Below are 72,089 nucleotides of genomic sequence, written 5' to 3'. Positions count from 1 at the left end.
TAATGGTACCGGAACACGCCCAGACATACCAACAACCACAAATAGGTACCGGGACACGCCCAGACGTACCGGGTCCGGAAGCCAACTGGATCCCCTGCCAGATGTCGTGTCTCAACCACACGAGTCCCTCCGTAACTCAAGCCATTAATGTGCACATCCCTCTTGGAGTGGGAAGCTCCAAGAGGCGACTTAAACGTAAGACGGTCTCCCAAGCGCCTTACGTCTCCATAACGACAAGTAAGTCACCATCTCCTCCAACATACAAGACAGCCCAATAAATGCAAGATACCACAACATACCCAATTACCGACTCATCTAATCAACTTGACCAAGATCATGTTATAATGCAATCCAACCAACATACTTATCTCCTTAATGATCCTATTATCCACTAAACATGTTATAATGCAATTACTCTAGTTATGTGACACTAATTACAACAGTAACCACAACATATGTAATGACCAGATTATTGAAACCGAGTAGGATTAACCTACCTTTTAGCAAATCTCCATAAGCAATCTGAAACCACCAAGCATCCGTATCATAAAACCGTCTCATCCTACATAATTTCATAACAACTATCACAAAGTATCATACAACAACTAATACTACTAATTAACTCTTCATTATTACCGATTTATTACTTCTAATAATAATTAAAACACTAATTAACAATAATACCCATTAAAATCCCCAAATTTTAGGGTTTAGTCTTAAAACGAATTATCCAAATTAAAGGGAAAAAGGTAGTATAAGACTCAGCAAGTGACAAGGAACAAGAATATGTGAAGTAGGTATTGTAGAGAGAGAAGAAAATAGGGTTTTAGAGAGAAGGAAATAGGGTTTCGAAATGGGAGAAATTTGAAAAAATAGGGTATGTATATGTCAAGGTCCATCAAGGAAAAGCCCACGCGTGAAAACTCAGCGGTTCCCGCAGCACTCGGTCGAGTGACGCCTTCATTCGATCGAGTGAACCTCCACTTGATCAAGTGGCTTACGAATCGGGGGTTTTAACAACTTTGCAGGCTCACTCGGTCCCTTACTTGGTCGAGTAGGTTCCGCTCAGTCGAGTACTCGATTTACTCTACCGAGTACCGGTCTTATAACTATGAGGTATTACAATCTTCCCCCCTGAAAGGAACTTCGTCCCCGAAGTTCACCTCACTGTCTCTTTTCCTCAAGTCTCCTCAAATCTCGTCACTGATTCTCATGCACTCTCTCTCGTCTCACATGTTCGTTTACCGTATACATTCCTTTATAAATAGCACACTCAAGGTTGTTTGTTCAACTCTCATACTTCCTCACATTCCGTACTTTCTCTTTCCTTAATTGTTACATTCACTCCTCCCTAAAAGATAACTTCGTCCCGAAGTTCCAACTGTCAAACCTCATAATGTGCTCTCATATTATCATTACTAAATTCCACAATTGACTATGTTTCAGGTTCTAATACACTCTCTTACTTATTGCCAATCCATTATCAAAACTCGTATCGTCTTATGTCATTGTTATAATCCCAATCTAGAAACCTCTCTAGAAGTCTCTCTACGGGTGCCCGTACGAGAGCCTCCCAAAGGTCAAGCGCTAGGTCTAATAATCCACGGTTCGAAACTCTAATCTTATAGATAACTTCTAACTCATGTCGGTTATATATGAATACGTATCACGGGGTATAATTCGATTATTACTATGTATCGATATCACGTCAAGTCTCATCCATTCATACTTATGCACAACAATCACGAATATGTGGTTTCCATGAAATAATTAAATAATGCCAAAATTACTCGTTATGTGACTCAACCATGAACAATACTTCCATTTCCACACATCATGCCACACATGTACCGCGTCAAATCCACCACATGATCACACATGTGTTTCCATATCCGTTCCCATCTATCATCAATATTTCCACTCACACGGAAAACCATAATACACAATCATACAAATGACCGGCCACTACGCGACACATACTTTGCATATTTCATCTTAATTTTACACAACCAATCCAAATCAAGCATGTTGATTAACACACATAAAACAAGGTTATCATATCATTTCTATCATTAATCCACTCATGTCGAATTAACAATTTCCACTTGCTTGCAAAATGCCACACCATATAACCAAACGTAAACAATTCACAAATATCACACATGTAAGGTCAATCATGGTCATCCAAGCATAAGTCAACCAATATAACCGTGAAATGGGGGTACACGCTCAATATTTGGTCAAATATCAACAAAACAAGGGTCAAGACAGACCACCCGTCGAGTGTAGGAGGGCACTCGGCCGAGTAGGCGACCACTCGGTCGAGTGTATGGTGCACTCGATCGAGTGTCACCTGGGGTAGAATGTTTCCATTCTCAACTCGATTCCAAAATTCCCTATTTCATCACATAAATGCTAATAAACTCCGATGGTGACTAACACACCATTAAATAACCGAATTTAAGCATAACTCTTGGCCCTATGGCCATCATCATTACACAATTAAGATAAAATATCCGAGACATACTAACGTCACAAACATACTATTTCATAGTTCTTTTCACAACCGTTCTATTTTCTCCTCATACCCGGAGATAGTATCACCATACCGCCATCAACAACTCAAATAGTCACATTGATAGCCACAATACTTATACTATCTCATGGACACGGCCCTACTCACTCATTACTCTCAAGGAGTATACCGTGCGAGCCTGCAATACCATTACAATGCAAGACGTTGGAAATTGTTTCACTAAATGAAAGAAGTATATGGGCATTATATTGCCAGATTGTTGCGGAGCTCATACTACTCGGAGAGATTAACCATAGATACGGAACCTCACCCAGTTTACCGTTGTGATCATGAAGTAATCTAGTACTCGTATAATCGTATTACATAATAATTGTTATACTTCCTTTTGTTTTTTTTTTAGTAATTGATGCTTAATATTCAATATAAAGTGATACGCACTAGAGCTGGCCAATAGCACCGGCCAAGCCCCGACCTGTCCCAGCCCGTCACCCCACATGGCCTTTTGGCCCGTCCCCTAACCAGCCCGGCCTGCCCCTTTTCCTGGCCTTGCCCGGGTTCCATTTTATCAGCCCGACCTGCCCTGATCCGTCTATTTTAGAAAAAAAAAACAATTTAGGTTTAGGCATGTCGCCCGGCCCCTCCCCAAATTAGAGTTTAACCAATTGCCTAAACTACCCGTATATTGAGGCAATAGTAGCCCTACGATTTACCAAAGAGAGTTCGGAAACAATTTTCTTCTTTTTTCTTCTTTTAATTCGCTTCATACATGGACTTGAGTTCCAATGATTCTCATAATTCTTCCCCAAATCATGAATATATCTCCGAAGAACAATCCGATTACGTTAATTCAAGCGATGAACAAGAAGACGAGCACGAATCGCCAGCATTTGATCCTTTTTATTCAAGCGATGTACAAGAATCGCCTCGAAAACGAATCAAACGCACCTACGTAGACCGCATAACCAACTTACGTGATTGTGACGATCCGTACACTTCGAACCCTTAGTTTAATTTATGCTATGCAGTTTCATTTCCTCTTGTATATTTTTAGTATGCTTATCCTAATAATGGCTTTTGGGGAAATTGTTCATGCCATGGGAATGGCTCTGAATGCTTGCTAGACAACACGGAAATTAAAAATATAAGATACTCCACAAGACACAGCAACAGCACCAATCTTATATATATATATATAAAACTGGGTTGAAGCGCTGTGGATGCGCCACGTGTCAACCCAGCATTAAATACAAGTATTAATTACAACAGAACATTAAATATAAACATAATAAATACTACGTAAATCTCAGCAAAATATTAATTAAAGTTTAATAAATGTATTATAAAATTACAAACTACAATTACTATAATTTGAGTATATAAAATTTGGTCATTAACCAAAGATAGATAATATGTCGGATACATAGAATTGTATCTTTCCAAGCTAAATATTCAAAGTAAACGAAAGATTATGTTCAATGGATATATTCCAAGTATTCATCACATTGAGAATTTCGGAGTATTGAAAAGGTCTTATTAAAATATTAATATCAACATCTCTATAAATTGTCCATATTCGATGTTCAACGCATACCTCCTTTATCGATGCGTACTATAAATATATACAGTATAATTCTTTTGCTCACACATTCACTCCGCCATTTGTTTCTTCTTGATACTTTTACAAGACAATTTGAAAAGAAATAAAATGTACAGAGTAAGCTTTTTCCAATTGTTCCTCTGCAATTCCTAAGGAGACCAGTTTCTCCTTAAGGAATGCAATGTTTCTTTCTTGTGCAGCTTCATGTTCTTCTGGCATCAATCTTCTCCTGTCTTCTGTCGTAGTCTCCTTAAATCTCATCTACTTTCACCAATGATACGAAATTAAATCAAACAATCAAACTAACAAATTGTTAAGGCCTAAAAAATCGTAAAAATGTGACGAAATTAAATTTTTAAGAGGCGATACTAAATTATCAAATGACATAACATATACGGAGTAAATAAGAAACCACAAGACGACTACAACAACACCACCATCAAATCATCATCATCAATAACAACAATGAAGCCCAGAAGTTATTTGCCAACTACTCCGTATGTAAAAAAACGCCAACAATTTTTTGAGATTGAAACTCTAACACTCAGCATAAGAAACCCAGAAAAAAAAAACCCACGAGAAGGATCCAATTTAACAAAATGCATATCAGGCTCTCAGGTAAATTTTGTTAGAAATTTAAATTGGGAATATAGCCTGAACAATCTAACCAAAGGGGGAGGTGGAGTGTAAAATGAAATTATGGTGGCTATTTAATGAGTGGGGAAATTTTTCCCGCTTCAACTTTAGGGGAGGGATAAATCTGGACCATTCAATTAATAGGGAAAGATCTTGACCGTACATGTCAGCGATCCATACCAGCGATCCATCTCGTTCTGAAATATGTGCTTTTCTAGATATTTTTTCGGAACTTCTGCTGCGGTATTATAATTGTAAACAAATACCCACCATAGATGAATTCCGATAGTTGTATTATCGTCAATAATACAACATAAAATAAAATAAAATCATAGAAAATTAAAATAAAATATTTTGAATAAATTTCAAAACTATCATTTTTTACACAAATTGTATAATGATTTGAAAAGGGAGATCTAATTAGAGAACGACATCATTTTAATAAGACTAATTAATTAAAAACACCTTACAAAAACCAAATAAAATAACATAAAATAAAGGAAAATGATTTCAAAGACATCATATCTAAGAATTCATTACACATTAAAAATCAAATTATATCATCAATACCCAAAAAATAAAAAATCCAAGGAAGATAAAATAAAATGTTTTGAATAAATTACACATCAACCTTTTTTTATACAAAAAAATCTATAAAATATAAATAAAATGCTACCCTAAGTTGACTAGCTAGTAAACGCCACGTAGACAAAGCCACGTAGGATCCAAAAATGCCACGTAAATACCACATAAATGCCACGTAAATGTGAGCATCAAAACTCATTGCCACGTTATTGTCTTATTTTATATATTTAATTCAATTTTCTATAAATTAATTTAATTTATGTAACCTTTACAAATTTACATCAAAATCAAAATGGTTTGATTTAATTCCAATTCCAAATTATTGTTGTAATTTTTATTAGGAAAAATCAAAACTTGTGACATAAAGTATTTGCGATTAACAAAAATCATAAATAAAAGAATTTTCATGGATAAATTTGTATTAAACCACTCTACACAGGAATTTGTGTTACTCATCGTATTATAAAATGATTTGCTATGCTAATGGTAAGAAAAGTTCAAATCTCTATGTCATTTTTGCTAGCTAGTGTGAATAGATACAATTCATGGACTGTATAACCAGTTATATTAGTTATACGGTGTATAATTTGATCATGTTAAAGAATATGAGATTTATAAGAGAGTATCTGAAATTGATAGAAATCGAGTAGGGAAGGATATAAGAGTTTATTGCTTTATTCAATTGTGTCTCTATACACTGATATACTAAGCAATATATATACTAATGTAATCGACTTATTTACGGTAGGAAATAAACACAACAGCTATAAAATTTATACATGGAAGCAATCAAAGATTGCCTTTGCTGGAATTATAGAGCCTAACGGCTCTTTGGTGTGTACTGGCTAGGAGTTTGCTAATACCCCTCAAGTTGGAGCGTAGAGAGTCAAGACGCCCAACTTGGATAGAAGTTCATTGAAAGAGGCACGACCAAGGGCTTTGGTAAAGATATCTGCGAGTTGAGCTCTTGTGTGAATGTAGCTAGGATTGATGGTGCCTCATTGTATTTCATCACGAACAAAATGGCATTCTACTTCGATGTGCTTTGTTCGTTCATGAAAGACCGGATTTTTGGCAATGTGTAGCGCCGATTGGCTATCGCACATTAATTGGATGGGTTGTTTGTGTGGAATGCCGAGAAAACCAAGTAACCCTTTAAGCCATTTAAGTTCACATGTTGTGTAAGCCATAACACGATATTCAGCCTCAGCGGATGAAAGAGAAACCGTTGGTTGTTTCTTAGTTTTCTATGAGATAGGTGATGAGTCCAAGAAAACCAAGTAGGCGCTAAGTGAACGACGAGTTGTTGGACAACTAGCATAATCGGCATCGCAGTAAGCATTGAGGCAAAGGTCGTTATCTGACCGAAGTAAAAGACCTTGTCCAGGTGCTTGTTTGAGATAACGAACGACAGTAAGAGCTGCTTTCCAATGTACGATTGTTGGAGCGTGCATAAATTGGGCTAAGATATGAACCGAGTAGAGTAGTTCTGACCGCGTAATTGTGAGGTAAACCAGCCGGCCGACGAGTCTTCGATATGGTTGTGGGTCTCTCATGAGTGTTGCTTTAGAGATGCCGAGACGATGATTTGGTTCCATAGGAGTCGAGGCGGGTTTAGACCCAATTAAACCAGATTCGGATAAGATGTCGAGGGCATATGTCCTTTGAGAAATGAAGATGCCAGACTCGTGTCGGGCAATTTCGAGGCCGAGAAAGTACTTTAGAGGGCCCAAGTTTTTCATGTGGATCGAAGCACGTACAGAGATATTGTTTGAACTCTGTGATCATGTCAACATTGTTGCCACAAATAACGAGATCGTCGACATAAACAAGAACGTGTACCTCCGTGTCGTTGGTGAAGATGGAGAATAACGAATGGTCATAGGGGCATTGACGAAAGCCGTATGTTTTGAGTGCAGAAGCAAGTTTGGCATATCAGCAACGTGGTGCTTGTCGTAACCCGTATAACGATTTTTGTAAGTGACAAACTCGTCCATCATTAGGTGGAAGAAAACCGGGAGGAGGCTTCATGTAGACTTCCTCATTAAGATCGCCGTGGAGGAAGGCATTATGAACGTCCATTTGGTGAAGAACAGATTTCTTGGCGGCAGCAATAGCGAGTAGAGTGCGAACCGTGACAAGCTTTATAGTAGGAGCAAAAGTCTCATAGTAATCCACACCTTCTACTTGAGGCAAAGATATATACATTGATCCATTATATTTTCTTCGAAACCAAATGAAGAAAGAACTTTATGGAATTTCTTATACCATTGGCGGGAAGCTTGTTTTAAACCGTATATGGACTTATTTAGCTTACAAACCAAATGCTCACCATTTTTAGAGAAGAATCCTTCAGGTTGTTTCATATAAACCTCTTCCTCTAAATCACCATTGAGAAATGTTGTTTTCACATCCATCTGATGTAACTCGTAATAAAAAATGAGCTACTAACGCCATGACAATTCGAAAAGAATCTTTCTTTGATACAGGAGAAAAAGTCTCTGTGTAGTCAATTCCTTCTCTTTGAGTAAATCCTTTAGCAACGAGTTTTGCCTTATGTCTCTCGATGTTGCCAAGTGAATCTCTTTTAGTTTTATAGACCCACTTGCACCCAATGGGTTTTACACCATCAGGCAATACAACGAGATCCCAAACTCCATTAGATGCCATAGAATTCATCTCATCTTTCATAGCATTCATCCATAAGTTAGAATCTGTAGAACTTACGGCTTGTGAAAACGACATAGGATCATTATCAGCTCCAACATTATAATCCAATTCTTGTAGATATACTTCATAGTCATCAGGAATAGCCGATCTCCTTTCACGAATAGATCTTCTTAATGGAACTTGTTCATCCTCATGGTGAACCTCTTCCTCATTATGATCTACCATATTTTGATCGGCATTTTGTGGAATTTCTATCATTGGTTGGGTAACACTCGATTGAACTTGAGGAGTGTGAATGACAACCAATCTATCACTTAAATCAGAGGGTGGAACTTCATGATGATCCCTCTCCAGGACAAAGTCCTGAATTAGGTCACTCCCACTGATCAAGTCATTCTCAAGAAATTTAGCATTTCTTGATTCCACAATCCTTGTACTATGAGATGGACAATAAAACCTATAACTCTTAGACTTTTCGGCATATCCAATGAAATACCCACTAATAGTCCTTGGATCAAGTTTCTTTTCTTGTGGATAATACACTCTCACCTCCGAAGGGCATCCCCAAATGCGTATATGTCTCAGACTCGGTTTCCATCCTTTAAATAACTCAAAAGGTGTCTTAGACACTGCCTTAGAAAGAACCCGATTTAATATATACGCTGCCGTCTTAAGAGCATCAACCCACAATAATGAAGGAAGTTTAACATTACTTCTCATACAACGCACCATCTCAATTAATGTCCTATTTCTTCTTTCTGCTACACCATTCTAATCTGGAGAACCAGGCATAGTGTATTGGGCAACAATCTCATGCTCTTGAAGAAATTTAGCAAATGGACCAGGTGCTTGTCCGTTCTCAGTGTATCTACCATAGTATTCACCACCTCTATCAGATCTCACAATCTTAATGCGCTTACCGCATAGGTTCTCTACTTCAGCCTTAAACAATTTAAAGGCATCAAAAGCTTCATCCTTAGAATGAAGTAAGTAAAGATACATATAACGTGAGTAATCATCAATAAAGGTGATAAAATATTTTGGATCATTAGCGTTCATGTCCGGACAACAAACATCCGTATGTATGATTTCTAATAGGCTAGAACTTCTCTTTGCACCTTTTTTAGACATGTTAGTTTGCTTACCCTTAATGCAACTAACACAAGTATCAAAATCAGTAAAGTCTAAAGTATCAAGTACTCCATCTTTTACTAATCTTTTTACCCTCTCAATGGAGATATGTCCCAATCTCCGGTGCCACAAAATAGAGGAATTCTCATTCATAATACAACGTTTTAAACCAGCATTGACATGCATAGTGTAACACCCCCAGACTCCAAGTGCCTTACCAGGACCACTCAGGTATAAGGATGCTACCATCTCGGTTACCCGAGGCAATGATAATCAAATAGACAATAACGAAACAACATTTAAATAGTAATACTTTAGCGAAAGGTTACAATCCAAAACCAAAACCAAAATACGAATACAAGTTCTCAAACCAACTGTCTAGCAACTAACTGAAATGTTTATTAAACTTCTAAAGCTAAAGCGGAAGACTTCTATCATCAGACGGTGGCACATCCCAGCAATCCCAGTAACTCGACTCATACCTGCTCAATAACTGCTCACCATCCCCGAATGGATCACCATAGTTTTTAAAACATTAAACGGGGTCACTACTAATCACACAATTTATATAAACCAACAACACAATAAAACAAACAGCTCAATCATCACAGGTATTCTCCGAACTCCAAACCCAACTCCACAATCCTGACTACACACTAAAGTGTGTAGTCCTGCCAGAGTGCCCATCGCAACAGGTCACTCCTCGCCGCCAGGAGGGGACCGCAGCCGTTCCCACCTAAGCCCCGCTCATCTCCATCGAGCGATAAACCCAAATCCATTAATGTGCACATCCCTTCTGTGGCAGGTTCCACAGAAGGCGAATCATGGGCATGAAGCCACTCCCGCAAGTGACTCCACTCAGCCAGGGACGCACCCCGAAGAACACAGACAGATACAATCAATCACAACTACAACCAACAATCAAAGCCAACAACCGTCACAATACGAGTATGATAATATTCAACAATCACAAACACCCATCAACACATCATGGGACTAATAATGAGTAGGAAAACCCTACCTGGAAAGCACAACACAATCAGACGATCTCACAGCTGATATCAAAACGCTTCCTCTACGAATCATCCTCCTTACATACAAACATATAATCACTACCAATCACAAAATACAACAAAACCCCCAATTCCCAATATTAGGGTTTAACCAACTTTAACGAAATACTATAAAAACGGTACGTAGATCTTACCCTCGACGCAAGGATCACAACGATATAAAGAAAGGTAAAATCCGACCTTCCAAGCTCCGGGATTTGCCAACAATGCGATTGAAGCGAAGAACGTAATTTGATTTCTCTTTTTGAAAGTAATTAGGTTTTAAAAATGTTTAAAGAAAAGTGACGGAAGTTATTATATACTTAATCGCATTATTAACAAAACCCGACAAATCAACCCCCGTAAACCGGCTACTCGATCGAGTAGCTGAGGTACTCGATCGAGTGCCCCCTTACTCGATTGAGTATCTACGTTACTCGATCGAGTACCCAACAGGTCAGAAACTATTGTTAAGACGCAACTCACCCTTACTCGACAGAGTAAGGCCTACTCGATAGAGTACCCAGAGACTCATAAATCCGTAGTATTACAGTCTTCCCTCCTTAAAAAGAACTTCGTCCCCGAAGTTTAAACCACAACAAAACAAAGACACACTACAACACTCCCGACTCTACAACCAAAACATAACTCAGCATAAAACATGTTACTAACCCAAACTCAACCCGACTCAACGACAACAACCATACCGACACAACATAAAAAGGTATAAAAACTCTTTGCGATCATCTCCTACCCCCCTAAAAGAAACAAGGTTACGTCCCCGTAACCATACATACCTGATCAAAAAGGAAAGGGTAACGCTCTCTCATGGCCTCCTTTGCCTCCCATGTAGCTTCCTCAGTCTCATGGTTAGACCAAAGAATCTTAAGCAAAACCGTCTCACCACTCCTAGTCTTCCTAACCTTCCGGTCAAAAATCTGCTTAGGTACCTCAAGATATGATAAAGACTCATCTAGCTCTAAGCTCTCTGCCTCTAAGACATGTGATGGGTCACTCACATACTTCCGTAGCTGAGATACATGAAACACATTATGCACTCTCTCTAACGCAGCTGGTAAAGCCAGACGATATGAAACCTCTCCAACCCGCTCTAAGATCTCATAAGGTCCGATGAACTTCTGACTCAGCTTGCCCTTCTTCCCAAATCTCATTACCCCATGCATAGGAGACACTTTCAGAAGAACCTTATCCCCAACCTGAAACTCTATATCCCGGCGATATAGATCTGCATAACTCTTTTGCCTATCCTGAGCTGCTCTCATCCGTTCCCTGATCATCTTAATCTGTTCAACCATCTCATGTACCATCTCTGGTCCTAGAACCATTGCCTCAAAGACTTTGTCGTCCCAACAAATCGGACTCCTACATCTCCTCCCATATAAAGCCTCAAACGGTGCCATGCCAATACTAGTGTGATAGCTGTTGTTGTAAGAAAACTCTATCAAATCTAACCTCTGTTCCCAGCTACCACCAAAGTCCATCACACAAGCTCGTAACATATCCTCAAGAGTTTTGATCGTTCTCTCGGTCGACCAGTACGTCGCAGGATGAAATGTTGTACTCATCTTCAAAGTTGTTCCCAAAGATTCCTGCAACTCTTTCCAAAACCTTGAGATAAATCTCGCATCTCTGCGATACTATGTCCTTAGGGACTCCATGTAACTTAAGCACATTCTTCCGATAAGCCATAGCTAATTGTGCTTTAGTCCATGTATCTTTCATTGGCACAAAGTGAGCTGACTTGGTCAGTCGATCCACTATTACCCATATCATGTTGTTACCCTGTTGACTCTTTGGCAAACCCACGATAAAATCCATAGAAATGGATTCCCACTTCCACTCAGGTACCTCTAAAGACTGAATCTTACCTTGCGGTCGTCGTTGTTCGCCTTTAACTCTCTGGCATGTCAAACAACGGGCCACAAACTCAGCTGTTTCTTTCTTCATCCCAGGCCACCAAAACGTGTTCTTCAAGTCCTTGTACAGCTTGTCACCACCTGGATGTACTGAATATGGTGTACAATGTGCCTCTGTCATGATAGCCTTTTTCAGCTCCTCATCATTAGGGACACACCACCTACCATCAACCTCAAACTATCATCTGTATGAATAGAGAATCGAGACACTGTCCCTTTCTCTACTCCCGCTCTCCACTCAACCAACTTAGGATCCAACGCCTGTTTACCTCGAATATCATCATAAAGATCAGGTTGTACTGTCAAATCTCCCACAGCATCCCCTCTCTGCATCATATGTATCCCAAACTTCCCCACCTCATCTCTCAACCTCATCAAAGATAGATCTGTACACAAGGAATGTACACTCTTCCTACCCAAAGCATCTGCAACAACATTGGCTTTCCCTTCATGGTAGATAATATCCATGTCATAATCGCCAATCAGCTCCATCCACCTCCTCTGTCTCATGTTCAACTCCTTTTGAGTGAAGATGTACTTGAGACTCTTGTGATCCGAAAATACCTTAAAGGTCGCTCCATAAAGGTAATGTCTCCAAATCTTGAGAGCAAACACCACTGTACCCAACTCTAGATCATGTGTAAGGTAGTTCTCCTCATACGGCTTCAATTGCCTAGAAGCATAGGCAATCACCTTACCGTTCTGCATCAACACACATCTCAACCCATTCTTTGAGGCATCTGTATAAACCTCAAAGTTCTCGATCCCTTCAGGCAATGCTAAGATAGGAGATGTGGTCAAACGCTCCTTTAATGTTTGGAACGCCGTCTCACAACTCTCATCCCAACGAAACCTGTTCTCTTTCCTCATCAAAGCTGTCATAAGTCTAGCTATCTTGGAGAAATCTTTCACGAACCGTCTGTAGTATCCAGCTAAACCCAAAAAACTCCTGATCTCAGCAACATTCTTTGGTGCTTCCCACTTTGTCACTGCCTCAATCTTTGCCGGATCCACAGCTACTCCCTCCTTAGAGATTACATGCCCCAGAAAAGCAACTTTCTCTAACCAGAACTCACACTTGGACAGCTTAGCATATAACTCATGCTCCCTCAAAGTCTGCAACACAATCCTCAGATGCTCCTCATGATCCTCCTTAGTCTTGGAGTAGACTAAGATGTCATCGATAAACACCACCACAAACTTGTCCAAAAACTGTCTGAATATTCTGTTCATCAAGTCCATAAACACAGCCGGTGCATTAGATAACCCAAACGGCATCACCACGTACTCATAATGGCCATACCTCGACGTGAAAGTTGTATTTGGTATGTCCACCTCTCTAATCTTCACCTGATGGTACCCCAACCTCAAATCAATCTTGGAAAAGACTGATGCACCACTCAACTGATCAAACAGGTCATCTATCCTTGGCAAAGAATACTTGTTCTTCACCGTCACTCGGTTCAGCTCTCGGTAGTCTATGCACAACCTCAAACTCCCATCTTTCTTCTTCACAAAAAGAACTGGTGCTCCCCACGGCGATACACTAGGTCTAATGTATCCCTTCTCTATCAGATCATCTAACTGTTTCCTGAGCTCCTCCATCTCTTTAGGACCCATCCGATACGGTGCCTTAGAGATTGGTCTCGTCCCTGGTTTCAACTCAACTGTGAAATCTATCTCCCTCTTCGGTGGCAACCCCGGAATCTCCTCTGGAAAATCATTTGCAAACTCTCCCACCACTGGTATCTGATCAACTGTTGGACTCTCTATCCGGTCATCTCTCACATGGCATAAGATCAAAGGGCATCCCTTCCTCAGATAAGACTTCAAGGTGACAGCTGCAATCAACTTAACTTTGGGTTTGACCAGAAACCCACGATAAGACACACTAATACCCTTAGGACCTCTCAAAGACACTTTCTTTTGATGACAGTCTATCTTAGCTTTATACTTTCCCAACCAGTCCATCCCGACTATCATCTCAAAACCGTCAAAAGGAAACTCTAGCAAGTCTACAGGTAGATCAACTTGCCCAACTATCATAGACACATCTCTATACAACCTCCCACATGATACAGACTCACCCGAAGGTATAAAAACTTTCTCACTTACAGACTCATATACCCTCAAACCCAACCGTTTAACATGACTCGAAGATACAAACGACTGAGACGCCCCCGAATCAAACAAAACAAAGGTATGAATACCGTTAACAAGAAAAGTACCAGTGATAACATGTGCATCATCCTCAGCTGCTTTCTTGTCCATCATGAATGACTTTCCATCGGTCTTTGTCCACCTCCCTGGGACAAGATCTTGGCCGATGTGGTCGGCTTAGCACCCGACCCCTGATTGTTGTTGTTGTTCGTAGCTGGTTTCTGATAAGAATTACCGCCATTGCGGTTACCTCCACCCTGATAGCTCTGACTTCCCCGGTTAGACCATGACCCAGACGGTCTATTGCTCGCATAACTCTGTGCAGGTCCCTGAGAATAGCTCCCCCGAGCCGATCCCTGAAAAGCTCCCGGTGCACTCGTGCACTCATGTCTCTTGTGGCCTACACCGCCACAACCAAAGCAAGTCATTCCCCAACTACCACTACTACTCACACGGCCACGCCCAAAGGAAGCCCCAGCACTGAACCCTGACCCAGCAGAAAACCCTCTAGCTTGATTGTGGTTGCCTTTATTGTGACTAGATTGGCCACCACCCTCACTCTCAGCCTTTCTTTTCTCAACACCCACTCTCTCCTGAGCCATCTCCACCAACCTCTCGGCTCTCCCCCCCTCTCATAAGCTTCCTTAACATCGTAAGGACTCCCACGGGTAGCTTATCCATGATCTTATGGGTCAACCCCTCTCAAACCTCGGCGCCGGGTTCTCCTCACTCAAACCAATATCCTCAAGATACCTAAACTTCTCATTAAATCGCTTGTAGTACTCAAAGAATCGACATATCGATGGCATCTTAAACCCATCAAACTTCTCTCTCAGCTTACTCCTCACATGTTCCGGTACAAACTCTTTCCTCATAGCCCTCCGAAACTCTTCCCAAGGTATAGCAGGTAAGCCCTGGTTCGCATACATCTCCCTAGCACTCACCTTCACCTTATCCCACCACTCGCTTGTTTGCTTCCCTCGGGTAGAACGCAGCTTGTTCTACTCTCATCTCATCGGGACAGTGAACCAGGTCTAGTATGTTCTCCATCTCACGATGCCAGTTGTCAAGAAGGTTTGGTTCCCCGGTCCCCTTGTACTCTTTTGGGTTAAACCTCGCTATATAAAGGCTGATCTTAGAGTGATCAACCTCCTTGTCCTTTCCCACTTTCTTTAAGGCCTCTGTAAGAGCATCTTGATGCTCCAACATCTTAACGATATCATCTATGTTCATGGTCTCAGCTCTTGCATAGAAAGCGTTTCTCTTGGGCGACATCTTGAAACTATATAAGAAAGGGTAGATATAAATATACGCACTAAAACCTCAAAACACGAAAGCGGACTGCCTTGAACACACTCGATCGAGCGCCTAAACATACTCGATCGAGTAGGAGCTACTCGATCGAGTGCCCACCATACTCGATCGAGTGCCCCGAATTCAGACCCCAAACAGACCTTATGACCTCTAACATACTCGACCGAGACCCCCTACTCGATCGAGTGCCCTATGTACTCAATCGAGTACCCAAAAACCACGATTCTGGTTGCAAAAACGTCAAATACCCACTCGATCGAGTCAGACCCACTCGATCGAGTATCTCACCTACTCGATCGAGTACCCCCTTACTCGATCGAGTCATGCTGACTCGTATATACTACCCGCATGCTATCTCACATATCCCAACATACTATGCAACTTTATAAACTTGACATATAATATAGTTAAGCATGCAATCCTACCAAGCTTTTCATATGATCAACAAAACAACTATATCATATTATCAAACGCCACATAGTAAACATCCAACATGCTTCTTGTTCAAACAACAGTTCTATATACTTCACCAACCTTTCATTCACAAACTCAACCTTCTACTCCAATCATTCAACAATTATAGCATACATCACCACATTCACATACAAACTAACAAACATCACATATGACCTTGACATATACCCCCCATGTGACCGGTTCAAAATTGTAGGGCGAGTTCGCGACTTTAGGACGTCTCCCAAGCCTTTGCATTAGCTCCTACAACTTTTACCCCGGGTTCATTTTAATTGACTCCCTATATTCATTAGATTCATTGGTTACAGGTTTCAGGATCGTCGCTCTGATACCATTTTGTAACACCCCCATACTCCAAGTGCCTTACCAGGACCACTCAGGTATAAGGATGCTACCATCTCGGTTACCCGAGGCAATGATAATCAAATAGACAATAACGAAACAACATTTAAATAGTAATACTTTAGCGAAAGGTTACAATCCAAAACCAAAACCAAAATACGAATAAAAGTTCTCAAACCAACTGTCTAGCAACTAAGTGAAATGTTTATTGAACTTCTAAAGCTACAATGGAAGACTTCTATCATCAGACGGTGGCACATCCCAGCTATCCCAGTAACTCGACTCATACCTGCTCAATAACTGCTCACCATCCCCGAATGGATTACAACAGTTTTTAAAACATTAAACGGGGTCAGTACTAATCACACAACTTATATAAACCAACAACACAATAAAACAAACAGCTCAATCATCACAGGTATTCTCCGAACTCCAAACCCAACTCCACAATCCTGACTACACACTAAAGTGTGTAGCCCTGCCAGAGTGCCCATCGCAACAGGTCACTCCTCGCCGCCAGTGGGGGACCGCAGCCGTTCCCACCTAAGCTTCGCTCATCTCCATCGAGCGATAAACCCAAATCCATTAATGTGCACATCCCTTCTGTGGCGGGTTCCACATAAGGCGAATCATGGGCGTGAAGCCACTCCCGCAAGTGACTTCACTCAACCAGGGACGCACCCCAAAGAACACAGACAGATACAATCAATCACAGCTACAACCAACAATCAAAGCCAACAACCGTCACAATACGAGTATGATAATATTCAACAATCACAAACACCCATCAACACATCATGGGACTAATACTGAGTAGGGAAACCCTACCTGGAAAGCACAACACAATCAGACGATCTCACAGCTGATATCAAAACGCTTCCTCTACGAATCCTCCTCCTAACATACAAACATATAATCACTACCAATCACAAAATACAACAAAACCCCTAATTCCCAATATTAGGGTTTAACCAACTTTAACGAAATACTATAAAAACAGTACGTAGATCTTACCCTCGACGCAAGGATCACAACGGTATAAAGAAAGGTAAAATCCGACCTTCCAAGCTCCGGGATTTGCCAACAATGCGATTGAAGCGAAGAACGTAATTTGATTTCTCTTTTTGAAAGTAATTAGGTTTTAAAAGTGTTTAATGAAAAGTGACGGAAGTTATTATATACTTAATCGCATTATTAACAAAACCCGACAAATCAACCCCCGTAAACCGGCTACTCGATCGAGTAGCTGAGGTACTCGATCGAGTGACCCCTTACTCGATCGAGTATCTACGTTACTCGATCGAGTACCCAACAGGTCAGAAACTATTGTTAAGACGCAACTCACCCTTACTTGACAGAGTAAGGCCTACTCGATAGAGTACCCAGAGACTCATAAATCCGTAGTATTACACATAGAATTATGAGTAATATTATTTTGTAGTTCAAGACGATATAAATTATCAGACAAAATACCATAACCAATAATTTCAGAATTTCTGAGAATACTGAATCCAGAGTCTGAAAAATTAATGGTAAAACCCAAAGGTACAAGTCTTGATTCTGAAATCAAATTTCTAGAGAAATTCGGAATATAAAATGTCTTTTCCAAATGCAAAATAAAACCACTACTTAATATTAAACTACATGTTCCAATGGCCTCCACATGTGAACTAATCCGGTTTCCTGAATAGATTGAAAGTTCACTGCCTACTGGTTTCCTTAGGTTTGTCATACCCTGCAAGGTATTCGAAACATGGATTGTAGTTCCAGAATCAATCCACCATGTATTATGATTAACATTAACCATATTAGATTCATAACAAACAAACGCATGAAAATTACCTTTCTTCTTTAGCCAAACCTTAAACTTAAAGCAGTCTATCTTCATGTGTCCCTTCTTTTTACAAAAGAAACACGTAGACTCCTTCTTAATGGCTGGCTCAGCTGAAATCTTTCCCTTTCCCTTATCTTTAGTGTCACCCTTTTGCCTCTTTGAAGAAGAAGCAACAGTAAGGTTCACCTTATCACCTTCCTCCATCAACAATTTGCCCTCCTATTGAACACACATGGCCATAAGTTCATTAATTGATCATTTATCCTTATTTGTGTTGTAAGAGATCTTAAAAGGAGCATATTTTGGAGGAAGAGTGCATAAAATGAAGTGCACAAGGAAAGAGTCAGACATGGTAACTTCCAAAGTCTTAAGTTGGGCTGCAATATCCCTCATACGCATGATATAATCACGCACACCTTTAGTCTCTGTGAGCCTCAAAGATGAAAACTGCATTATTAAGGTACTAGCAAGAGCTTTATCAGAAGTTGCAAACTGCTCATCGATGGCCTTAATTAGATCTTTAACTTTAGTATCTTTGATCGATGAACCACGAATACTAGCACACATTCTGGTCTTTATGAACATAATGGAGAGACGATTAGATTTCCCCTACTTTTCATAAAGATCAATTGCTTCTTTAGTGCTTTCTTTAGTTACTTTAGGTGGTTCGTCTTTCCGAATAGCATAATCAATATCTAACCATCCCAACTGCAGTAGCATTCTCTCTTTCCAGACCTTATAATTATCACCATTCAATTCAGGAATGTCAAATTTGATATCAGTAGAACTCCCAGGTAAAATTGCTGCAAATATAATAAATAAATAACATGCTTATTACAAAAATTGAGACTTAAAATTTATCATGTTTTACCAATGTAAATCATGCTCTAATATGAAATCTAGTGACATAAAACTTGCCTGTGGGCTAAAGCTCTACTCAATTAGATACATAAAAAATTTAACTTTATGATAATACTATCAAATCATATACATCTCTTAACTCCTGTGGGTAGATTAAGAAACAAGATTCAATATATCATCCTAATTAGTCATACAAATACATATAACAAGATTCCTGTGGGTAAGTCTCATTATATTACATACGACTAATCACAATTAATGTCTAGTTTCCACATGTGATTCCAAAATAAAATTTTAATTAATTAGAGATGCTTTGGCTATTCTCTAACTGTTAAAATTTTGAATCACTTGACATTAAATATGTAGCCTTTAATCTATATACTCAACTCCATGTATATAGAAAATTATACGACCAAAAACCTCAATTGGTCCCAAAAATTTGAATAGTACCAATACCGTATGTGTACATTAAAAAACATACGTAAGAAATCATGAGTACGCATTAGCATTACAGTCAAATTGTAAAGAAAAATGACACGATTCTGGCACTACCATACGCAAGTCTATATGGCATAAGAACAAGGATGGTGATGCTCAAAGGGGCAAATAATGCAACATATGTCAAAAGCCAACATAAGAAAACACTGAATAATAAACAAATACAAGCCAAATATGGAGCACATGCATTATCCGAAAGAATTCAATGAGGCTTGATAGAGGCATATGTCAACAAAAGCAAGGCAATTATGTAATCCATTATCCATGACAAGAAATACTCCATACGAGATAAAGCAATAGCCTTAGAAGATAAAGCATGCGAGATTGATTAATTAACTGAATATTCAATGCTTAGTGCACATGAACGCAAATCAGACGCCCCAAACAAGAAACAAAATCGCATATGACAAATAAAGGGGCAGCAATATTAATTGTCAATTCTAAGGCAAAAATTATTGAATACGAAAGATTCAACTCAGACAACAAAAAATCTCAATCAAGCAAGACAGAGGCGATTACTCGCTCTGATATCAACTGCAAGTTTTTATAATCTAAAATTAACATGTTCTAATCTCATAATGAACATGTATAAACTGAATGCGGAAGCGATAAAAGAGATCGATTACTTATCTCCAGCCATTGCTTGAAATAATTGATCTGTCTTAATGAATGACCCAATTTCTGATGCCCCAAATCTGACTCGGTTTCCAAACCCTCGGTCTCACAATTTAGATGGTGTATTTTCTTAATGAGGTAGGCTTGGTGAACCTTAATCAGAATAAATATGTTCTCCTTATATAGACTCTTGCCATCAAAGAGTCAACTGAACAGTTTCCTAAATTGTGAGTGGTAAGTTATGGGAGACAATAGTGGAAACAAAATTCTAGGTAAATTCCACCATACAATGGACCAACTTAATTTCCATAAAATAACTTAATTAAATATTAATATAATACTTATTTGATTTATGGAAATATCTTACAAAGGATTAATTAAGAAGTATAATATAAACGTTGAAAATATCTTCTATTGTAGAAGTCTTAATACTCAGGTAAAGTAATTCTAAAAACTTAAGAGTTGACAAATTTTTCGAGCTATTTATAGCGTGTTTTTGTATTGTAGAAGTCTTGTTCTTATCAAACACAAGAAATTAGACAATTGTAATTACACTGGCAACAATAAATTTAGGGTGATGCTCATTCATGTACATGATTTACTTAATCATGTACATAATTGACCATTTTACCCCTTCTAACACCCAATTTTTACATTTTACTTCTCTCTTTCAACTTCCTCCCCCACCTTTCAACCACCACCCATCCGGTCACCATCCTACCACAACCCCTCCCCCATTGCGCCCACCCCACCGACGGCCTCCTGCACAGTTGCTACTTAGACCGCCTAGGCACACATATGTTGAGGAGTTGACCAATTCTCCCATTTAATTCGTTGGGGATCCAAAGTTTATTAGGGTTCATAAATTTGCTTTAGACCAAGCATGTCGCACAATGAATCACACATAACATGTTTCCATGTCACATAATTATACCATGATTCTTGATTAAAATCGATTTGATTGATATTCTGCACGTCAATGTTCAATGACCCATTATAGATGTTCAATGAATTAATTAATTTGTATTTAATAAATTTGATATAGAACGTCGAAGTCTAATCGATGAAAACAAACTTGTTACTTGGTCAATATGAAAATTATGATTTAATTGATGGATTTGAAAAACTTTTGATAAGAAAAGAAAAAGAGGAAAAGAGGAAAAGAGAGATTTTTTTTTATCAAGAAGGGTATGGTCTGGAAAAATTATGAAAAAAAGTACATGATTGAGTAAAACCTGTACATGAAAGAGCAATGACATAAATTTATACGTCAATAAATTAGATAGTTGGTAAACATTAGAGTCTTATTACTCGGGGTAGTTTGTAGAAATTAGAGTCTCTAAAATTACTCGAAAAAAGCTTCCTATTTTACACAAATTCTCATTGAAGACATGACATATCCGTCGCTCTTGAGTGACGGATACCATTTTACCTCACAAAGTATCCATTTTTTCTCTCTCTGCAACACTATTCATGTGGTCCCCTTTCTCCACTAACCCATTATGTTACCATTTCTACTCACAAAATATCCGCAACAAATGGTGACCCATCACAAGGGAGACCAATTGCCTATTTTACTTGTTACACCTATTTTTCATTTATTTCTAACTTGGCCTTCGACATTCAAATTAAATTTAGTAAAATTAATTAACGTTTTTTATCATATTGAAAAAAAAAGAACTAACTGACAAGTTTAAAATGGTTATCAACTAAATCGTGATATAGCAATCCCTTTTGGCCTTTACGAATCCCTAAACCCCAAATCAAATGCTCCTTATCTGTCCCTCCTAAATCCCACCACGGCACCACCCTCCACCTTCCGTCGATCTACCACCAGGTCGCCCTTCCTCTCATTCCCTCCTTGGGCCTTCTTCTCTCTTTCTCACTTCGTCCCGCCAGTCCGCCGCCTTGCTCCTTTATCTTTTCCGGTCAGATTTCCTATCTCACCTTATCTTATGTGGCTCCCTTATTTATTTCCATGTGTTGATTATATAAATTGGTTTCTTTGTTATCTATGTGTTAACGAATGAGTGATATTATTGTGAGGGAAGCATACAAGAACTAGGTATTCTTAGTCAGGATATATAGTGTGAACAGGCCCGATCCTGAGGTTTGTGGGACCCTAGGCAAAAGTGTAGATTAGGGCCCCTTTAAAAAAATACAATGTATGATCATTTTTTTTTTAAAAATCACTAATTCTAGTACCCGTGAAATTCAAGGGACTATCTATGTTTTTACGTTGATGGTGTTTTGTAAACCCGGATTCGTGATTGATTGGGCCTTGAGGAACAAAAAAAGACTCGTAAGAAAAAACTTTTATTAATCAATAGGTATATTGCCATAATATATCGTCAAACATATGTCATGTTTATGACCACAATTTACTAAATTTTATCACAAATTACTAATATTTTGCTATGAATATTGTTACGTTTATTAATCTTTTGCCACGATTTTTGTTATTATTGTTGTTTGTCTTCAATATTTTGTCTTTATTTATTATACTCCCTCCGTTCCGGTCATTTGTTTACCATTTACTAACTTTAAACCCATGCAAAAATTACACGGATCTACTCATTCATTTTATTTGTAAAATCTAAATAATGAATGAAGATTTTTACAAAAAATGCACAAAGTTCTGACTGAATAATGTTTTATCAAGATTTATTGATAAAAAAAGTATACAATTTGTATACGAAAGTTTTGTCTATATTTATGTTATATTCTAAAAATTAGAAAAAAATATTCAGATTACTCGTATATTCTATGTTATCTTCGATACAATCATATAAACATAAAAGCTCAATATTCTCTCTCTTAATAAAATTAACTGCCCGACAATTAATACCAACAAGTAGTATATAATAATAAATATTTTAAATTTTTGTTAATTATCTTCTTTTAAAGTTGATTATTAAATAAAATTAACCGCCCGACAATTAATACCGACAAGTAATATATAATAGTTAATTATCTCCTTTTAAAGTTAATTATCTTAAAATGAAAATTTTAAAATAAAGTAATAAATGTTTTTACTTTTTGTTCAACAATTTTAAATTACAATTGTAATATTTGAGTTCTAAAGTCATATTTAAGTTTTTTTTTTGTTTTTTTTGTTTTGAGTTACAATTTACATTTGCAATTAAAGTAAATAATGCATTAGGGTCAATTGGCTAGGTAGTTATTACCGTATGTATGATATATTTTCTTGGTAATTAAATTTGAGTCAATACTTTGTCTTGTTAGGCAGGGACTTCAAAAAACCAGACTTACATATCAAATAAAAGGATTCAGATGAATAAAACAAAATTAGTAAAAGTGAAACTCCCTAAATAGTTGCGTATCCGTGCAAATTGTTAAACCTATTTTTTATTTAGTCAAACTCATTTAGGTTTGTAGAACCCGTGCAAGTTTAAAATGATTTTGCTCCGTACACGTCTAAATTTAAAAAATTAACCCTTTTTTTGTTTAGTTTCGATTGTTAATTAGTGAAAATTGCACGGATATGCACTTCAAACATCATTAGTGAAAATGTCTTACAATAAGTCATTGTAAAACCATCCACAAACTACATTGATGCCCTTATCACTTAACCATGTTAAGTAATGGAAGTTTTACGAGGTTAAATAATGTAAAGTTATACATGGTTTTTATTAATGCATGTGTAAAAACGTTTTATAAAATAATTAATATTTTTTTAAAAAAATGGGCTCATTCAGCGAAAATTAATGGGCGTAAGCCGTAAGCAATCAGAGTTCGAGCAAAATTCGCACGACCCAAATACCAACTACAATCTACAAAAACTATTTATTTTGACCCGCCTAATAAAAAAATCTAAAAATACACACAATTACTCTCCTCTTATTCCTTCACCGTCTTAACCTCACACTCTGTAAAAACGTTTTATAAAAGAATTAATATTTAAAAGAAAAATGGGCTCCTTAAGCAAAAATTAATGGGCATAAGCCGTAAGCAATCAGAGTTCTGGCAAAATTAAGCCCAAGTGTGCGGGCCGGGCTACAAGTACGGGCTTATTTCATCGACCCAAACCTGGCCCGTCCGGGGTTAAAGCGGGCTTTCAAGCCAATTCGGGCTAAATTTTATTTGTTTCTCTTGAAATAAGTTTAGAAATCCCCATTATGAAGTTAGATACTTTGTGTATTTGTTATCAAAATTTTCGTAAAGAATTATGTGATTTTTTCAAGTATTGTCAATTAAGTAGTAACCTAACGTACATTTTATGAACCTCCGATATAGGTGATCCATACAAACTAAATGCAGAATTTTTAGTAGTGTAATAATATATTTTAGTGCGGTGCTTCGTATGTTGTTGTAGTGTTATAACCGATTTGATATTTGTTGTTCATTAGGCTAAAAATATCGACTTAGCACGCCGATAATGGTAAAGAATTTATCGGCACTAGTGTGATACAAAATCATTAGCTCATTTTTTATCATTTAAATACTAGTAAAGGAAAATACTAAAGCCTTATCAAATTAATACATGTAAACAAGTGACTATGACTTATTTACAATACAACAATTGATTGGTTAATTATTTTACTGAATGCTTATTAACATTCTTAAATTTTACATATTCGTAAATTTTACAATGTTCGAGCCGTGCCGGGCCAAAATCCGGGCATAACGTCGGCCCAAACCCGGCCCTATTATATTTAATCGGCCATGGGCTTCGAGCCGTTGGCTTTTCGGGCCTATTAGGCCCAAGCCTGGGGGAAAATCGGGTTGGACCGGGTGGGGCTTGTGCCATATGATCAGCTCTAAGTAACACACATGGTTCTATTTTCTAGATTAGGATCCTTACAATTTCCTTCTTTCAAGCCCCATTTAATAATAATTTCCCTTCTAACTTTCATTTTACCTTTACTTTTATGAATATTTATGAATAAATTTAGGATCGTTAGATGTTTGGAGAAAACAATCTCAACCGAATGATCAATGTACTAAGCTCCCTCTCGCTCTAACAATTTAGAAAGAGAAAACCTTCTTAAAAGCAAAAAAATCTAAGACTTAAAGAAATGGGTGTAGCAGCCTCCTTCCAAAGATCTTCTTCATCCCTATTCTTTAATCTTCATTCTTCATAGCGATGTTCCTCCTTCAAGATGAGGTAGATCCTAGTCTCTTATCAAGTTTTTTTCAAAAAAATTCAGCCATTTTTCTTGATTTTATCCTTCTTAAAGATTAGACTTTAATTTGCTCTCCACTTTAGTCTGGGATGACATTTTTTAGTCACATATCTTAGTTAAGGAAAGTTTAAATTAAGGATTTAATAGCAATATTTATCGATTTACCTTTGTAAATTGAAGTCATTGTTAATTTTTTCAGAATATTTCAGCCCTTTTTCTTCATTTTCTCCTTCTTAAAGATTAGATTTTAATTTGCTCTCCAATTTAGCCTAGGAGGGCATATCTTAGTTAAAGAAGGTTTAAATTAAGGATTTAATAGCAATTTTTATCGATTTATCTTTGTAAATTGAACTCATTGTTCATTTTTTTTCAGAATATAAAGTTTAGCTTTTTGATGAATGTGTATTGAAGTTTTTAATCCTTTTGGACGCGTAAAAAAATCTGGTTTTTAGGTTTCTTTGTTCCTCCTTTTGTGTTCTTTACAGTTTGGTAAGGTAACTTCTCAGCTCTTCTATTTTATCATAACTAGGTTTGGTGTCCGGCTTCGCCCGTGCTACCTCTATTTACCGTTAAATTTTATTTTCAATGAAATAAACTATGTTGGAGTTGTCTAACTCACACGTTTACTATTTGTAATATATTTTTCTACGACATATCTTGTAATTATGATGAAATGTAAAATTTATTTTCAAATTATGAGACACGTTCACTACCCCGCTATTAATATTATTACTTTCACGACATTCTTTCTTAATATCGTTACGTTCACTACTCTCGTGGGTTACTATTGTTTCTTTTACTAATTCCTCTATTTTTTTTCTGTTAAATTCATTATTCCCGATAATTTTATTCGGCCTATATTTAAATAAATAAAATATTTCATTGAGTCGATTGATTATTTAATTGTTCATACTTTTTCTCATTGTTACCACTGTTACTTTCACTACATTCGTAGTTACTTTCACTACTCCCACTATCATTATTATAACTGTCACTACTCAGTACTCACACATTAATACCGTTAATTTTATTAATCTCGTTGCTGCTACTATTACTTTTACTACATTTAATTTAATGTATAATTCTATGATGAAACCAATTAATTCCATAACTGGGGCATGTTAATTTTAAGGAAAATCACTATATACTTGTGTTTTCTAAATTTAATTACTTTAATTTAATGTAATTTCCATAAATATTCTTCATCGATGCATCTTTATATTATACTTTTAACCAAAACTATATAATATTTACATTGAGGTCCCTTTATGAGGTCCATCACACGGTGTTATCGATTTAAAACTATATAATATAATTAATTTGTATAGATTTATTTAATTACATTGAAGTCCTTTGGTTTTTGGAATTAATATATACTCCCTCCTATTCCGAATAAGTGTCCCATTTGGACAATGGCACGGAAATTAAGGAATATAGTTAAAATAATGAAAATTATTGTATAGGGGTAAAAATATATGAGTTAAATAATGAAAAGTATTGAATATGATGGGTTATGGGTGGTTGAGGTGGTAAATAAAGAAAAGAGCTAAGGGTAGGAAAGTAAAAAATCATGTCCAAATATGGCAAATGGGACAGTTATGTGAATAGACGAAAATGGCAAATGGGACAGTTATTTAGAATAGGAGGGAGTAGTATTGATGAATTTGTTTTGGGGGTTTTAAAGTATCCGACTTTTCAGACGAGAGTCTCCTTCTTTGTACCCTTTCTTATCATGGTTCTCCGTGGTAAATGAAAATTCTTTGAATTTTGTTTACCTTTCTCATCCGAAAGGATGGTATAGGTTAATTAGTCAACCTAATTTCTTTACCTTAAAAAAAAAAAAAAAAAAAAAAAAAAAAAAATCAATGTACTCACTACCAAGTGGAATCGAATATGGACTCTTATTTTAGTGTCTTTCTTTACTAAAATCCCAATTCTTTGGTTGAACCCAAAACCCACCTCTAGGCTCAAACCCTAAACGCACCTCTAACCATAAACTGAGATTATACGGCAGCCGACGACGATAGTGACCGGCGAAGACGACGACGACCAGCAAGAAGGATAAATCCCTCTTTTTTGTATTCCTATTTCGAATCCATCAATTATTTAGTAAGTATGATTTTAATCTTTTTATTGTTTTTAATTTCATATGCTTATTTGAATTGAATCTCATACGAATTTGCTATTCAGTTTTCTATTCAAACGAATTTGCCCTTAAATTAGTACTGTATTAATTTGCTATTCAATTGATATTAATTTGTTCTTAATTTCATATGTTTAAATTCGATTTTCTTGATGATGATTTGTCGAAGAGTGTGCTAGTTAATGAATGAATGCTTTAAACTTTGAGCTTTGCTTATTTGATTTTCAGGGATAATGTACATGTGCTAGTTAATGCAAGTGAAATCAGTGGTGTTTGAATTTTATTTTTGCGTATACCTTTCCAATTACAAAAAAATGCATTAATTACTCTAGATAATTGTCCTCTTATTCTTTTGAGGTAAATCCAGTAGAAGAATAAGAAGATGGTGGCCGAAATTGGTAGTGAGAGAAGGATAGTGTCATAATTTGGAGTGGGTATAATGCAATTCTTTCGTGTAGCGGAAGAGGCTTTGTGGATTTTGGGATGAGCCATGCCGGGTTTTGGGCAAGTGGTTTGCTGCTTTCGCTTAAAAATAATATCTACCATGAGGGGTTGTGGCCGAATTTTAATAGTGACCAAAGGAGTGGTGGTCGAATTTTAGTAGTGAGATAATGCAATTTTGGTGGTAATTTGGCCAAGAGGCTGGTGGCCAATAATTTTGGCGGTGGTTGACCAAAGGAGTTGCGGCAAAACATTAATAGTGGGTTTGTGTAAGGTGGATTAAGGGTGGTGGTAGTGGAAGAAGATTAACTCTTAATTAAGGCGTTAACTTTTATCAAGAGCCTCACCCTACCACATTTGAAGACCATCTCAATCAAAGCTTTAGGGTTATGATCGACTCAATAAGTTAATCAGTGATCATATATCTTATATCTTGGGCCATTGAAATTAAGAAACCGTTGCTTAGGAATTAGAAGATGAGTTTTTAAATTCTAAATTTCCAATTAAAAAAGCAAAGAGTTGGGAATTCGGGTCTTAGAAAAAAAAAAAAAAAGAGGGTAGAGACTAGAGAGTCAGGGTGAGAAATTAGAAAAGCATTGCTTCGTTTTTACTAAATTAGATTTTTTTTCTTTTCTTACCACTATTATTATTTTAAAACTCTGAACAATGGGCCCCTTTCTAGCCTGGGCCCTAGGCCGCCGCCCCTCCAGACGACCCTCAGAACCGGGCCTGAGTGTGAAGCATACAAGAACTAAACACGTTACCAGGTGTGTTTCTCATAATAGACCTAGTACCCATTCAAGGATTACTCATTAGGAGTAATTTTTGAATAGTCCTCCGTTTGGGATGGTCTTTGTATGTTTCATGTCACTTAGGATGTATATACATATTTGTTTTATGTTAATATGAGCAAAGTTTGGCTCCAATTCCTTTAGGGTGTGTTTGGATGGAGGGATTTGGAGGGAAAAGAAAGGGAGGGAGAGTAAGGGATTTAAAATTAAGAGATCTGCCGATATTAATATCTGGATTTAAGATTGTGTATGAGAGAGTTGAGGGATTGAAGATAATATACAAGTAGCTCTTCCCAGAAACTAAAATGTAAATACTGTGGAGTGGGCTGCTCATTGGGGTAGGCATATCGTATGATTTGGGGGAATTCATCTTTCTAGTTCTACACGCCATCCGTGTATTCTTCTACGATTTCTAATATTGCTTTTTGCCCCCTCCTCTCTGCTACCCGGGTATAAATGTATACTTCTCTTAATTTCGTGGATAAGTATATTTTACCCTCGAAACTATACTTACCCAAAATAAGTGGGTTGAATTTTTGTCAAGTAGGGAGTGTAGGAATGATCAAATATGTTTGTATAGCTCCGTGACTTTACGACTCCGTCAATTGGGTAGTTTGATGTATAGTTTCTGAAGTACTGTATGAAAGACTCAGATTTGTGCTCAGAAATATGTTTTTGGGCACTAAGAAAGATCATATTTACCCCTATATTTTATTTCATGTTGTTAATTGGTATGTTCAGAGTTTAACCATTTGTTTGGATGGATGGATTTAGAGTGAAAGGTAAGGGACTGGGAGGGAGAGGAGGATAGTTCTGCCAGCTGCACTGATATTTCTTACTTTCACCTTGTTCATAATTGACTTGAAAACTCCTCCTCAATTTTTTTTTTTTTTCACAACAATGAACCGATATATAAATAAAAGAACAGAAAACGAGACAAGAGGTTTAGCCTGTAGCTAGACTAACAGACCAGTAAGGATATAATACAAGGAAATATCTAATCTTCGCTATCCTCCGTTCTGACTCCTCCTCCTCAATTTTGAGAAAGCTCCTTGTTCAATCTCTTTTCTTGAACTCTTAGATTAAGAAATTGTGCGTCAGGTGCTAAGACGCAAGCTACAATAAGACACAAGCAAAAATGCCTTGAGGCGCTTTATGGACAAGGCATACTACTATGCAATTCCCACCATTTTCTTGTGCCCCCCCCCCCCTCTTTTTTTTCTTTTTTTTTTTTAATGCTTTTACCTTTGTCCACTATACCTACATTTACTTCTTTTGTGAGCGAATAGGATTGGCATTTTCTTGCTTTCACCATTTCCGTCATGTCATCACCTCACCTCAAAACTGCTACTCAAATTTGAAAAACCTACTTCTTTTGTTCTCTTTTCTTGAACCATACGCTCAAAAATTGCACTTTGGGCACCTGGACACAACGTTCAGCGTGGGACTATCAAAAACGTACAGCAAGGCACTTAGGGCACTTAGATGTGCCTTATGGTCTTATGGACAACTAACAAGGCACATGTAGCTAGGCGGCGGCTAGGCGCACTATTATGCAATTTTCATACAGTTTGCTGCTGATTCTTTACTTTTATGATGGTCTTCCCTTTGCCGATTATCGATGCTTTATTTATTTATATGTTAGGCTTCTTCAAATTCAAAAAAGGGGCGTCTAAGCACAAAACTTGATTTTAAAATAAAAATGTACTCTGTATCTCTTATAATAGCGTGGTTATCTTCTTGAGTCCTAATCTCTTAGGACACCTTACTGTCTCGCGCCTTTAAAAACTAAGCTTGGACCTGATGTTTATCATCGTGGTCTAGCACAATCTTGATCAAATTGTAGTTTGTGAGTCACCAACCTGCGTCTAGCCACTAAGGGTGTCCGGTTGCTAGCTCATGTTGTCAATTTGATTTCCAGAACGCTAATAAGTAGTAACTTGTAGTTATAGCTTTTTAGGTGAGATTTTTTTTTTTCTTTACCTTATTTTTTTTAAAAAAAAAAAAAATGTTTTCCAACCTCTTATATTCAGTAGGTTATACAGAACAACAGAACAGAACCTTAATTACTTGGCAAGACCATAAGTCTAAAACATAGCTTTCTGCTGATTTTGTTTCTAAAATGTAACGGTGTCCATATCCCCAAGGGTCATATCCTAAGCTATCTCTGACAGATGTCTGTTTTTTGTTATGATCGATTGAGCGCCTTTGTTTAATTTTGTCTAATTAAATATGATGTCTTCATTGCAGATATTCTACTAGAAGAAAGTTGTACTGATTTGACTCCTCTTCTCCATCTTATCCATCAGGTCAACGTTCTCTAGTTTCTCATATTGCCATGGTAAACGCCACGAAAGGGCTCTTCATTTCCTGGTATAATACAACTTTCTAATTTCTTCAACGTTTTTATATCTCTACTGTGGTAGTCAACTAGTTTCGTAAACATGGGATTTCAAATGCTTCCTCTTTCCACATTTTTGCATAACAGTTACCTTTGAAAGTTTGAAGTTAGGTAGTGCTAGTTTTGATTCAAGAAGTAGTACTCTATTTTGTGTGTTGAGTTTTCTGTTTCTTGTCTTCTTTCTTGATTATTAACCGATAATCTATCTAGTATAAAGGCCAATAAATATTCATAATGTAACCAAATGTGTGCTGGTTAAGGTACGAAGATCTGATTCTCGATGCATAACCAAAAATTCAATTGGTTACGTATCCTTCAATTTCCCTCTGCTAATTCAACTAATGTATGTGATCTGTGGCTAATGAATGTACTTGCCCCATGCCTCATTGTTACAATATGCATGCCCATGTATAATAATGTTCATTTTCGTTTTTTGATCTATTTTGCAGTGATATACCTATGGCACAGTTTGTCATTAATATGAATGCTTCACTACCGCATAACCAAAAATTCATAATCCGAGTTCTCGATAACACTCACCTTTTTGTGCAACCTCATGCTGCTGAGATGATCAGAACGGCCATTTCTGAATACAGGGACCAAAACACTTATGAGAAGCCTTCTTAATTTATTTATTTTTTGGAAAATTCTTCGTTGTATCCCTCAGTTTTGGACATTCTTAGATGTACTACTTTGAAATTCGGGAATATACCTTGAACTTTATACACGTGTCCATACGTTCGTTTTAACATAATTTGTTGTTTAATCCATTAATCTCATCATTAATCAAGCCAATCTATATCTATATTACGACAATGTTAGCGATATTTACCTTGCTGCCAACCCCGGCAATCCTCAACGAACAAAGCAAATTGAGATGGATATTCATTTTTTTTTTTTTTGAGAAAAAGTTGCTCTTGGTCACATTTAGGGTTCTACATGTCCCTTCACGATATCAATACACATACATTTTTACGAAACGCTTGCCACGCATACTATTCGATTACTTCAGGTCCAGCCTCGAGTTGAATAAATGGCAAAGCAAGCGATTGCATTCCCTTATAAAGGAAGCTTTTTTTAGTCAATAAAAGAAAGATTCTAATCAATACCACGTTTGACAATAAAATTTTACACAGGAAAAAAAAAAAAAAAAAGGTTACTCCAGATTATGTTGAAATTGCTTCTCGCCTTCATGGAGGATTTACAGCTTCCATGCTCGTCTCCTTCGAGCACCAAACGCAAAAAACGAATAGAAATAACCGATAATCGGTGTTATGTGATATGGTATCTTTTCACACCGTCAAGGCGCTATCAATTTTTCAATAATGTATGTATGCCCAATAAATTTTGTATAGACTTAAATATTTAAAATATCTCTGACGAACTATCGACCACTAACAGCTGTCATAGATAAAGCCCCTCCATACATGTGTCTTTTGTTGAAACCTGGTTCTTTAGGCTGTGGAAGATCTGCAATTTCATTAGAAAACATCGACATGACAGTCGACATATTTGGTCGATCATTTACATTTTCTTGAACACACAGCAGCCCGACTACTATGGACCTATCAATCTCCTTCTTGTGAAGTGGATCGGATATTAATGGATCGATGATCGACCCTGCATCACCCTCTACCCATAGTTTCCATACCTGGAACCACATATGAAAATCTTGAGCTTCTGGGTATTCATATTTAACACACTTTTTCCGAACTTCAGATTAGATACTAGATTACTAGTATAGAGATGAAAGCGGAGTAAGAAGTTATCAGAGGTATGTAACTTACATATCCGAGGAGTGTAAGTGATTCATCCTCGTACCAGAAGGCATTATTCTTTGTCTTTGTCAAGATTTCTAGCAACAGTACACCAAAACTATAGACATCTGACTTCTCCGAGAAGTGACCATCCATTGCATACTCAGGCGCCATATAACCACTACATCATTGACGAAACAAAATGCAATTAGAAAGTTTATCACCTTCAATTGATGAAAAAAAAAAAACTCTCAAGTCAACTCTAATATTAGAAACTAAGAATACAAGCTTATATGACATAAAGGAGACAACGGACTTGTTATCTACAACCCTAACACTGATGGGATTCATGTCCAAATGTCGATGGGTGTCACAATCTTAAACTCAAAAATTCGCACAGGTGACGATTGCATCTCAATTGGTCCTGGTACTAATGGCTTGTGGATAGAAGGAATCCATTGCGGTCCAGGCCACGGTATTAGGTACGTTTATCTATATAACGAATTATAAAACACATCCCCTATTAAATATATATTGAATTATTGAAATTTATATTGAAATCTGATTGATTATACTTGGGGTATTTCAGCATTGGAAGCTTAGGAAAAGAACAAAATGAACCAGGAGTACAAAATGTAATAGTAAAAACGTGCAGTTTTACAAATACACAAAATGGAGTTAGAATAAAGTCATGGGGAAGAGCAAGTAATGGATTTGTTAGAAACGTTGTTTTCCAACATTTGACTATGGTCAATTCTCAAAATCCTATCATCATTGACCAAAATTATTGCCCCGGAAATAAAAATTGTCCTGGACAGGTACAACATATATTACTCTCTCTGTTCATTTTATCGAATTTTCTAACCTATGCTTTGACAGACACATGTTAATATGGATGACATACTCGGTTTATCCTTTTCAATGAAATACTTATCGTCAATTTTTCATTTAAGTGTTCTTAAAACAAGTGATTGACAGATAAAAGAAATTATGTTATGTAACTGCACATGCAATAATTATATACGGAGTAACAAAATGAATACTACGTAAAAGAAATATATAAAGATTTAGTTTAACTTCATATATGAGACGATCTTATACAAGTGTACATTATTGAACAGGTATCAGGAGTAAGAATAGACGGGGTGACGTACGAAGATATACATGGAACATCAGCAACACCAATAGCCGTAAAATTGGATTGCAGCTCAAGGTATCATTGCGCGGGGATAATATTAGAAGACGTACATTTGACATACGGTAATAACAAACCAGCGTCTGCGTTTTGCACCAACGCAATCGGCTCGACATCCGGCATGGTTCAGCCTAATGGCTGCTTGTAAGAGCTAGTTCGCAGACTCGCTGTCTAGCTACAACTGTCGATCATAATGATCACATGTTTAAGTCTCATTTTAAAGAATACAATTGGGAAGTAATATTTTACTGTCAACTGGTCCACACATATCGGTAATGATTGGCTGACTAGAGTTTGACATTACCGTCGTGCGACGGTGGTGATCAGTTGATCCCCTTAGGTCATACCTAAAGGGTAACACTCTTAATTGATTATTTAATTGATAGTATGACGATACAGGTTGATTAAATTACATAAAATTGACGGACGATTTTGGAAGTAATATTTACGTATCTCATTATAATTTGATTAAATAAGATACGGTCTAAGCAATCGAATTGTTTTATTGCTTAGATGAAATTATTGTTTAAGGAAACAATTACATTTGAATGAATAAATTATTATAAATACAAGATGTTGTTATTTATAATTGGTAAATTATTTTGGTACAAGTAATTATGAATTACTAAGTCGATTTTGTATATGACGTATTTTTATTAATGCGTTGATTTTTAATATGTTAAAAATACATAACAATTTTACATGACATGTGACATGTGACAAATTGACAAATTGACAAAGATAAAATGGAGTCCATTTTATCTATTATGACCGAAATTAGGGGTGATATTAGGAAAATATTGTGTTGATTAAGTTAGTGGTAAACATAATCATGTTTGCCTAAACCTAGCCATGCATACCTAGTGGTTATTGTGAAGAGCACTTTGATCATGCATTGGGCATCACCACCTCCCCCTTCCACCCGGTTTTAAGAGGAGAAAACCATGGGTTTTTCTCTTTAATTTTACCTAATATACACTACTAAAACATTAGTGTATCATTCATTCATCACACATCTAAAATAAGAGTTTTTAGAGAGATAAATTCTTCCTCTTTCTCCCTTTCTCTTACCCGAAATATTAAGAGAACAAAATAATATTTTGGTCAATTTTATTCAAAATTAATATTGTTCTAGTAATAATAATATTAATTTTATTAAGTAGTTACCTTGGGTATTATTCCTTGGGAGGGATTCTCTACTTGAATCCTTGTTCTTCCATTTTAGGAGTGCTCAATAACAAGTAAGAAGGAGATCTTACTTGTGCCCAATAATCTGAAATCTTCAATGTAAGATGATGATTTATTTCTTATTCCTTTTGTTTGCATGCATAAGATCATCTTTTAATTTTATGACTAAATTAAAATTAAAACATATATGAATATGTTAAGTAAAGAGATATAGATTTCTAACAGAATTAACAAACTTAATCAATGAATAAGGCCTTCAAACAAAGATTAAACGTGACGATATAAACATGTGATAGAAACAATTAGACAATATTATATCAACCTAGTTTATCATTTTACATATATTAGTTATTGCATGGCTTCTCTAGTCCCTAGGCAATTGAATTACTTATGCATAATGAAAACTAAAATAATGACATATGAAATGATGAAGATAAACATACTAACTAATAATGTAAATGACTAAGGAATAACAAAATAATACTAAAAATGAAATTACCTTGACAATGGAAATAGAACTTGAATATAGAAGAATAAATACTCGAAATGGAAATTGTGAATGAACTTGTAATATAAATTAAAATGCTTAAAGAAATTGTTTAAAACAAAAAGGAAATGATAAAGGGAAACCTAATTTAAACTAAACTATAAACTAAAATAAGAGTATGAAAGTGGTGTAGAAGGTATGTAAGAAGTGTGTAAGAGGTCTTGGATCAACACCCTTTACATAGGGGTGAATGATGAAACGTAAACAATTAAGGGGAGGGTAACCCCGATCGGGGCTGCCAACCCCGATCAGAGTCGTGGTGATTTGGCTCCGTCTTCTTAATTCTTCTAGTTAGTGCACATAGTATCCAATGTTGATGTTTAATGCCTTGTTTAATCATCCGATAATGATCATTTTGCATGGCATCCAATGTATCTTAGCATCCTAAGCTTCTACCTAGTTGGACTTGATTTATTGGGCTTGACTTTGCATAAGACTTTATTTTGCATTTTCATTTTAATCCATAGTTTTATGCATGCAAATCCATGTAACACTTCAATGTTGGTCCAACTCATGCTCCACACTTAGCCTTGTATACTAACTCTTGCAAATTTGTTAGAAATAAGCTCTTAAAAGCTCAAGTTCCTACAAAATGTGACACAGCATGCAAAGACAACTAGAACACAATATTAGCTCATAAAACCACTAGATTAATGCAAATGACATAAATATTAGAGCTAAAGTAGGGAGTCAAAATGTACATAAAATGGACTTATCATTGAGTAGGAAACTAAACAATGAATAAGAATAAAGTAAGCTGCAATATCACTGATACACAAATAAATTCTACCACCACAATTTCGTTCACTTCACACCATGGCACATAGCCACAAGGCACACAGCCACTTCTAGACACACAGTCATACTCCAGTTCTAGACACACAGTCATACTCCAAGACACACAGTCTGGTTATACTCTGGACACACAGTCCCGCCTCAGACACACGGTCTGGATTCACACAAAACTTATCTCCCAACTTCAACAACAATCAATAATAATGACAGTCTCGGTAATATAACCAAACCAACATGATATATAATAATGGCATAAGACAGAAAATCCAGCAAGATAATAAAACATCGTTGTAAACAGTTAAACTCATCCTTCACCAAAACATACATTTAATCCATGTTCTAGAAATAACAGAAATAAGACATGATTGAGTAGTTTTCTGCCTCGTTGCAAATATAATCCAATAGCAAATCCAATTAAGCAGCTCAAGCACGACCCATAAATACTTCGCCTCAAAATCGTCACCTAATAGCAATTATAAATTTACTTATCAATTACATTACTCTTATTTTATAATTTATAAATTATATTCATTATGAATTATTTTAACCAATAATAATTTAATTATATTAATTATTTCCTGTGTATATTATTACGTAAAAACCCGTCTTAAAAATAAACAAGTCAACCCAATTTACCCAACCCAAAACACGTGAAATAAACCAAAACTACATAAACCACGTCGAACCGTGTTCAACACCCCACCAAAACCCGTCCCTCATGACTCCCCTTGACACCATCAGCTCCACCCAAGCCTGCCACCTCTTAGCCCACACCATGACGAACACCGACGACCAAACACCACCTGCCAAAACGCCATCATCAACCCACAAACACCCGCCCTAAAAGCCCCCTTTAAAAACCCCGACATCAACAACTCCCAACCCCCGTGTAAAGAACCCCTCGCCAACACCACCACAACCTCTATTATCACCTCTAGCCACAACTGTTGACACTACTGTCTCATGGTGACTCCATGGGTGGTCCCCTTTCCCTGATTGGTCAAAAAACGAAGTCACGGTGTTCGTCTTAAGACGGTCACGCACAAACAAACACGCTCCCCTGCTTTCCCCTATTTTATTTTATTTTTTGCGAATTCCGGCAACCTCCACCCGAAACCACCACCAATAACCACCCAGTACCACCACACACATCGACTAATCACCCTGAGTCCCACCAACCCAGACCCGAGTCCGGTCAAGTCACAGCAAGAGGTTAACCCGTATTTTATTCGAATTCAAAAACCATATAACCACCCACGAAAATCCGGCCACCCACCGTGCAAACCACCACCTTTAAACAACCTTGACCACCCACGTTGGTCAACTAAACCCTAGGTACCATCCTAACCTAACCCAGGTCCATCACGATTGCATATGGGTTCAATACAATATATAAAACGTGTAAGACAACACCCAGAACCACCACGTAAAAACCCCTTCAAACACCCTTCTCCCGTCGGTCAATGGTGGTCAATGGAGGGTACGGTCAGTCCCTGGTGGTCCACGGCCAAGGTCACATCCTCATTACTATAACAAATATGATGCTGAACCTTCCTTTAGTCGTGATCTTATTGCACTAAAGTGAAGGTGATCGTTCACTTTAGTGCAAATACATTTAACTGGCTCGATAACACTTGTAATCAAAAAGTAAGGTAAGTTTTTGTATTTATTTTTCATTCGTTCAAACACCAATGATGAATCTTGCTAAGTTCCATAATCTTAATATCATAGGCAACTCACACTTAACACACAAAATTCCACCGATCAATTATACTCACTTTGTCAAGGAACTAGGTATAAGAATCACTAAGTATGTCTCATCACCTTACCTAAGTCTTTCTAACATCACGACTTCTCAAAGCCAGGGTTAAGGGTCAAACACAAACAATCTCCTCAAAAGAAAGAGTACTATCAAAAAGGCGTTAAGGAAGGGTAAGCAAGGAACAAAGAACAAGTTAGGAGTACAAGACTAGCTTTTAAAGTAAAACAGAAGGGAGTTTAGAAGGAGGATAAGCACCAAGAGATTAAGAATAAGGCGAGATACAAAAAGAACGAGAAACATCTTCAAGGAAGTAGAAGCATTCTTCAAAGGTTGAACAAATCTTCAATCCTCAGCAATAGGCACTAAATCTTGATCTTCTTAAAATATAAGTGTCCTTTCAATGGAACGGAGATACTCTTGGCGATCACTCAAGAACATAAATATTCCAATTCAAAGACATAAAAATACATTTTTACACCAACAAATGATAAAACTAATTATCAGACGTCTCCAATAACAAGCTTTAACACTAATTGACGTTAAAACCAGTGAAAAACATTAAAATATTTTCAAAACCTTTAGTTTAATTTTTTTTTTTTATAATAAGGGTAATAACTCCATTAGCTATAGATAAGCTCACGATCATTGATCCAAGAACGCAACAATTATTAAATGACAATCAACAAACATGTTAGTACCTAACAAAGAGCAAACACAAAGAGACTACAACATAAGGTCCTAAGTCTACCCATCTTACCCATTTCTCAAGTTTATTATTTTAAGGTCAAGTTATTTATATTGGGGTGCACAAACGTGCGTCAGGAGCAAATATGCTCTGATACCAACTGTGACACCCTCAATTATTGCGGAAAAATAAACACGTAATTCTAGAATAAAACTACATGGATATGTTTGTAATAGGTTCATTATAGTAAAGACCTGTAATTTTTAAAACCCGAACCTGTTATAAAGATATCCAAAAGGGAAGGTGTCAAACATGCAAGGTCCAAAATAAATCTCATGAATGAAATATCGCTAAAGTCGCGAAACAAAGTTATACAAACCAAATATGAGAAAGGGAGACATATGTCCCTAAAATGTATGTGACATAAAAAGGGTTTAAGGGTCACAATAAAATAAAACCAGTCTAGGTCCCAAGGTTACTTTGCTCGCTAGCTCGTCCATGTACCCCATATATGCATCACCTACCTGTCATTCGCATTTTATACAAATACGAAAGCCACAGTCAGTGGGGAGTAACTCCGAGTCCTCCCAGCCACGAAATGTCATAATTAATATAACATGTAAACATAAGAATATGAATACGAAACACACAATGCCTTAGCATATAGATGCTAGACAATCGTGCTTATCATGTGAACAACAATATAACCACACATAGTCCTAGCATGTGAATACTAGACCGACTCATACTACACTATCATGTGAATCACATAACATCCAGGAATCCAAACTCTATCAACCATAGCCGGCTTGCATCTCACCTTCTATGATTCATAGAATCATCAAACAAGAAAGGGCAATATATCAAAGACAGGCATAAGTTCTTAGTCCCGTCAATAGTCACTCAGAACTCGAGTCTATACCACGAGGTAGGGAAGGTAATCGAACCGGTATCTTGGCTCGGAGGTTCTATCAAAACATGGCCAAGACACAACACAACCCTAGCCTAAAATCTGCTTGAGACCTAGACATGCGGATACACACCACCGCACCCAAGACCCACAATTTTTTTAAAACAAAGTGAGTACCCTAAGGAGTCCACCAAAGGGTTGGCTAGTACTTAAGCTGACCACTTACTCTAAAAATAAGTAACGAGGTCATGCCCCAACTTGGATATAAACCCACCAAGTCAGGAACACAGAGGCTATTAAGCAGTGAACATACACTCGTCAAAGACTATAATGACCTATCTATGATGAAGGCCGAAATACTCACCTAGGACCTAATCCCAGCTAGTCCCAGCTTGAATACTTTAGCCCACACCACACAAGACAAGTAGGATACCCAATTCAGCTGACAATCCAACAATATCTCCAATATCAATAATAATCCAAATTCCAGCTAACTAACAGTACCATAATCCATGAGAACAAGCTAAAATGGCAACAAGGCAAGAAGACTCAAGTATAAGGCATCCAAAGCATCCAACAACCAACATGTGAAATGATAATTACAAATATCAAGGCATAACATAAAACCTCCAATAACAACCAATCTTACCTCAAAGACAAACCCTCGACCCGAGTCCCGCGACGGGTCATCGGTCAAATCGAGGTGGCGGTTTAAACCTAGTTTGACCAAACTCGTTCGGTCAATCTGCCCACTCGAGTCTTTGCCTACTTTGGCCCAAATCATAAAATTTATCACAATATAATTCTCATGCTATTTCTAATTTCTATCATGTGAAAAACGAAAGTAACACATTATCAATCACCTAAACACTTAACAAACAACATGCACAACATTAACTACTAATGTGACATTAATTCGTCGAGTAACCCGGAATAGTTACCTTAAGCTAGCAAAGAGACAAGCAATAAACTTGAGAAAGCTTCTAAAACCCAAAATTACTTTTCATCTTCAACCACATATGAGGCACCTAAAATATTTATGTGAAAGGACGATATTAACGAATTATCTTTATATAAAATATGAGACGGAAATTAATTTAATTATATTTTAAATAAACCAAACTAGCGTCAAAACAATTTATGGACACGGCTCAAAAGTTATTATGACAACCTCAAACTCGGCCTAACCACCAACTACACATGGCCTCAAACTCGTGACTTAGCTAGGCCACGGCCAGGCCACAGCTAGGCCACTGGGAGTCCGACACGACCACCACCCGACTACCCATAGTCACCCTTCACCCTACTTCATAACCTGACCCAAAAATCAGTCCAAAACAGAACCCAAAAGATGCCTAAGTTCGACCCCAACTCCAGTCCTCAAATGCAAAGTGAAAACCCACGATGACAGCTCTCGTCCCCCGCCCAAAACAGTACCAATCGTCCCCTTAAAACTCCATTCTCGCGCCTAAAAACAGTCCTAGCTGAGCCAACTAAGTCAGCATTTAAAACGGTTTTAGAGCGGAAATCCACAAGTATAAAGCAACTCAAAAACAGACCCTAAAGACTACAAAAATCGCCCCAACACAGAGTCCAAATTAATCCAAAACAATCCCTACATGTCAGTATACACCGTCTCAACTATAAAACACACCAATTATCACCCAAAACAATCCATACATGTCAGCATACACCGTCTTAAATATACCACTTACTAGCTAGCATCCCAAATGATCCCCTAGAGGTCGATATACACCGTCTCAATCATCTCCACATATCAGTATACACCGTCTCAACTATACAACTGACTAATTAACATCCATAAGGATCCCTATATATAATTATACACCGTCTTAATTATAAAACAGACTAACCAGCATTCGAAATAAACATATTTTACAAGTAATATCGAGTAATCCGTTATCGTTACCTTTTTAAACTTCTACCAGACCGTCTATTTTAGTACATACAACCGTCTTATCATAAATAAAGCTGAAAATATAAATGGGTTTGTAAAAATACATGACGAAAAAGAATTTTACTTACAACGGATTGACAGGAACGATGAAAGCAGCACTATGGAACGAAAATCATTGATAACGGATGACAAATGGAGTGGCAGGATCAATTTAAAACCTGATAAAAATTAGAACAGAACGAAAAGAAGAAAAAAGAAGGAAGAAGAAGAAAAGAGGCGGGAGTTTGTGAAAATGAGACAGCAGCCTGCTAGCCTCGTTATTAAAACCGTTTCGAGTTAAATTTAACCGATTTAAGTAAAAGTTTCAGTAATAAAACGGAATCAATAATAAATAAATTTAATGAGTGAAAATAAAATAAACTCAGCTTCTTAATGATTATTTAGCGAATAGTTACAATCCTCAAAACCAAACCAAAAGTACGATACATTATTCCAAAATGACTGTTCTAACTGAAATATAAATAAACTAAAGGCTACAGCGGAAGACTCCTATCATCACGTCGTGGCATCCCAGCTATCCCAGTACTCATCTCAATACCTGCTCAATATCTGCTCACCATCCCCGAATGGATCACCGCAGGTTTACAAAACAACACCGGGGTCAGTACTAATCACACAATCAATATGTATAACAACAATAAGATAAACAAACAGCTTAACTGTCATACACACACAACAACCAACCAATTTCCATCATCTCAATACCGATCGTCCCTTTGGACCAGCCACCGATGGGGGACCGCAGCCGTACCCACTAAATCCCCGCTCCACATAGTGAGCGATAACCCTGTCCATTAATGTGCACATCCCCTTTTGTGGCGGGTTCCACGAAGGGCGAAACTAGGGCGTCAAGTCACTCCCGCAAGTGACCCCACTCAGCCGAGGCCACGCCTCGCGAACCATCAACAGCAATCACAACCACAAACACAGTACAATTATTATATCAAACAACCAAATACAACACACCAACCAATATCCCATTATGGGACTAATGCGAGTAGGAAATCCTACCCGGTATGCACACAATCGACGGTCTCTCATCTTTGAGTCAAAAAGCCTCTTCTATGAACCCTCCTCCTATCATATAACACATAGAGGCTACACATCACATACTACACATAAAAACCCCCAATCTCTAAATTAGGGTTTAACCAAATCGAGGGAAAAACAATAAAAAGGGTACGTAGATCTTACCCTCGACGCAAGGAACTCAACGATACGAATAACGACAAGAACTGACCGTCTGAACTCCGGGAATTGCTAAGAATGCGATTAGGAAGATGAACTTGTTGCTTTCTCTCTTAAACAGGGTTTTAGGTTTTGTAAAAGTGATTTAAAACAATGACAACGAAACTTAAATACCTTAATCGCATAATTAACAAAACCCGAGAAAACTCCCCGTAAAACCGGACACTCGATCGAGTACCCAAGGTACTCGATCGAGTACCCCCTTACTCGATCGAGTGCCCCAGCTACTCGATCGAGTACCCAACAGGTCAGAAACTATTTTATTTTGCAACTTGCCCTTACTCGACAGAGTAAGGGCTACTCGATAGAGTACCCCAAGACTTATAAATACGGAGTATTACAGGTTGTCAATCCTCCAATAATAACCCAATAATCTTCAATTACCCAAAAGTAAGAAACTTGAACAATAATTAAGGATAGATTAATGTGTGATTTGTGGAAATATTGAAGAGTAATCTAATCTAATCTAATCTAATCCTAATCAAGCTCCCCCCCCCCCCCCTCTCTTGATTATTACAAAAATGGGGTATATATAGTAGTGCATCATTAGGTTAAAAAAGGCTAAATTAGTAATTAACAATTCTAAGTTCTAAGTAAGGAAATGCAAGTATTCTTGAGGAGATGAGCATATTTCTAAAGTTGCCACGGTCCGCTCGTGCAAAGGGGGAAGACGCTCGGATTGTGGGCAGAGGAGATGAGCGGCTTGACAGTCGGGACGCTCGGATTGTTCTTCAGAGTGCTTTAGCTTCTTCCTCTCGCATATTTCTTATTCTTGCATTGTTGATCTTAGTTCTTGCCTCTCCTTCCATACTCGTTCAGCCAATATCATCAATAACCTTTCAAATGAGCACGAGAGACGGGAATTTCCGCCTAATTGTCTTCTTTCTTACAAAACAAACATAATGCAAGAGGAAAGCAAAATAGAAGGCATTTGACGGATAAAATGGCTATGAAACGCTATAGTAATATGCAAAATAGGCTCAATTAAGGGACTAAATGTGCGCAAATATGAGTCACATCAACTCATACCCTAAGGTAACTCAGGTTAGGAGGATAGCCTTTCCAAATTTCGTAGGGTGTCTTGTTAATTTTCTTACGAGGTACACGATTAAGAATGTGACAAGCATAAAGTATTGCTTCCCCCCACATATCGTCAGACAGGCCAGAACTTAAAAGCATAGCATTCATCATCTCTTTTAAGGTTCTATTTTTACGTTCACTACGTTAGTTAGGCGAGGTAAGTAAGGTGGACTAGTCTCATGTATTAAACCGTTAGAAGACAAAAGTCGGCTAGATAACTAGACTTATACTCGCCACCTCTATCAGACCTTACCCTTTTGATTTTTCTGTCGAGTTGATTTTCGACTTCATTTTTAAAGTTTATAAACGATTGTTCTGCTTTATCTTTAGTCTTAAGTAAATAAACACGGGTGTACCTTGAACAGTCGTCTATAAAAGTAACATAATAATTTTTACCACCTCTACTTGCAACATTTTTGAAGTCAGCTAGGTCAGTGTGAATAAGGTCAAGAAGACTCGTATTCCTAGTTGTAATAGGTTTACTAGGTTTCTTTGTGAATTTAGCCTCAACACAGCTAGCACATTTAGAGAATTCTTGACTCGATAAACTTGGAATTAAGCTCATAGTTCTAAGTTTTTTAATACAGTCAACATTCACATGACCTAATTTACCATGCCAGACATCAATAGACTCAGCGATATAAGCAGAAGTAGATGCAATATTATTAAAAACTGAATCAATGTTCAATACAAAAAGTCCCCCAGAAAGATAACCATTGCCCACAAAGTCCCCATTACGCGACATTACAACCTTGTCAGCCTCAAAAACAAGTTTCAAACCAGCTTTGTTCAATAAGGCACCAGACACGAGGTTTCGACGCAATGAGGGTACAAATAAAACATTAGTGAGAGCAAGTGTTTTCCCCGAGGTGAGTTTGAGAAAGATATTGCTTTTGCCTGTGATCATTGCAGATGAAGAATTACCCATGTAGACACATTCCCCATCAGCTACCTCCTTGAACTCAGCAAATAAACCCTTGTCAGCACAGAGATGTCTGGAAGCGCCAGTATCTAAGACTCATTCAACAACATTACCCACCAGATTAGCTTCCACAACCACAGCAGCAATGACATCATCAGTCACAACAACATTAGCTTCAGCAGTTTTCTTTTCAGTGCACTGATAGGCTTTGTGACCAGTTTTCCCACAGACGTAGCAAACAATGGGACCCTTTGGTTTCTGAATCTTAGCAACTGGTTTGGTATGCTTCCCTGGACCATTCTTCTTAGCCGGACCCTAGTTCTTACCCTGACCAACCTTGGCCTTACCCTTACCCTTGAACTTCTCAGTATAAGATGGACCATCAGACTCAACCAGATTAGCATTAACAGCAGCAACAGAAGCATTCACATATTGACTAACAGGTGTAATACCCCGTATTTAATAATAATTTATGAGAATAATTTATGTGATTTAAATAATTAATTAATGGCATTTCTAATAATAAATGCAAATAAGACGTTAATTAATAATAATCGCACTAATAATAATAATTGCAATAAGACGGAATAATATAATAAAATAATGAATGAGTCTGGATTAGTTAATTGGGCCGTGTAGATGCTTTGGGTATGGCTCAGTCTGCGCAAGTAACAAAATAATAATGATAATTATAATAGTATAATAATAATAATAATAGTAATAATAATAATAATAATAGTAATAATAATAGTAATAATAATAGTAATAATAATAGTAATAATAATAGTAATAATAATAGTAATAATAATAGTAATAATAATAGTAATAATAATAGTAATAATAATAATAATAATAATAATAATAATAATAATAATAATAATAATAATAATAATAATAATAATAATAATAATAATAATAGTAATAGTAATGGTATAATATTAATAATATAGTAAATTACATATTTCCTAATTAGATTCTTATAGCCTTAATCTACCTATATAAATAGATGGGAACATACAACTATAGACCTTATTCTTCATAAAAATCTGAGTAATTTATAAAGGAGGAGATATAGAAAAGAAAAGAAAAGAAGGAGAATTAGATTTAATTATCGCCTCGAGGTAAGACCGTCTTATAATTTAATGTATTGATTTTATAACTACCATAACTCACTTTCTAGACCACCATAAGGTTAGCCGTGACCGTGACCACGGCCCTGGACTACCAGGGTGTGACCAGACCTCCGTTTGACCACCATTGACCGACGGGAAGGCGGTGTTCGAAGGGTGTTTTCGAGGGTGGTGTGAAAGGGTTGTAATATGGGTTTACACGGTTTAAAACCTTGGCCTTGACTTATCTGACCTGGACTTGGGTTGGGGTTAGCTCATGGTGGTTAGTCGACGCCAGTAGGTGGTAGCAGGTGCTCAAGGCTGGTGTTTTGCGCGGTGGTTGCTGGAATTACGAGCTAGGAGAGATTGTTGTTTAAACACGATGAGAACCGTTTAATACTCGTTGCCTTGACTTGGGTATGGTGGGGATGGAAGCTGGTGGTGTGGTCGACCCCAATGGTGGCGTCGTGGTGGCTTAGGTGGTTGTTTGTGGTGTTAGTGGTCGTAAAACAGGAAAAAAAATAGGGGAATTGAGGTTGTGCGCGTGGCCGTCTTAAGACGAGCACCATGGCTACGTTGTTGACTTTCCGGGGGAAAAGGAACCACCTTTGGGACCTTCATGTGACAGTGGTGTCAATGGTGGTGGTCGGAGGTGGTGGGGGTGACTGTGGTGGTGCTGGTGACGGGTTTAAGATGCGGTGGTGTATGGAGGAGTTAATTGTCGGGTTTTCGGTATTTTCGATGATGTGTGTGGTTGTTGCTGCTAGGGCGTGGGTTGCTGGTGGTTGTGGCAGACCTTGAAGGTGGTTGGGACCTTGGCTGGGTTGTCGGCAGTGGGGTCTCAAGGTGGGGCAGGTGGTAGAGGTGGTTGTGTCGGGTTTGGGTAAATTAAACGGGTTGAATGGGGTGTTGTCATGAGTTGTTTGGGGTGTATGGTTGGGTGATTGTGATGGTTTTTATATGGTTAAAAGGGGGAATTGTGCGTGTATTACATAGGTAGTGTGAATTGGGTATTGTGGGTTGATTGGTTTATTTTTTAGACGGGAATTATAAAATAATTGAGACGGGTTTTAATTACTAAGTTTACGTTATAACAAAATAATTAATATAATTTGTGAATTGATAAATAAGAATGAGAATAATATATAATTAATAATGGAATAATTATTTATTTTAGGGAATTCGTTGAGAAACTTTATTTGGATTTCTACGTGTTTGGATTGTATTCATTGGAGCTGCTTGCTATACAGGTAGGAATTTCCTACTCAACTCATATTTTATTATTATGTGAACGTATATTGAATTGTGATGGATGACGAGGTTAATGTTAATATTATGAATGAGTATTGGAGACGGAGTATATGTGTATGCTAAGTTGTTGACGGAGCCGGATAACTGGATTGTTATTGTTCATTGTTGTTGGTTATATATGGTGTGGTGCGATGGTTGTTCAGCTGAGCATAACACGGAGTGTGTTACTCCCAGTTGTGCATAACAAGTGATTGTTACTACCAGTTGCGCATAGCAAGTAATTGCTACTGCCAGATAGTTGAGCATAGTACGGAGGGTACTACTGCCAGATGAGCATGGTACGCAAGTACTACTGCCAGTTGAGCATAGCACGGTGGTAAGGGGGTTGTGCTACTGTCAGTGACGTAAGTGAGCTGTACGGATGAAGTGATGATAATTATTAAATTAAGCAGTGGTCAAATGTCAGGGGATGGGTGGTCGTCTCCGGGAAGGCGACGGGGGAGAGGTGGTCGGATGTTTTTCTTGGGCTGTGCTGCAATTTTCCCCCTCCCAACCCCACCAGCCACGATCCCCTTTTTTCGTTGACCACCCTGCGCCGTCGACTCTCCATGGCTGTCAACTTTCTGTCAACTTTCCATCGTTTGACAGTCAATGAGGATGGTTGGTGACTTGGTGGGATGGTGGGTGGTTCTATCTTTGGTTTCTCTCTCTTTTTTCTTTTTTTGGTGGTGAGAAATGAGAGGGGTACACTCGAAATAAAGGAGGAAAATGTGCGGGATTAAGTAACGTGGTGTTGAACCATATAGCTTATATGTTTATGTTTTGATGATGTCAAGGTGTTTTATATTTTATATACTTGTTGCGCGTAATCGTTTGTCTAACTGTTTTAGAATCAACTTATCTATTACAAGCAACAAAGGAGATTGTGATGATAGTATAAAATGTTCAAGCCTCTATTCAAGATCAAACGATATGAAGATTCATTCAAGATTTATGTGAAGACGAAGTCCGTCTAAAGATTAATCAAGCTTGGATGATGACGTAGCCTATACTCGAAGATCTCCCTGAAGATTAGAATAGTATAGGTGATTATCTCGTAATGATAACCAAGAATGAGTTTCTTGAATTGGTAAAGTTATAGCTTTGCAGCTATAACATTATTAGTAAAAAAGCTCAATGTTATAGCTCTCTTACTATAACATTGAAATGCTGAGTTTATTATACACGACTTATAATGTTTCAAAATTGTTTTGAAAATTATTTAAAGTTTATTTTAAATGTTTTGATAAAAGTATTTATATAATAAAGCCCGGTTTAGTGCGGAGTTCGGTTTTATGTTGAACGTTACCTAGTAGTTGTTTTGGGTCAACTTATGAGTTGGACCATGCTACTAATTAGGGTTTCAACAAAGCCTCTCTTAAAACATAAATTCTAACCCATATATTGAGCTAGGGTTTGCACGAGTCACGAGGCTTATGAGCCGTGACATCTCGTATTTCCTAAGGTGTATTTGGTAAAGATTTTATTCCATAATAATATCTTTACATATCTTATATATCTTGCTTAATATATTTGTTTATGATAAAAGATATTCTTGTTTTAGGAAATCTTATCATATTTAGAATTTATAGTAAAGATAATATTTGAATAGATTATATTCTATCTTTTGGAATATTCTTTATTATCTTTTAAGGCTTTTAGGAAAGAAATAATAGAAGATATGATTTGTTAACATATCTCCTTTATTCGGCTATTAGGGTTTGTGAAAACCGAGTTGCCCTACTCTTTTCTTCCTATAAATATTTTACTCTTTACAACATCTAAAACAGAGACCTTAAGCATAAAATTGATTTTATTTTTCCAAAAGCAAACCGTGTGTTTTCAAGCAGAAAAACCGTTTTGTTATTTTTGAAAGGTCGTGTGTTTCAAACTCGTATACTCGTTCTTATTGTTATCGTTATAAGATAATAGTGCTTAGTTGATTTCTTACTTGTTCATTAACGTGAACCTTTGCAAGAATCATTAGTGCTTTCTTATTAGCGTAAGTTAGTCACTCGAGTATTTAACGGTACTCATTGAGTTACAGCTAGAGTTAGTTGTACGAGTTGGGTTAGTAAATTTGTAATCCGTAGAAAGGTACTAAATTTATTAATCGAGAATAGTGGACGTAGGTTTCGACTTGTGAAACTGAACCACTTCAAAAAACGTATGTCTCCTCGTTCTTTCGTTCGTTTGTTTATTTCGTTTTACATTCACTAGTTGATTAGTTAAAGTTTAATCAATAAACTTTAAATAATCAATTACATACACATAATCGAAAAAGCTTTCAAAAGTTTTAAATCCTCAATTCACCCCCCTCCCTCTTGAGTATTTTGGATCAATAGACTCTTCAATTGGTATCATAGCCTCGTGCTCTTGATTGCCTAACCGCAAAGAGGCTGATCTATCTTGTTTTTCATTTATCTTATCGTTTTATATTCCGTTGCCTATCACGTGATAAATGGATTCCAAATATCTCAAGTGTCCCGTCTTTGATGGGAAGAATTATGGATTGTGGAAAAACATGATGACTCACTATGTGAAAGGTCACGATTGGGAGTGCTGAAGGATTATCCAAAACGGACCTCACGAAATTCTTGTAGCATCCGAGGAAGGCACTACTTATGAAAAGAAAGAAGATGACTATATCGAGGCCGACTACAAGAAGGCCGAAAAGAACTCCAAAGCAATAAGTCTCCTGCAAAACGGAATGACTTCTACTGAGTTTGATCGGTTTTCTTCATGCTCTACGGCCAAGGAGATATGGGATGGGCTTGAACTAGCTTATGAAGGTACTTCCATTGTTAGGAAGCACCGAATAGATTTGCTTATGCAAAAATATGAGCTATTCATTATGGAGCCTAATGAGTCCTTAGATAGTATGTCCGCAAGGTTTTCAAGCATCATAAACGAACTGAAAAACCTAGGTAGGAAATTCAGTACTGAGGACATTGCTAGAAAGGTTCTTAGGAGCCTGACTAAGAAGTGGCGTGCTAAAGTCACTGTAATGGAGGAATCACGAAATCTTGAAAACCTATCCTATCAAGAACTCATCGGTGCTCTCATGGCCCATGAAATTACTCTTAACAAAGATGACGCTGAACCTAGCCGAAATAAGAGTATGACCTTGAAGAGCGAAGAAGTTGACTCTGAATTAGAGGATGAGATTCTTTTGTTTGCACGCCGCTTCAAAAATAAAATATTTCGAAACAAACAAACAAAATCATCCAACAACAACAACAACAACAACAACAACAACAAGTCATCCAACAAAAAGGTTACTGAATCAAAGTCATCTTTCGCAAACAGAGGTTGCTTCAAGTGTGGAGAATCTGGTCACATGATCAAAGATTGTCCAACATGGGAGAAGATCAAGGACAAGACAAAACGTGAGAAGACAAAGAGAGAATTCAAACAAGTTATGATGGCTTCGTGTTGGGGAGACCTTGACTCAGAAGATGACGAAGTAGCAAACCTTTGTCTCAGCAGTGTTAGTCTTGACCTAATCTCCGATAGCGACAATGAAAGCACAATCTCACACTCAAACTATTGCTTTCTTGGAGAATCAGACGAAGATGACGATGAAGAGGTAAGTTATCTTGAGCTTAAAAAACGCGTTAAGAAATTGTCTAAAAGTGCTTTAATTGAATTCTTTGAACAATCTCTTGATAAGTGTCACGAACAGGACTTGGAATTAAAAGATCTAAAGGAACAGATTCTCGAAATTGCAGAAGAGAATTACACTCTGAAGGCTAAGGCTAAGAAGTTAAAGTCTAAGGTTACAGCTGAGAAAGAAACAACGTTAGACTCTACTATGGCTGAAAAGAAGGAATTAGAGTCCAAAGTTATAGCTAATGAAGCTATAACTTCCGACCTAAAGCTTAACATTAAGCACCTTCAAGCCAAAGTTATAGCTAATGAAGCTATAACTTTAGAACTTAGAAAAACCAAAGAACTTTTGGAAACTAGAATCACATCTGATGAAGCAGTGATCTTAGACCAAAAGAAATAGATAGATTCCCTTTCAAAGCAATTAAAGGAATCTAAGACTGACATGATCAATGTTAAGAAACAACATTCCGATGTTGTATTCATTCTTAACAAACGATTCCAAGACTTTCGTGATAAATTTAAGAAGGATAATGATGTAGATCACACGAAATGTCAAAAAGAGATTAAAACCCTAAAGGATCTACTCTTACATGCTAGGAAGGTCCATGATAAGTGGGAAGGTAGCACAAAAGTCCTAAACTTCATAACCGAACAATCTGACAATAATATGAAGATGGGGTTAGGACATGAGTGCTACAGCCGTAAAGATCACTCTAAATGCAAATCAACACCTTCAGATTTTGATTTCAAAAAAAGGAAGTATGCTGATCTTCCTGAATATCTGATTTGCAATTACTGTGGTCATACGGGTCACATTCAAATCAATTGTGTCAAAAAGGCTCATGACATACGAAAAAATGCCGACCATGCTAAAACCGTTGACACGGTTGATGCGTGTCATTTATATGATGTTTTACATCCCTTTTTACACGCATTTCAGAGCTCATTCTTGTAGTTTATGCTACATTTTCCCCTATTTCCGTCTACTTCCGTATTTTGTACATTATTGCAGAAATGTGAAGAATTCAACGGGAAATCAAGCCAAATCCGTCCCCGAGTAATCTGCATTGCAAATGACGTAAAGGAATCACTTAAGGAACGAGCTTGGTGCGCAATCCAAGGCCCAAAAGACAAGTCCACGTGTTTTAAGAAGTCAAGTAGCAGCTCATCCAGTCGATCGACCGTCATCTTCAGTCGATCGACCAATGCTCGGGTTCCAGAAGCTACTGTTTGCTGAGGAGTAGTCGATCGACCAGCCTTGTCAGTCGATCGACCAGATCGCTATTCCAGACGTAAATTAAAAGACCGTGAATCTTGAAGCCCGTGAAGTTTAGGTTTAGGAAATAAGGTGTTACGTTGATTGCTATATAACGTAACATAAACATTAAGTTTTGATATCAGTTTTCTATCCAAGTTTCTATCACAAATACATACAGTACTTTCAGTTCTAGTTTATTCGAGTAATTAGGGTTTGGGACATCGATTTTAGCATTAGAATTCTGCCCTTGTTCTTAATCTTTCCACTGAAATCTCGGTATTCCTTCTGCCCTAATTTCAGTTTATTGTTTTACTTTCATCATTAGTATAGGTTTGCTAGTTAGTATCCCGAAAGCCAATTATTGTATTATCGCTACTTGTTATTTATCCTAAGCATGAATTCAGTAATCGTTATTAGTATTATTGTTGTTATCACTTTCATCATGAGTAGCTAATTCTATAGTGCTAGGATGTAGGCGATTTATGGCATAGGCGGCATTAGATTAGAACGGACTGTCTCGCGTGTTGGTCGATCGACTGACATTGCCAGTCGATCGACTGACCTCGTAGGGTTTTATTTTTGTTTTAATTGTTTTAATCTTGTATTTAACGAATCGAATGCATGCGACCAGTTAGATACCTATTTCGTGACTAACCCATTAGATCAAAAGATAGGGGAGGTTATTAGACCATCAATTAAATCGACTAGACTGTGCTAAGATCGAAAGATAGGTATAGTTTAGACCGTTAGTCACTTTTCAGGACGGAAGTTAGTATTAGTGATATTAGGGACCTATAGCGAGATCGAAAGATGCTATTTGTTAAGAGTGGACCGAGAGGACCTCTTTATCTCCCGCCTTACCTGTGTTTGATTCAGACCGACTTAGTTTGCTGCCGCCGAAGCTATAATGAACCGACCATCCTAGTACCCTTCTTTTATCTGTTTAAATCATTTATTTAGTTTATTGTTTTTATTTACTATTAGCTGTAGACCAATTCAAACCAACCCCCACATTTGTTACCTTAGACTAAAAATAGAGCAACTAGAATTTACAACTGCCTCCTTGTGGTTCGACCCTGTTACCACTAGCCTAGGTTAGTCTTAATAGGAGATTATAAATTTTATCTTTGGTACTCACAACGACGGGTATCAAATTTTGGCGCCGTTCTTAGGGGGAGGCAATAGTCCTAATTTTAGTTGTTTTTATTTTTAGTCTTTCTTAGTTTAAGGGACATCTGTTCCTTAAACTTTTCTTATATTCTTTTTGTAGTTTCTTCTTATGCGCAGGTCACAGGGTGGAGAATTAGTACCGTTGAACCCTGAGCTTGAAAGATCCTTGTGCGGGTTGAGACGAACACAAAGGGTACTACCGACAGAGGAAGAGCTGAGTACTCTGTCAAGCTACTACGAGAACGAACTGTTCGAAGATCATCCACCATCTTCGCCCGTTTCCACTTCTTGGTACCCGAGACGAGTTACTTCTCGGAAATTCCCGGTCATGGCCGAGGAAGCAAGTATAGCTAGTTATTCTGAGCCGACAGCCGACAATTTATACAAGGGGTTCGAGTTACCAGGAGATGCCAGGAAATTCGAACCAAAGCCTGCGTACATTACTATGGTTGAGAGAAACCAGTTTGGGGGAGCTGCAAATAAAGATGCAGCTAAGCACATGGAGACCTTCATTGATTACTGCTGCTCCATTCCCCCACCAGCTGGCGTGACCCAGGATCAAATCAAGGAGACCATGTTCATCTTCTCCCTTCGTGATGCTGCAAGGGAGTGGTATAGAGATCTGGACCGAGCTGTCCAAAGGATCACTGATTGGAATACATTGGCACTGGCATTCTACAAGAAGTACTTTTCTGCTTCAAGGACGATTGCGATTAGAGCTCAAATCACGGGCTTTAAACAAGGGAAAGATGAGAATTTCCACGAGGCATGGGTCCGATTCAATAAATTGGTGCGAACCATACCGCACCATGGGTTCGAAAAATGGAGTTTGTGCAATCATTTCTACAATGGGTTGTACGACGATCAGAGGGCCATTTTGGATGCTGCAGCCAATGGAAGATTCACTTAAAATTTGGGAGCAACCAAGAGGTGGAAGATCATTGACGATCTAGCTACCCACAAGGCCGAGTATGGGAATTCTAGAGGGAACCAGAGGAGAGCTGCTGAATCTTCCTCTGTTGCTGCACTTGAGGCTCTTACTGCGAGGTTTGACAAGTTTGAGCTAGGAGGAGCTTCTAAAGGTGGGATGTACCAAGTCAATGCTGTGTCAGACGGTCCTTTCGTCTGTGAAAGGTGTGGAGGTGAGGGCCATGTCTCGAAAAACTGCCCTAGCCCCTTTGAATCTTGTGCTGCCTTTCAACACTATAGGCAGACAAACACCTACTACGAGCCAAGCCACCCAAACTTGAGTTGGAGGAGACAAAATGTCCATAATCCAACCCAACATCCGCCGCAGCAACAACCCTATGTGCCCCCTCATCAAAAGCAACAACAATACCAGAAACCTCCTTATGTGCCGCAGCAACAACAATCACAGAATTCTGAATTCTCCCAGCTGAAGAACTTGTTGCTAAAGGAGTCCCAAGCAAAAGAGGCCGGGATGAAACTACTAGAGAGCCAAATTGCCCAATTGGCTAGTAAAAATAACACTCGAGCTCCCGGACACTTGCCCACTCAACCGGAACAAAAGGAGACCCTAAATGCCATCACCTTGAGGAGAGGGTCCACCCTTGATGGTCCTGCCATGGTCGAGGACGCTGTTGAAAAAGATGAGCCGGAAACAAGCCAAGAGAAAGCTCCAACGAACAAGTCAAAGAAAAAGACGTCTGCCAGGTACTTCAGTCGATCGACTGATATACCTAGTCGATCGACTGAAACACGGGTTCTGAGGAGCTTCAGGAATCAGACATCTCTCGTCGATCGGCGAGGACGAGTGGTCGATCGGCGAGATCGCTGCGATCTTGAACAATTTCGTCCTTTGATGCCAAATAATCTGCGAGACCACTTGTTTCGGGGTACCACGATCCGAAGATTTTAGGACAAGACCCGAGTGTCTTTGATGGGTCGATCCGGTCCCAAGTTCGACCCAATGACGGTTAATGGATCTCATTTGAGACGGTCTGAAGAGGGGTCTAGCTTCAACAAAGAGAAGGTGACGGACTTTCAGCCTAAGTCCAAGGATGCCGGCGCGCGCGATTTAGAGGAGAGGGCTAAGGTACTTCTTACAGCCCCATATCCGGAGAGACTCGTGCCAACGAAGGAACAGGTATCTTTCAGTAAGTTTGAGAAAGTTATCCGTAGTCTGAATGTACAAGTCCCCTTCCTTGAGTTAGTTAACCAAGTGCCCGCTTATACTAAATTTATGAAACAACTGTTGTCCAAAAACGGTCACTTGAAACAGTGCACACTGTCGCACTCACCAAGGAGTCTTGCTCCTATCTGTCTCACACTGCGCCCTATAAGTTAGAGGACCCGGGTAGCTTTTCTGTTCCCTGCAAAATAGGTACCTTCTCAATTGAGAAGGCATTGTGTGATTTAGGGGCCAGTATAAGCGTCATGCCCTTGAGTTTAGCTAGGAAACTCAAGTTGACCCGGTTTGCTATCACAGACATGACAGTTCAGATGGCTGACCGATCTGCGGTCGAGCCCATAGGAGTCCTAGAGGACATACCCGTCCAAATAGGGAAGTTTTTCTTCCCTGTTGACTTTGTTGTTCTTGACATGCCTGAGGATGCACATATACCGATCATCTTAGGTAGGTCGTTTCTGCACACTGCTGGTGCAGTTATTGACGTAGGCTCTGGAACTTTGACCTTCAAAGTTGGGAAACATTCTATCATTTTTGCCCAACCTGCTAAAAAGAAGGATCCCATGTGGCCTGTTACTTGTAATACGGTCTCTGAAAATAAATCGTACTTTGTGCTTCCTGAATTGCCTGTCCCTATTACTACTGCTGTGTTAACCCCTCACTACTACAGATACAACCTATAACAACGGTCAAAAACCGTTGTTATATAAAAAAGCGGACGTTGTTAAAGCGTCCGTTGTAAAAAGTTTTAACAACGGTTTGTTTTCTTAAGGAAACCGTTGTTAAAAATATTAACAACGGTTTTAAGTATAAAAACCCGTTGTGGAAAGTGTGACTCAATTTTGGGGGGAAAGTTATAACAACGGGTTGTTTGTAAATAACCGTTGTTGTTTGTTCTTAAAAAAAAAATAAAATAAATTAAATATTACTAGCTATAAATATTAAAGCATCCTTTACTAACATTCATTAATTGAAACAACATGGCAATGAACCCTAATTTTATCAGCAACGAAGAATGGCTTACACAAACGATTGAAGATGATGGGAAGGTTCTCGCCGGGCTTCCCGCCGATCAACACCCATTAATCAAAGCATCCCTTGAACATCAACGGAATTATTGGATTAAGAGGCGTGAAGCAGTCCGGCTTGTCAACAAAGCCTCATCATCATCATCATCATCTTCATACCCTCGTCGGCCTGTTACTCGCAACTTGGCTGCAGCCAGAGATATGTTGAGTTGTACTCTTCCAACCTTATCTCCACATGCAAGTCGTGTCCTTGCATATATTCAATCTGTTATTGCAAAATATGAAGCCAATGACCCGGAAGTTAACGGTATACCAGAGTGGCGTGATTGGTGGCAGGTTGAGAAGCGCTTTTTACGCTTAACCGGGGTTGTTCCGGCTTATTATACATCTTTTGATTTCGATAATTCTTTGTAATGTATTTGGTTTAAAATTAAATGAAATGATCATTTTGAAAGTGTTGAGTTATGCTTGTTTGATTTGCTTCCATTTTTTCAACTCCATAGATCTATCAGTCATCATCAAGATCTGATTATGGCACAACTTCCTAACATATATGACACAACTTCCTACCATATATATTAATTAAAAAACAACTCAACCCACACATTAGTATAAATACATTGCATTATCTCAACTAACATGCATTTCCATTATCTCAATATATTCTCCAAACCCTAATCGCTAAAACATGCTCGATCCGATCAAGGACGCCAAAGAAGATGGAAATGAAATAATTAGAAACACATACATGGAAATGAAATAATTAGCAGATGATGAACGGAACCTAATGGTCGATAAAAACACATACATTGAAATGAAATAATTAGAACAATAAAATAATGACGATGAAACAAACCGATAATTACGTAACGTACGTAAAGAGACGATGAAATCAACAGTGACGGCGAGAAGATAAAGCGACGATGAGAAAGAGAGAAAGAGACGATGATAAAGTGTGTGTTTTGTGTTTGTGTTTGGTCTTCTTTGGGTTTGTGTTTGTGTATTAAGGTTTGTGTTTTGTGGCTGCAGCAGACTTGTGTTTGTGTGGTTTATAGTATGGAAGGTATTGACAACGGTTATTAAACAACAATCGTTGTGAAATATGTTTTAACAACGGTTATAAAAAACACCCGTTGTTAAATAAGTTTTAACAACGGGTTAAAAAAGTAACCGTTGTGATTACTTTTCACTAACTTTGCGCCAATTTTGCGCATAATTATTAACAACGGTTGTTCATGTGTGACCCGTTGTTAAAACGAATAACAACGGTTTTTATAACCATACCCGTTGTAATTGATTTTAGTAAAATTCGCGCCATGCATTCTACAACGTCTATTGTGATTTTCGTGAATATTCGTTGTTAAAGGGGCGTTGTAGTTGCCTGGATTTGTAGTAGTGCCTCCGCCCCGGATTGGGAGCAAGAAGGAGGAAGAATCTGTTGTTTTAGATAATGCAGGAGCTGGTTTGGGGAAGGAAGTGCTACAAGTTGTGCCAACTGTAAAGCAGCCGATCATTCAACGAGGAGGTCTTGGTTGCTTAAGCTATGGGACTGATGAGGAAGTGGAAGATGAGCCAGCCAAGGTGAGATGGGCAGATTTGGATTCCGACGATTCCGAGGGAGTCCTTGATTGGGGAGATGACGAAGTTGATCCATTGAGCTCTCCGACTGTCGAAGCTAAGAAGGGTGCAACTGACAAGATAAGCACCATTGAGGCTACCTCTAGTAGCCAGAAGCCGACGAAGTGGGCTATACCTTGGCCTTTCTTGATCAACTACTAGTTGATCAAAAGCTTTACAAACATTTTATTGCTTTCAAACTGTTTTTATTGTTTTTTTTTTGTGTGCGCGAAAACTTTGCTTTTATTTTGTTTGCTTAGGATTTTTAAGTACTTTAGACTTCGTTTTGGGTTTGCGTAATTTTTGGGCGCGTTTTATTGTGTACTTGCAGGTATTTAGAGCTTGTTAGCTCAAATCATTGAGCAAATACGAAGAAATAAGGAGTACAGCAGTACTTACAGTCGATCGACTACCCATCATGGTCGATCGACTGAGTTGCACTTTCCAGGAGCTTCTGTTCCTGTTCATCTCGTCGATCGACTGCCTCTATAGGTCGATCGACCACTTCTGCTGATGTACCTGTTCACGACCTCTCCTCTGCTGTGTTTGGTCGATTTGCGGACTTAAGGGAGTTTTCTACTCCACTTTATTTTCCGTCAAATTATTTATTTCTTCTATTTTCTCATTTGTGCACAATTTTACCGTTCCAAAAATTGTTTTCTCGGTTTTATGCGTGGTTTTGATTGTCTTTCAGGTACTTATTGGTAGCACTGCTGGCTACTGAAACCTCCTAGCTCACGCTGGTTTGGGGAGGTTTCCTCTGCTGCGCTTAAAGTCTTGTGAGTTCCATATCTTTCCTTTGTGTCTTGCTTATTTATTTTCTCGCAAATTCCCATTTCTCTTTTCTTCACTACATGATTTTGCACAATGGGGACATTGTGCGATTTGGTTTGGGGAAGGGTTTTGCGTCGCATAACATTTGCTTGCATTCACGTTTACATTTTTGCCTTACATTTCTCATATATACAAAAAATTCAAAAAATTGAAAAATTTCAAAAATTCCCATAAAATGCACGTTTCTTTTAGCATATAGGTTGAGTCGGAACGGTAGTATTTCTATGATGATTTCGCATTTGCACCTGTTTTGCCTGAGCCTTGCTAGATTAACATGTTATTAGTAGAATCGTAAATGCATACCTACGAGTTTTCGTTAATTTATTTGCTGAACTTGAGACTTGACTTAGAATATTGGCAAACTACTTATACTTTCTGAGGTTTAGAGCCTATAACTGGTGACATTCAGGACCGGTTTATTTAGGAATGTGAGTAGTACTCCTTATGAGACATGTTTCCTTAATTTGCATAAATATGAATCTGATCTGCTTAATACCTGTATGCATTCGGTTTGTGGTTTGTTGACACATGTGGTAGAGGTTTCCTTTTCTCATTTTACCCATAAACTCCACACTGCCAAAAACACCCTTTTTGTCCCATTTACTACATCCTACATTTAGCCTGTCCCTTGTCAAGCTAGTAGTCGGTGTCCTTGGGATTGTTACTCGTTTTTGGTAGCATATGCTCATGTTTGAGATATTGTTGAGGAAATGAAGGAAGGAAGAAAGAAACAAAAGAAAAGAAAGAAAAAAAAAGAGATGAAAAAATGATTCGAAAAAAAAAAGGAAGTTCTGTACTGTTCAAGGCAGTCGATCGACTGCCCAATATAGTCGATCGACTGGGGCTCGAAAGAAAGAGAAAAAGAAAAAGTCAATTCGCATAATTTACTCCTTATCTTTTGGCGATTTTTGCTCCCATGTTTCATTTATATCCTATGGGGAGTTTATTGATTTGATAGTTTGGAGATTGTGAGTTTTGTGCTTGCTATAGCACTGTTTCGTCTGATTTTGAGCAAGAAGTCGGATATTGCCACTTGGTTCCGTTTTGGTACTAGCTTGATCACCTGTACCTCCACTTTACCATAAAATGTTTTGTCTCTTCTTACCCATACCTCACATATCCCATATTTACCTCGGCATGTGTCATTGGTCATCTGTTTGGTTGGAATGCATATGTACGGTCATAGAGATCATTTTTCATATTCTATTGCTGGCATGTTTCATAGGTCGTAGATAGGTGAGAGTCACTACAAAATTACTTCTTCCTATCTTGTACAATATTCACATGTGCTTATGAGTGATTTGAGCGACCCGTGAGAGTCCAATTTGATAAGTCTTTACAGTCAACAGTTCAGCATAATTTTAACGACTTCATAACTCGTTTGCATGATTCACATTACTAATTGATTGTTGGTTTTGCATTAAAATTGGTTTAGGCTTAACAGTTTGCATTTCGCTCTGAGTTTGAACTCGTTCCTTTAGATCGAGTCTAGTTCTTGCTTGGGAACAAGCAAGGGTTTGGTTTGGGGAAGTTTGATGCGTGTCATTTATATGATGTTTTACATCCCTTTTTACACGCATTTCCGAGCTCATTCTTGTAGTTTATGCTACATTTTTCCCTATTTCCGTCTACTTCCGTATTTTGTACATTATTGCAGAAATGTGAAGAATTCAACGGGAAATCAAGCCAAATCCGTCCCCGAGTAATCTGCATTGCAAATGACGTAAAGGAATCACTTAAGGAACGAGCTTGGTGCGCAATCCAAGGCCCAAAAGACAAGTCCACGTGTTTTAAGAAGTCAAGTAGCAGCTCATCCAGTCGATCGACCGTCATCTTCAGTCGATCGACCAATGCTCGGGTTCCAGAAGCTACTGTTTGCTGAGGAGTAGTCGATCGACCAGCCTTGTCAGTCGATCGACCAGATCGCTATTCCAGACGTAAATTAAAAGACCGTGAATCTTGAAGCCCGTGAAGTTTAGGTTTAGGAAATAAGGTGTTACGTTGATTGCTATATAACGTAACATAAACATTAAGTTTTGATATCAGTTTTCTATCCAAGTTTCTATCACAAATACATACAGTACTTTCAGTTCTAGTTTATTCGAGTAATTAGGGTTTGGGACATCGATTTTAGCATTAGAATTCTGCCCTTGTTCTTAATCTTTCCACTGAAATCTCGGTATTCCTTCTGCCCTAATTTCAGTTTATTGTTTTACTTTCATCATTAGTATAGGTTTGCTAGTTAGTATCCCGAAAGCCAATTATCGTATTATCGCTACTTGTTATTTATCCTAAGCATGAATTCAGTAATCGTTATTAGTATTATTGTTGTTATCACTTTCATCATGAGTAGCTAATTCTATAGTGCTAGGATGTAGGCGATTTATGGCATAGGCGGCATTAGATTAGAACGGACTGTCTCGCGTGTTGGTCGATCGACTGACATTGCCAGTCGATCGACTGACCTCGTAGGGTTTTATTTTCGTTTTAATTGTTTTAATCTTGTATTTAACGAATCGAATGCATGCCACCAGTTAGATATCTATTTCGTGACTAACCCATTAGATCGAAAGATAGGGCCGGGGAGGTTATTAGACCATCAATTAAATCGACTAGACTGTGCTAAGATCGAAAGATAGGTATAGTTTAGACCGTTAGTCACTTTTCAGGACGGAAGTTAGTATTAGTGATATTAGGGACCTATAGCGAGATCGAAAGATGCTATTTGTTAAGAGTGGACCGAGAGGACCTCTTTATCTCCCGCCTTACCTGTGTTTGATTCAGACCGACTTAGTTTGCTGCCGCCGAAGCTATAATGAACCGACCATCCTAGTACCCTTCTTTTATCTGTTTAAATCATTTATTTAGTTTATTGTCTTTATTTACTATTAGCTGTAGACCAATTCAAACCAACCCCCACATTTGTTACCTTAGACTAAAAATAGAGCAACTAGAATTTACAACTGCCTCCTTGTGGTTCGACCTTGTTACCACTAGCCTAGGTTAGTCTTAATAGGAGATTATAAATTTTATCTTTGGTACTCACAACGACGGGTATCAACGGTTGACGAGAATGATAAAATCCCCACTAAGGAACCTAATGAAGAAAGGAACAATAAATTTTGTTGGTTCTATGACATGGCCTTCGACTACAGCAAGAAACCTAGCACCTCACAAAACCCTTGTCAATCTCAACCTAGTAAACCTATTCACAAGGGAAATAATCATGAAAGACCTAGAGAAATTCCTAGACCAAGAAAAAACCCTAACCCTAGAACTCCTCCCAAGCCAAATAAACAAAGGGTTAGAAAAACGGTTATTAGACAAGTTTGGATTCGAAAGGATTTAGTATATAGAGTAACTAATCATAAGGGACCCAACTTAGCTTGGGTACCTAAAAACTGTATCTAATCCCTTCTGCAGGAAGTAGTGAAAGAAAACAATCAATGGTATCTTGATAGTGGATGTTCAAGACACATGACCGGAGATAAGAATCTGTTTCTTTCACTCAAGCCCTTCAACGGAGGAAAAGTAACGTTCGGGGACAACAAAAAGGGAAAAGTTATTGGCGTTGGCAAAATCGGAATTTCTAAGTCTCACACAATCAGTGATGTTTATCTCGTGGACGGTCTAAAACATAACTTGCTAAGCATATCTCAACTATGCGACAAAGGTAACAAAGTAGTTTTTCATACTGATAGCTGTCGTATTATTATTGAAGGAACTAGCAATGTTATTCTAGAAGGCCACAGGAAAAGAAATGTTTATATGATAGATTTCAATGCTGTGCCTACTAACTCTTTTTCATGCATGAAAGTTACACTTGATGATCCTTGTTTATGGCATAAACGCTTTGGTCACATTAGCTCACTAACCTTGAACAAACTCAAGAAATGGGACTTGGTTGAAGGGTTACCTAAGATCAAGTTCGACCAAGAAAAGATGTGTGACACGTGTGCAAGGTGAAAACAAGTAAGATCATCGTTCAAACCGAAAAGAGTAGTAAGTACAAATCAAGCCTTGGAATTAATTCACATGGATTTATGTGGACCTATGAAGGTAAGGAGTAGAGGAGGATCCAGATACGTCTTTGTTCTTGTAGACGATTACTCAAGGTATGTATGGCCTATCTTTCTTCATTCAAAAGACGAAACTTTTGATGAATTTGATTGTCTTATGAAACGTGTTCAAAACAAATATAAGACTAATCTTGTATCTATTCGTACAGATCATGGCACCGAGTTTGACAATCAAGCTTTCATAGAATATTGTATAGTTAATGGTGTAGGGCATAACTTTTCTGCACCAAGAACTCCTCAACAAAACGGTGTCGTTGAACGTATGAATAGAACCTTGGAAGATATGACACGTACAATGCTTTGGTGTAGTGGTTTACCTCGTAACTTTTGGGCTGAAGCCATTAGTACTTCTTGCTATATCCATAATCGTGCTATGATTCGACCTATTCTTAAGAAAACCCCCTACGAACTCCTTAGAGGTCGAAAACCTAATATCTCCCATCTTCGTTGCTTTGAGAGTAAATGTTTTGTTCATAATAATGGTAAAAACCGTTTAAGTAAATTCGACCCTAGGAGTGATGAGGCGATTTTCATAGGATACTCAGATCATAGTAAGGCTTACAAAGTCTTCAATAAGAGAACTCTTTGTATTGAAGAAAGTGTCCACGTTATTTTTGATGAGGATAACGTGTTTGATAAGCCTTTACAGGATAAGGAAGAAGACTTGGATGAACCCGAATTTCGTCTCTCAAGAGACGATCCCCCGGAACTAGAATTGGAGGATAATGAGATTGAGGGAACGAATGATGAACTTTATCGTTCCTCAAAAGATAAAAAGGAGAAAACCAAAGTTATAGTTGATGATACTATAACATTGACTCAAAATAAGGATTCCCAAACCAATGTTATAGATGATGTTACTATAACATTGAATCCAAATCAAGGTGTAAAGTCTGAGGTTATAATCGGTTCTAATACAACACCCGGATTGGATTCAGGGGGAACTTCCTCCAATTCCGAGCCAAATGAAGTTGGGTCAAGCTCAAATAACGATGATGAACCAAGTACTTCAACAAAGTGGAAATACAAGAGCTCACACCCCATGGACAATATTCTAGGGAATATTAAGAAGGGTGTTCAAACTAGACGTTCTTTGAATAACTTCTACTCTTTCTACTCTTTTCTATTAGAGATCGAACCTACAAATATAAATGAAGCTCTTGCTGAATCTGATTGGATTATTGTTATGCAAGAAGAGCTACAACAGTTCGAAAGAAACAAGGTTTGGCATTTAGTTCCTAGACCAAAGGATCGATCTGTCATTGGAACAAGATGGGTTTTTAGGAACAAATTAGATGATGTCGGAGTCAATATCAGAAACAAAGCAAGATTGGTGGTCTAAGGTTATAATCAACAAGAGGGAATAGATTATGACGAGACCTTCGCACCTGTTGCTCGTCTTGAAGCTATTAGACTTCTGATAGCATTCGCAACACACAAGGGAATGAAGCTCTTCCAGATGGACGTAAAGACAACATTCTTAAATGGTTATTTACAAGAAGAAGTCTTCGTTGAACTGTTATAAATCTATATCTCTTTACTTAACATACTCATACATGTTCTAATTTTAATTTAGTCATAAAATTAAAAGATGATCTTATGTGTGGACAGCGGGCCGCCCACGGGGGCGCTTGGTGAAGGGGCTCGAAAACAAGCGTTTGCATTTGTATGGAGTCGCCACCAATTTTTATGGGAAATTGGAACCGTTCGAATACCTCGTGTCATGTCAAGACACAAAGTAGTGACATGAACACTAAGCAATCGTTACCCTTAGCATTCTATGTCTAGAATGACTCTCGTGGATGCCAATGAACACGGGTGCTCACGGAGATCTGGAGTAAGGGGTGAGGGTACGTATTAGGAAGCTCTTTTGATCGAACACCTAATCCCGCCCGCCTCGATAGCGGCCTCTACTAATGATTAGGGAAGTTGTTTATACTTGATATATCGTCGGCTATATGCATGAATGCAACATCCAATAGATTAATCCTAACATGTGAGAATTTAACTAAGTCGGTTGACACGTAATTAGCATACAATAAATGTCGAAGTTGGGATTTAAGGCTCATTTACATGTGAAGCATACAAGCGAGGGGAGAAATATAATGAATGTAAAATTACAATAATAAAAATTACAATAATTACATTGGATAGGCGATTTATGTCGAAAATACCTTTAAAACGGATGATTTGAGAAAGAGGAATAAAAGAATAAAACAAATAAATTACGAAGATCGAAGGTGATAATACGGATAATAGTTAATTAATACGTGGCTAATTAAACTAGGTCAAGGCGTAAACGGAGTTCGGGACAGAATTCACCCTGGAACAAAGTAGAACTCGCGCCCTTTGGAAAGAGGCGCGGCGATTCTTTGCGTCTGTTCCAAGGGTGAGTTCGGTCGTGAAGCCGAAGCGCAAACCGTTAATGTTATTTGTTAATTTTAAGGATTGATTTCGATATTAGACTCGGATGAAAGTGATTAATGAATTATTTACATATGATTGATGGTAATAAAACAGTAAAACATGGATGAGACGAAAATAAGACGGATTAATTATATGAAGGGTCGATGTTAATGAACGATTAATTAAACTAAATAACTTAACGAATTAGATTAAACATGATGAATTGATGGCGAATTAATGAACAAACAGGTGAAAATATATCAACGATGAATCCCAGAAACTCAACATGAACGAATTGAATCTCTAAAACTCGAAATTGAATATTTATGACGAAAACCCGCAAATATTGATTACTTGGGATTTGAGTCGGGTTTATGACGATTTAAACATGTTAAAGACGATGGTTAATATACATATGAATTATAAACTATCATGTGAACGAATTAATGATTTAACAAAACAAAAGAAACAAATTTAACACGAATTACAGAGGACGGAGGAAGAAGAAAAGAAGCAGGAACTGCGGCAGCCTCACAAAGAGGCGCAGCAGGTGCTGCGTCTTTTCTCGACTATCTGTCTACTGGAAATCCGCAAAACAGGTTTTAAAGACGGTTTTAGAAATCGGTTTTAATGAGGTACTTTCGACACAAATCTTACAATTGTTATACGAAAATTAAAATACAATAAATAAAGAGAATTAATACACCCTCAGACTTACATGTTGACGGAACGAGATGAACTAAGAAGATCGATTAGTGATGCTCGACGCGAATGCAAGGAGAGTGCCCTCGTAAGAGGAAAACGATTAAACAAGTTGATTAATTAGATTGATTATTGTGTAGTGGTCAAATTGGTCGGTCATGCAACGGAGAGGCTGGTACCCGGAAGATCCGAGCTTACGTGGTCGGAAGTCCAAGCACGTAGGCGCCAATTAGTAAGAACGAAGTCTAGAATGCAAAGGGAGAAGAGAAGGGCGGACACTCGCGTGAGAAATATGAGGAGCGAAGGCTCCTATTTATACTAATCACGTGAAGGAATAGGGTTTCGGAGACTCTTTGGAAGTGAATCTCGGAAAGATATGAAAAAGATACGTAAATCATGCAAAGAAGGGCTTGGGAAGAGGCGCAGCAGCCACTGCGTCTCTTGGAAGAGGCGCAAAGACTTTCTGTTGCGTCTATTCCCAGGAGGTTTCCTCCTGTTTAAGAAAGATTTCCGTGTTTAAGTTATGGTAGGACGGATTTAATTCGATTATCTTTAATATCTTAAGTAAATATTACGGGATATTATTTGCCAAAAGATAAAATTTGAGAAATATGGAATAGAAATATCCGGAACATTCCAGAACATTCTGACTCGGGATTCAACAGTTATCAGAAAATGGAGACGGTTTTTGACCCGGACTCCGAATGTACTCTAATTACTGCCAAAACGACCGTATCGGCACGTAGATGACATTTAAGAGGTCGACATTAATATTTGAGCAATCACTTGACGATAATCTTACGAACTGTCACAAATCGTTCCGCGTATCAAACATGCGGCCCAATCATCATTGGGTGGTTTGCGAGGGGTGCAGAAACGAGGTGTCTACAGAGCCCCCACTTTGACTGAGGCTTGGACAAGGCGAAAGTCAAAGTATAGCCATCAGGTCAATCGAAGATTACAACCTGACGACTATGGCGACGCGAGGCGGCTCAAGGGGTCTGAACCAAGGACCTGTCGTCGGGAACATTTTAGAGTCTGTCGACTATCGGGGAGGGTCGTTTAAAGTCCATTAGACTACGTAAGGAGGCTCGCCAGCCATAAGAAGAGACCATACCTGAGATTTAATCGAACTTTGCGGGGAACGAGAGATATTGAAAACAGCAGGACGTCGGTAGAAACTGTTGGGGATCCGCTTGCGTCGGTCTCAAGCGAACTCTGGCGAAATTTTGGAGGTTGAATCTGCTTGCGTTGGTCTCAAGCGAACTCTGGTTGGAGAATATGTCGACGACTAGGAACATCTTGATCGTCGGAGAAAGTCTTGAGTGAGCAGTACTGCAAAATACTACTGCGCTGGGGACAGACGACTAGGAACATCTTGATCGTCGTAGAAAGAAAGTCTTGAGTGAGCAGTACTGCAAAATACTACTGCGCTGGACATAAATACTGCGAAATACTGCTGCGCGGGATAAAATGAACTTGGACAATACTGCAAAATACTGTCGCGCTGGATAAAACGCGGGCCGGAACGAAAGGAAATCGTCGAAACGGACCAAAATGATAAAATGTCATCGAGGAAGAGGCGCACCAAAGATGGGCCCACGAATAACGAACCCATAACGGATTTTTGAAAATCCATATGGAGGGAAACAAAGGAAGAGGAAGTTGCGGGCCAACCTTAGCCTGGTCCGCGCTTTCTTGGATCGATTTTGGGATACGACTTCCACGTTTCACCTGCCTTTTGGTGAGGTGGGAGTCACTTTGGAGGACTACGACATGATTTCTGGTATGTCGTGTGGGACTGAGGAGATGGTGTGGCCGGAGACTGGCATGAGGGCGGATTCGGCCGAGGCGAGGAGGTTGATCGGCTGGAACTTGTCGCCGAAGGCTGTTGCGGTGCCGGGTTTGGTACCTAGTACCTACGTTCGAGATTATTTTGCGGGGAAGACCCCGGCATCGGTGGTGATTGATGGGAGGGAGACGGCTCCTCCTCCTTGTACAGCTGAGCAGAGGGCTCGTCTGTGGCTTTGGTGGCTCTTGTCTTCGATTTACCTCGGAGACAAGGGTGAGAGGCTGTCGACGAAGCTTCTCCCCTTTCTTTCTGACCTGAGCTCCCTAGGGCGTTGGGACTGGGTCACTGCTGGTTTTGCGGTCCTCATCCGCTTCATGAGGGCCATGGTTCGTCCGGAGTTGATGGAGAAGGGGACTTCTCCTGGCGCTGTCGGACCTGGGCTATTGTTGGAGGTATGAACCTTCCTTTAGACCAAAGTAAATTCCTTTCTTTTATCAAAGATCGAAAGATCGTCATCGATCATTCTATTTTACAGGCGTGGGTGTACTCTTACTTCCCGGACCTCGCGCCCAAGAGGACGGAGCCGTTGGAGAGGGCCTATCCCGTGGTGAGGGATTGGGTCATGTGCCGGACGAAGAGCAAGCGTTCTTCTCACAATGTCTACCGGCGGGATGTGAACGCTCTTCAGCTGAGCAGCGTGAGTATCTCATTTGTATTCATTCACACCTTCTTATACTTTGCTTTAAATCGATCATAGGAATGACCTTTGCCTTTATTTTATCACAGTGGGTGCCCAGACCTTGGGCGGAGTACGCTGGAGCGCCTCCCTTTGTCGCTGAGGTCCTTCGACCTAGGAGCTCGAGTCGGCTGCTGTTGTGGACGTCGATGGGTCCTGTGTGGTCTAGCTCGTCAGTGCTTTCGGGGCGCGTTGACGGTTCCCATTGACCCTCCGAGGACGATGTTCAGGGAGCCTTCTGAGGCTGAGAGGGAGGCGGACTTGGCTGGTGCTAGCGGCGACGACCTTCTTCTCCCTGACGAGGATTACTCGGCGTTCCTTTACGGGAGGTTGGCGTATTGGCCGGTAGTGGTGAGTATCTTTTGCTTCTTGTTGAATTTTGATTTTTGAGGATTGCGACGAAAGATCATCGATTAACGAGAGCCATTTGTCTTTGCAGGAGGTTGAGGCGGCGGGCATCGAGCCCCCAGAGTACCCCGAGACCCTCGAGTACACTGACGCTACTGGGAGGACGACGATCTCCGAGCTGCGTGACTTTGACGTAGCTGTGACGGATGCTGGCCTAGATGACTGGCAGCATCTGATTCGGAGGGTGAGTTCCCATTTTGCATAGTTTTCGTGTAAGAACACATTTGATCGAATTTGTTCAATTTTGCTGAGAATTACTTTTGAAAATGCAGGTTGCGCCGTCCCGGTTCGTGGCATTATGGAGGGTGGCCAACCGGCTGCGGGCTACCGCCATCGAGGCACTCATCGGTGGTCGGGGTCGTCAGGTATGAACCTCACTTGACTTCTTTTGATTTTTGGGTTTTTTTCAATTTTGATTGAGTTGATTGACATGAGTCAATTTATTGCTGTTTGCAGGGTGACCGCGAGCTGGAGCAAGAGTTGGCCCAGTCTCGGGAGGAGACGGCTCGCTTGTCGAGGGAGCTCGAGTTTCGGGATGCCGAGATCGCCGCTCTGATGGCGAGAGTTGCTGAGTTGGAGGGTGCCCAGCAGTAGCTTTTGTGTACATCTGTTTTTGAAACATTTTTGGACTTGTTTTGGGGCGCAAGCCCCCAGTTTACTTGGATTTGGACTTATTTGGGGCGAAGCCCCCCAGTTGTACATTTGGACCTGTTTGGGGCGAAGCCCCCAGTTTGCTTGTACATTTGCTTTTTGTTGTATATACGACGGCCTGAGTGCCTTTTGCTGCTGGGTTGTGTTGTTTGTACCTGCAGGTTAGCTTTTGAACAGGTTTGGTAGACAACGGTTTATGCCGTCATGCTGCCGAAATTTACATAGAAAATCACGTAGCACATGCATTTTTATATACACATAGGGCCTTTAATTAGTGCAAAATGAGACTCGAAAGGACGTGAAAATGCAAAAATTTTGCCGGAAATGACCGGATGGCAGGGAGGGTTACCCCCGAAAAAAAAGAAAAAGAGAAATCTATAAGTTAGAAAATGGAAAAAAATAGAAATTAAGAAAATGAAATGACTAAGTAAATGTTGAATAATAATAAAGAATTAAAATGAAAATTAAATATAAAAGTGTGAGAAAATGGCGGAAAATGTCGATGTCGCCTCGAAATGCGTGCCCGCGAATTAAGGAAACCTGAAGCATGGTAAATTTCTCGGATTTACCAAAATAAAGTCCCGTAGGAATAGGAAATTATTTGTTTATAGAATTAGGAAAGATCCAAACGCGGAAATCACAGAAGTGATCTTTGGGGAAGAGGCGCGCATGAGTGCGTCCCTTTGAAAGAGCGCGCAGTGCCGCGCCTGTTCCCAAGCGTGTCGGTTCGACGGATTTTTTGGAAACAAAGCAATTAGTATAAATAGAAGCGTCGACGAAGCTTTAAATCATATAATTCTTCCGTCTCTTCTTCGTCGATTCACACATAAAAACTCCCAACAAATTTTCAAGAGAAAATTATCATCATGAATACTTTGGAGATTCGCTTGAAGGAATGGACTAATGAGTTTTCGAACATTGAGAAACATGACATGGGTGCTTATAACCTTGGGTCTCTATTGAGTTTGAAACTCATTAAGGTTGTAAAACCGTTCTTGGATGCTTGCCTTGATTATTGGGACCCAAATTATCATGTTTTTGCGTTCCCAGGAGGTGATATTTGTCCTTTTCCGGAGGAAATTGCTGCTATTGGCGGGTGGGACCCCGAACATTTACCTGCCATCCCTTCTACTGCTCAAGGGTATAAGAGCAAGTTCAGAGATTTGCTTGGACTGACCAGGCTTGAGGTAGATCGCCTCGTTACTCCGAAGGGTGTGAGGATGCTAGATTTTATAGACCGATTCATCAACAGGGCCGACCCTACTGTTTCTTATGTTGCCAAGAGGAGGGCATTTGGCTTCTGTTTGCTGCATGTGTATGTCTTTCAGGGACATGTTGATGAAGATTTGAGGGGCGATCCTCGTCTTCTGGGCCTTATTGAGCAAATGGAGCTGCGCAGGAGCCCAGCTTGTTTATGCCTAGGGGAGATCATTTTGGGTTTGGATAATAGGAAATCCAACCGTGACCTGCCGTTCTTGGGAAGTCCCGTTATCCTACAGGTAAAAGACACCCTTTTCTTTTTTTTTTTTTTTTTTTTTTTTTTTTTTTTTTTTTTTTTTTTTTTTTTTTTTCTTTTTTTTTTTTTTTTTTTTTTTTTTCTTGTGGGTGTCTAATACCTGCTTTTTGTAGGTTTGGCTTATGGAACGACTCCGATTGATCGAGCCCCCAGTTCATGCACTTTCCTATCATTCCCGCTCGGTTGCGATGAGGACGAGATTGTACATGGTGGACTTCACTCGGGTCTGCGATTATTGGAAGAACAAACTGAAGAGTGATGATGGCCCGTTGATTAGGTGGGTCGTACCGTGGTGGCACCTCAAGTCTGTTACGGGAGTGTCTTCTTTGGATCCCACTAGGTCCGTGCGCATTCCTGGATTGGAGTTCATGGTATGCATCTTTCCTAAGAGATTGATGAGGCAAGTTGGGTATGGCGCTTACTACAGAGAGCCGAAGAGAGTGGGCTATGAAGTGGGCCCAAAGGAACATGTGGTTCTTGAACTTCTCCTCCAATGCCTT

The 72,089-nt window shown here is 38.5% G+C and overlaps 3 protein-coding genes across 4 annotated transcripts; 2 read left to right on the top strand and 1 right to left on the bottom strand.

Moving 5' to 3' along the window:
• The first annotated feature begins 27,282 nt into the window (after positions 1-27,282).
• Positions 27,283-31,894, top strand: LOC141606091 (general transcription and DNA repair factor IIH subunit TFB5-like). Of its 2 annotated transcripts, none has more exons than XM_074425088.1 (3): positions 27,283-27,498; positions 31,074-31,137; positions 31,615-31,894. In XM_074425088.1, exons 2-3 carry the CDS (start codon positions 31,103-31,105, stop codon positions 31,790-31,792), a joined length of 213 nt encoding a protein of 70 aa, XP_074281189.1. In that variant the 5' UTR covers positions 27,283-27,498; positions 31,074-31,102; the 3' UTR covers positions 31,793-31,894. The 2 variants fall into 2 exon arrangements, with proteins under 2 accessions (XP_074281189.1, XP_074281188.1); XM_074425087.1 differs by having other exon boundaries at positions 31,015-31,137.
• Positions 31,895-32,190: 296 nt separating this feature from the next.
• On the bottom strand, positions 32,191-33,426 carry LOC141606090 (G-type lectin S-receptor-like serine/threonine-protein kinase At1g11300). Its single transcript, XM_074425086.1, has 2 exons — positions 32,953-33,426; positions 32,191-32,816 (listed from the first exon to the last, which is right to left on the bottom strand). Exons 1-2 carry the CDS (start codon positions 33,094-33,096, stop codon positions 32,550-32,552), a joined length of 411 nt encoding a protein of 136 aa, XP_074281187.1. The 5' UTR covers positions 33,097-33,426; the 3' UTR covers positions 32,191-32,549.
• On the top strand, positions 33,125-34,265 carry LOC141608375 (polygalacturonase-like). Its single transcript, XM_074427736.1, has 4 exons — positions 33,125-33,137; positions 33,227-33,404; positions 33,512-33,740; positions 34,044-34,265. Exons 1-4 carry the CDS (start codon positions 33,125-33,127, stop codon positions 34,263-34,265), a joined length of 642 nt encoding a protein of 213 aa, XP_074283837.1.
• The last annotated feature ends 37,824 nt before the right edge of the window (positions 34,266-72,089 follow it).

The sequence above is a fragment of the Silene latifolia genome, chromosome 10, assembly GCF_048544455.1.
Source record: "Silene latifolia isolate original U9 population chromosome 10, ASM4854445v1, whole genome shotgun sequence".
NCBI classification, from domain to species: Eukaryota; Viridiplantae; Streptophyta; class Magnoliopsida; order Caryophyllales; family Caryophyllaceae; genus Silene; species Silene latifolia.
The sequence above is the reverse complement of the archived record's forward strand: the minus strand, read 5'-3'. Positions and strand labels throughout refer to the sequence as shown.

What these genes read in the sequence shown, in the direction of transcription:
- LOC141606091 (XM_074425088.1), top strand. Translation starts at nt 31,103, where the DNA reads ATGGTAAACGCCACGAAAGGGCTCTTCATTTCCTG. An exon ending in AAAGGGCTCTTCATTTCCTG is followed by an intron (nt 31,138 to 31,614) that starts GTATAATACAAC and finishes TCTATTTTGCAG; the next exon opens with TGATATACCTATGGCACAGT.
- LOC141606090 (XM_074425086.1), bottom strand. Translation starts at nt 33,096, where the DNA reads ATGGCGCCTGAGTATGCAATGGATGGTCACTTCTCGGAGAAGTCAGAT. An exon ending in CACTTACACTCCTCGGATAT is followed by an intron (nt 32,817 to 32,952) that starts GTAAGTTACATA and finishes ATGTGGTTCCAG; the next exon opens with GTATGGAAACTATGGGTAGA.
- LOC141608375 (XM_074427736.1), top strand. An exon ending in GGTCCAGGCCACGGTATTAG is followed by an intron (nt 33,405 to 33,511) that starts GTACGTTTATCT and finishes GGGGTATTTCAG; the next exon opens with CATTGGAAGCTTAGGAAAAG. An exon ending in ATAAAAATTGTCCTGGACAG is followed by an intron (nt 33,741 to 34,043) that starts GTACAACATATA and finishes ATTATTGAACAG; the next exon opens with GTATCAGGAGTAAGAATAGA.